Here is a 64,766-nt window from a genome sequence, read left to right as displayed (position 1 = left end):
GACTTGATTTGGAAAGAGTATATCAATGCCATATTTGAAATCAAATGAGTACACTGCAGCTAAACATTGAATTCAAAACTAACTATGAATCTCACTGTTTGTACGGTGTTTCTTACTCACCTTATAGAGTTCACAGCAATGAGTTTATACTGTTTAGATGGAAGTGAGTAAACTCATGCTGTTGTCTGGTACATACACCCACTATAATTGTTCTTAAGTGTTCAGTCAAAAATATTTGAAACACAAAATTTTTGTTTAGTTTCTTCGCGTATTTCATTCCTCTTCTCTCCCTCGCTAATTTGAATATATGTATGTATGTACATCTATACATAGTATGAAGGAAGGTCGAGATTTTTTGTAAGCGGTAATCTCGAAAACTACTGAACGGCTTTTGATGAGATTTTCTCTAATATATTCTGTATCGATAGGAGAGTAACGTTTTTAATTTAGAATTTTAATAGGGTTGCCACCTGTTAAGAAAATTACTATATTTAATTCTAATAAGCGACCGCGTCAGTTCTGCACCGTCCCTGTCCAATGAAAGGACTTAGCCTCTGGATGTGTAGTAATGTATTATTTTTCTGAGTAAGGTTTCCACCTGTTTAACAACTATAAGATCTTCACCGTTCGTTGGATAAAAAATGAGATACCAAATGAAAGTGCGTGGCCTTCGCATGTGCAAAAACTTTAAGTGTTTTGAGTGGGGTTGCCACCTATTTAAAATTACTATCTTCTATGCATAGTATAAAGGAATGGCGAGAAGTTTTAACCACGCTACTGAACGGATTTAGACAAGATTTTTTATGTATATAATAACAGAAGTACATGATGACATATGATTCTCCAAATACGTAAATATATATACATATGCATACATTCATGGCGTGGCGAAGCCTCGCGCATCCGCGGGCGACTAGTAGTATATATATGCATTTTTAAAACGTGTTTCCGCGAACACTGTATTAAAAAATTTAGACAGCAAAAAAGTATAAATGCAGTATTTTGGAAAAAACCTAAGTATCCATTTTTGGAATCCATAAAAAGTATTATACGGCGAAAGAAAGTATAGATACGAGCGTTAATCTTCTAATATATAAAAATCTTGTTTCACGGTGTTTGTGGTCGAACACCTCTTAAACGGCTCTACCGACCTTTCTGAACTTTTTTGTGTATATATGGTAGGTATGAGAATCGGATGATCGGGTATATCAAATAAAACACCTCTTTGAGGTAAAATTTTCGAGGGACGAAAGCTGAACTAGAAACACAAATTTCAATTTCGTGACGAAAATTATACGCAATTTTTAACTGCCTTGGAAACGTACGGAAAATCTTTTTTATTCATACGAATCGTTGCGAAAGTTCTGTTTTTTTTTATTTTGTGTTTCTAGCAGTAAACGGAATTTCGCAACGTTCTGAATAAATAAAAAAAGATTTTCCGTACGTTTCCAAGGCAGTTAAAAAATGCGTATAATTTTCGTCACGAAATTGATATCATAAATTATGTGTTTCTAGCTCAGCTTTCGTCACTCGAAAATTTTACCTCAGAGAGGTGTTTTATTTGATATCAATTATTTTGGGGTAGCAAATTTAAAATCGACGAAAATACAAACAATAATCTAAATGTTTTATTATTCTCAAATAAATTGCTAAAAATGTTATCTAAATCTAAGTTATATATTCAAATCGATGGGTACATTGAAACACATAATTTTTCCAATACGGAATAAAACCGAAAAGGAATGATCATTAGGGCGGGTCGAAAATCTAATTTTTCTCAAATCCCTTGGTAATAGTGCAAATATATTGTATCATAAAGTCAACAACAAGCCTGCAAAATATTCGTCTTTTATTTTAATTGTGAGCGCCCGCGCATCGACCGCGAAGTGACCCACAGCATACTAGTCGAATAGGACCAATTCTTTTTAAAAATTCAGGGTTCAGCAAAAAGGTTTGGTGCATATTATTAGATAACGAATCCGTTAACGCAAAAGATAAAGTCAAGCGACCTCAGTGGTAGTTTAAAAAATTGGCTTTTTTCGAATTTCAGGCACCAGGCACGCCCCCAAAGGCCTACGAATCGAAACATCCTGGAACAAAACCTTCCTATTTTTTTTTGGTACTTTCATTCCTGAAAGTTTGAAAAAAATTAAATGAAGGTACGTACAGACGCTACACACATCGCAAAGCATCTCGTAGTAGAGACACGAACCAAAACACATTTAGCTCTATATCTTTCCAACTAGTAGCCGGAGCTCAATATATAAGGTATCGTTTGAAAGGTATTGGCCTATAGAATAACACGAAATATGTTGGGTGTACTCACATAGCCCCTTAAATCGGCAAAAGCAAACAAATTTTTTTCGTTTCGCAACAGTTTAGCCAAATTTTTAAGAATCCGGTTAATCGTTACATGTCGATTGGACGTCTGGATAAAAACTTCCAAATCTCGTGTATATATAAGCGAGTCATTTCAGCATGCTACTGTGGCTGCTTTCGTCACTCGCGCGCACTGCCGTACGCTGTGTTTTCATACCGCTAGGTGCAGGGGGCGTGGCACCTCCCATACAAATCGAATTTTTCATATTGCATATCTCTGGAAGTGTTCATGGTAGAGTACTCGAACATGGTATGAAGATATGTAAAAACAAGCGTATACTCATGGGGAAAAATTGCGGTTATTGGAAAAGGGGGCGTGGCACCTCCCATACAAAGCGAATTTTTCATACTGCATATCTCTGGAAGTGTTCATGGTAGTGAACATGGTATGGAGATATATGAAATCAATCCCATACTCTTAGAGAAAATTGGGGCTATTTGAAAAGGGGACTTGGCGCCTTTCAAACTCACCGAAACTATTACGTATGTATCTTTGTATACGTATACACTTTTGCTAGGTTATTTAAGACGGCAATGGAAATATTGTTCTGACAACCGCCAAACCCTAATATTACAAGATAAATGCGTCACTGAAAATCATGAACGTGAACTGTTGGTGAAAATATTGGACCAAAATGTTTCAATAAAAAAATTAATTTTTTGCGGAACGAAGTTCGCCGGGTCTGCTAGTAATACATATAGTATTCATCTATTAGTTATTTTTTGTTAAATTAATGTTATTTAGTTGTTATATTGTTATTAAACGAAAAAGACGCTTAAAAATTCGCTTATTGTTATGGCTTTGTACTGATTTTTGATCCTAACTGTACTGATTATGTCACTAAAATATCTGGCGACCCTATGTGTAACTTTTAAAAGTAATTTTTACATTAAAGAAGAACTTTTTACAAGTAAGTTTTTATTTTGTTATTAGTTTACGTGTTTAGTTTTAAAATTGTAGTTATTTAAAAAAGTTCTATAAAAATAACAAGAAAATAGTTATTCCCCTGGGTATCCTCATTTGATTTATATAAAAATATTTGTTGAGCCGTTTAGTAAGCCCTCACAAAAATTTAGCGCCCCCTTTGCACCACTTTAGGAGTAATTGTATTTCGTTTACAGCTACCAAATAATCTATTCGCATGAGGTGATTAGAAAATAAGAAATACAAAAATACAAAACCGAAACGATGAATCTCCAAATTTTTAATTTGTTACGAGACCCCCGTGTTGTCCAAGGTCAACCAGTACTATATTTTTCTGTTATTATTATTTATTTCATGTAAATATCAAAATGTAAGCATCATGTTTCAAATCAAAGTGGGTAAAACCATTGTTCGCAAAGGTCGAATGCTGTTATTTTTGCTTAAATTGTTTTAAACCATCGCATAATATTAATTTCCTGCATCTCTAATCAATTTTATTAGTTAATTATTTTTGTCCAGCTAAATCGTCAATTTTTGCTTGTGTGCAGCGACTAGAAAGGGCTGGCCGGTAAGGGACTTAAGTCGAATGAAGAGGTCACTGAAACAAACGCTTATTTAGAGGAACTCGAAAAACATCCTATTTAGAAAGAAGTAAAAAATCGAAAAATAACACGCTTTTATGATTGTACAGAAAATAAATTTTAGTTTTGCTTCTGTTTTTTATAAAAAAATCGCAATTTCATCAGTCTCCCATTAATTTCACGTTGATAATGGGGCTGTGTTCTTTCCACCTTTTTGCAAAAACAAATTTGTGAAAGTGAAAATAAAAAAAAGTTGCATTTTACAAAAAGAGTATAAAACATTTTCTTCAAACTCATTTACTTGTGGTGATTTCGTATCTACCAAAAAATGTTGCCCTTGCATGTTGCAAAATGTGTTAAATGTTACACTCCACCCTGTAAAACGGCATGACATTTTAAGAAACGAACACTAAATTTGTCCACCGTTTGCCTTTATTTTAGAATTGAACACGAAAAGAGAAAGGGGCAATCAAAATGCGACATTGGTTGGTAGAAACGGACACCATTAAAAAATGTGAATATTCTGTTTTGTAGAAATAAGAAAATTAATAAAAATATCAAGCTGCTTAAAGAATTGTTCAGTTGCGACAGCCATACTTTTTTTCTTGAGAGCGTAAATAAATTTATATTTAGATTTGGAAAGCAAAGATAGTATACTGCTTTTGCAATAGTTTTTCAAAACAAAACTTTTGGAAATAATAATATGAATGAGTTGAGGATATTAGGTATTTTGAAAGCTAATGGTGATTTCGTTTCTACCAAAAAATGTGGCCTTTTGATTGCCCCTTTCTCTTTTTTTTGTTCGATTCTAAATTAAAGGCAAAGGGTGAGAAAATTGTGTGTTCGTTTCTTAAAATTTCGCACTCTTGTAAGGCAAAAAAGGCACATTCTCTGCCCACTGAAGCTTTGTCAGGGGAGATGGTTGCCCTGGAAATTATATGGTTGTTTAAAACGACAATATTATGAAATGCGTGAACTAGACAAGGGCAAGAAGGCAAAAACATGCCTTTTTACAGGGTTTAGTGTAACATCAAACACATTTTGCACCGGTGAAGGGCAAAATTTTTTGGAAGTTTCCACATTTTTGAATATAGCAAACAAAAGAGATTACATATTTCAATTTTATGAATATTTTGTCTTCCAAAACATTGCATTTATTAAAATCTTGATTTGTTAAAGAAGCCATGTGGAAAACATTTTTTACCAGGGGCCGTAAATAAAATTAATTTTGAAATGGAGAATTAAAAAAGGTATGACAAAAGGAAATTTATATTATGTTGAGCAAGTAAATTCTATTCATATTTTTGTGCCAAATGCCAAATTAGCCTGATTGTTTTTGAACAGAAAAAAGGCGGTAATATTTAAAGACGTGAACAGAATATTTTGAAGTTTCGTAAACAAATTTTTTCAGATTATTTTTAAATTTCTTTGACTTTTTGTATTTTTGCGGAAATTTTCAGTTCCACATTTTAATCTTAACTTCGCTTTTTATGAATGACAAAAAACTTAAAAGGAATATTTCCCTTTTTATTAAATATCAGCCAAATATTGCGTTTAATTTTGGTCCCCAAAAATTAACAGGGAAAAATTGGATCATCTTGCTTAAGACAATTAAAGACAAAGGTTCACTAACATTTGTTCATTTTATCGTAAAATTAGATATGGCTCATTCCACGGTGACGGGTGTGACTTCTGAACTTACATTTTAAGGTTTAGTTCTTAAACTATAATACAAAGTTCTTTAAAACGATTATATTATGTTAGGTTTCCGAGGTAGACTCAATGCCTAGAAATTTCAAAAAAAGTGAATCCAAATGAGTTATATGAATTTTAGCCACTGTGACGGGTGCAAGGTTTGGCAAATTGCATTAAATCAAAATGTTCACTACCACTAGGGCTTTAATGGTAGTGCTTTTAAAATTTCACTAAGTACCACTATATGGTTAGTGATAGTGCATTTAAAATTTCACCAATCAAAATTTCATCAATGTTAAATGCAATGAGTTTTAATGTATAACTCCTTCTATTTCTAAGTAGTCTGTAAGTAACTGTGTTAATCTAGATTACTACTAATTGAATAAATAAATAAATACATATAGTGGTAGTGAAATAAAGTGTTCACTTTCACTATCTGGTTAGCGGTAAGGGAAAGTTTCGCTATCACTGACAATTACACTGGCTCACAGATTGAGGAAAATTTGTGATCTGTAATATTTTATAACCATTTCCTTACAACAGGTTTGTTAAAAAATTTATAACCACTAACTACATAGTGGTAGTGAAATTTGAAATGCATTACCACTATGTACATAGTGCTAGTGAAAATAATTTTTCATTACCACTAACCATACGCCAGAAACCAATTTGTTACTACCACTATGCACACAGTGGTAATGCATTTCAAATCTCACTACCACTAATCGAATGGCGGTAATTAAATGCCCAGTGCATTAAAAATTTAGTGCATCGTGCCCAACCCTGGACGGGTTTAACGAGTACGCAAACCAAATTAGCTACTACTTGTATCAGAGTTTTTCTGCTAATTATGTACTCTGCTTATGGTTTTAAGTAGTTCATTGTATAGTGAAATAAACATTTTCAACATTTGCGCTGAAGTTGCTTACCTCTATTTCAAATTATAGATTATATGTTCCAAATTCAACTTTGACGGGTGGGACTTGACTTTGTGACGGGTGTAACAAATGGAAGATGAATAAATAAATACACATTATTAAACTATTAAAATAACAAAAAAAAAAAGGATTTTACAAACACACAAAAGATTCTGCCACCTAAAGGCACACTTTTCATCTTCACTGTCTGAGTAGACGTCGTTGTAAAGTAACTTATTTTTAAATAGCTTTTTATGATTAGCTTTATCATCGATGCTGACAAACAGATATATGATACATTTCAGATTAGCAGATAAGTAACACAGGCTGACAAAATTTTTACCCAGAAACCAGACTATACTTTCCCAAAGGTTTTCGGTGCGCTGAATTCAAATCTGGCCACAGAATTGCTCTATCACATCAGGATTTTGAGATATTCTAACCAATAAGTGCAAAAGCCAGAGTAATTTTTCTCAAAAAAATACAAAAAAGGTGTTAAAGTACAAGTCTTTCTCTTTGAAATGGCGCTGAGTTTGCTCAAATATCTTGTTGCTTCGCTGAGATATTACAATTTTAAGTTTACGGATTTTCACATGGATTTCACATGCGGATAGTACACATGGCCGCTATGTCATTTACACGATTTTCAAGATATAGAAAAATTGGAAAATCACAAAAACAGAGACTGGTAAATTTATTACAAATTATTTTTGTTTAACAAACGTTATAGGTGCATCAGAACTCATGTTTGTATTTCTTAAATATAGAAAAAAGAGATAAATTACAAACTTATGGCGTTTTATTTTTTATTAAAAAAATTTGCCTTACATTGTAATATTTGCACTAGGTTACTTTTCGTCCTAAAAATGGCTATATTAGTATAACGTATTTTGCCTAGACGGAGGGCAACATTTTCAGAAAATGAAAGGGCTGAAGAAAACATGCCAACATTATTTCGAAAAAAGAAAACGCCATTAATTTATATCGAACAATTAAAATAGCAGAATTGTATTTTTATATCTATATATTCGAAACACTTGTTTTAATGCCCTACTCACTCTCTCACATGCCTGTCTCAGAGCAATAATAAGCAACAATAAAGTATGTTGGCACCATGATACAATTATTCACAGGTATTGTCTTCCCATAGAGTTTTGCTTCACATCGATATTCGTGCTCTTTGATTCTCATTCCTTATTTTCTAAGTGTTGCAAATAAAACTTCGCACTTAAATTTAAGCCATTCATAACAAAAATTGTATAAAGAAAGTCCCCGCTACATCCTTCTTTGGAAAGAACACAGTGACCCAAATATAAAATGGGAGGCGAGATTTTAGCAAGTGTTGACTACTTTTATTTAGTTTATTTAATGTTTATTATCATTTTTTTTATGAAAATATAGGTGATTACTCAAAAAACACCATATACAGTAAAACCCGCTAAGTACCTCACGAAAAATGTCAGTTTTTTGAGGTACTTAGACGGGTTGGGTACGTAAAAGAGCCCGCTTAAGTACCTCGATGCGGGTACTTAAGCGAACATAATTATTGATGTAGTTAATCTTCTTGTTAACTTATATAAATAAGTTCTTGAATAAAGCATGAACTTTTAATGAAAACTAAGATCGTAGCATTATTTAAACACATAAATACATAAAAAAAATTCTTTAAAAAAATCGATAAAGCATCGTTATATAATTTTTACAAGAATTCAGTTCTTTAAAGTCATTAATTATACATATTTATACATACACACAGTGTTGGACATATCTCTCATTTCGGACCAAATTCAAAATGATGTTGTTTGCCACTTATGCTTATTTATTAATTTTTAAGATTTTTCAATAAAAACACAGTTAATTGCCTAATAAATGCCATATAAACCTAAGCGTAAAATTTTTTAGAACACTAAAAAAATCATCAAAATATCAAACTTTTTCTCAGAATTGTTTATAGCCCATTCAGTTTTAGAGTAATAATGTGCAAGTTTCAAGTGGCTAAAAATTACCGTTGATTTTTTAGAATTTTGTTTACTGAACGTGTTGCTGGAGCACTTAAAAGGGGAAAATCATAAGTAAAATGGTAAATGGGGTACGAAAAATTTAGGTACTTAGGCGGGTTGGGTAAATAAGCGGGGAGGTACTTAAGAGAGGGATTTTCTTCAGATTACATTAAAATATTCACGGTGCCCAAAAATGTTGGTTACTTAAGTCAACAAAAAATTGTCAGTAATCAACGGTAAGTGCCAGCTACCATAAATAACTATACTAAGATTTTAAATAAAAAAAAAATGCAGAATTTTCATAATTTTTGCATAAAATATGAAACTTGGATTTAAATGGTGTTTGTAAGTAATCAGCTATACTTTCATAAAAAAATAATAAGCTGAAATGTCGCGTCCCAGTTCATATTTGGGTCACTGTATATTCACATAAAGTATTTTTAAGACCTTTCGGATTAAGTAAAATTCCTTAAATTGTATATACTTAACACAGTCCGACATGAAAATTTTCTCCGAGGTAAGGCTAGCAGTTTCTAATAGATTTTAGATCGCCAAATTTTAAAAAATGGAAGCTTACATATAAGTACATATATTTAAATTTTAATAAAATAGGGAAATAGCGAAATCGGCTACTTTTTTTGCAAAACGGCGAACAAATCGACTGCCGGCTAAATCGAATTTTCTCCGGCTGTTTGCTATCGCAACCGGCTAAATCTAGACGAAAGATGGCTTAAATGGCAACACTGGTTACGATGCTGACGAATTGTTCTCTCCACTGACCATTTAAATAACGTAAAAGAGATAATAGACTACGAAAATCAGTCTTATCAAATTTAAAGCAAATTAACATATCATATGAGTTTGTAAATGGTAAAACCTAAAGTAAAAAATATCTGATTTTAAGATAACTTTCGAAATTTTAGCTTTCAGTCTTGAAAGTTGGATTTGTTTACGCTTACTTCAATACCAGAAATAATACACTCAAATTCTTAAGTTTAGTTTAATTTCGTTCGGTATCGATATTTATAAAGTATGAATGAAATAATTCGTAATTATTCGTTTCTTAAGTATTTACCAAATTTTGCATTTTATTTTTACGAAAGAAATATTAAAGGCCAGTTTTTTTAATAAAGTTGTTATCGTTTTATTACGGAATGCCTACTCATTCCGATTATGCTCAATTGATCTAATGAGGCCATATTACTTATGTAGTATCGTTAATAAAATTACACGTAAAAAGTAATGTTTTGAGAAGCCTTTGACCCGTAGAATTTAGTTTAATAGTATTTTCATATAAATATGTACCCTAGGGTGATCATTGAAATATGAAAATCACGGGGCACTACTTATTTTGTTGTACGTACACGAAAATTTCAAAATTGAAATAGGGTCGCTACCAGGGTTGGAAATTGATTTTTTTTATCGCGAGAACTCGACGTTGATGCTGACCAATTTACATGAATACTTTTCAATAATATGTAAAATTTGTCAGATTTAAAATCAAACATTTTTTTTTTTAATTTATGCGATTTAAAAAGCTTAAAATTTGTCTAACCCAGGTAGCCACTCTTAGGTGATCCATACAAAATTTAAATTTAATAATTTAAGGACCACCCTAATATGCACACATAGCCAAGTCAGTGTTACACTTTTGTGACCAAAAACCATTTCCTCTTTTATTTTAAGGTGAACGTCCATATAAATGCCACTTGCCGGATTGCGGACGCGCTTTCATTCAATTATCAAACTTGCAACAACATTTGCGCAATCATGACGCACAAGTGGAACGCGCCAAAAATCGTCCCTTTCATTGCAATATCTGCGGAAAAGGCTTCGCAACAGAGTCCAGCCTTCGCACACACACTTCGAAGGTCAGTAATGATGTTGACAAAAACAACAAGGCATATCCGAATATTAAAGCATTTAATTGGCTTATTTTTAGTGAATATCCCAAAGCCAATGTTTTCTTTAGTTGAAATTGGTCACTCAAATATTAAGCGCCGAACAAATGCACATATGTAACTTTACCCTGTGGAGAAACGCACTAGTGCCGAACTGGTTTGGTTCTTAAATTCATTTTAACTCAGTTGCGATCACACTCACACAATCTTATATTGCGAACAGGGTTACCACTGAAAAACTGCCTTTCCGACCAAGAACTGGTTCAAAAACCGTGTAAATTAATTAAATTAGTTAGTAGCCTTCGGAGTAAATGACGTGAAAAATCGTAGCATAAAATAAAATTCCGACGTAGGTTTTTTATACATCGCTCATTTGCCATCCATTATTATGTATATATGTACATAAGTACGGTAAAAATAAACCTTACGGTTTGGAAGGTCAAATGTCCGGGTCTAGTAGTCCGGGTCGAGTTGCGGTTAAAAACTATAAGATTCTCCGATTTACAGGAAATATAGCTAACAATAAGTGGTATTATTTTTCATTTCCGTGTATGATAAAAAATAACATATTCTGTAAACACGTACAATTGTTATTAATATGCATTTGAGTCGCTGTTATAGTGCCATTTAAAATATTTTAACAACCTTGTCATTTCCCTGTCAACCTATTGTCGATTCACAACTGAATTTCGAAGAAAAATATCTGACTTATTTAATAAATATATAAACATTTTTGAAGTGAGCTCTTTTATTTGGGTCTTGATTTTATTTGAATTTAAAATACAACTTAACTTTTAACAGATATTGTGTGATGGATTAACACCCCAAATACATTAAACATACAAACATTCTCATTAGCGAAATATGTGGCAAACTATCGCGACTATAGACAGTGCTGCCCTATCGACAAAAAGTGACTTTCGACACAATCAATAGTTGCCCAAAACCCATAGCCAACCATCTACCACCACGCCACCACTACGAGTTAGCTTATAATATACGTAGTAGCGAATACAACTTATGGGAAAGCTAAAAATGCCCGACACTGTTTTAATTTCATATAGGTCCCAGGCTCGAGGACACGTCAGCACAGACCAGCTTTTTTCTAATTTTAGCTTTTAATTAGGTAATCTTATAAAATTCCACAGAATAATTCTCAATCTCATTGAAAATATATTCCCACTTAAAATAAAAAGGCTGAAACAAAACCATAGAGATATCTTCTAAATTTGTCCGTTTTTATTAGGTGGTTTCGGTTCTGTGTTCTTATTTCGATAGCTCCGAACCAGTTCTAAATTCAATAGATGAGATCTGCATAGTTCGTTTTGCATCCCTTATTCTCTCTGCTCTTGGTTTGCATACTTTAGATAGAGATTTCTAATGAGTAATTTTTTATTTTTTTATGACAGATTTTGGATCACAATGAGTAATTTTAAATTTTTTTTGTGACAGATTTTGGATCACATTTTGTGTGACTATTTCGAAGTTAGCGAAATTGCGTATTTATAACTAAACAGAAACGTTTACAAAAAGATCTTTTAGAAAACGATGAATTTTTAATTGTTTTTGCTTCTTGCATCAAAATATAGTGTTTGGCAAAAAATCTTTAAAAAAGGAGCCTAGGTAAAATTTTTGGGGCTGAACACATAACAGACAGCCTAACTACCCCCATTTATGTACATATGTTCAATCGTCTGTCAAACACCCTGTATAATTTTCTTGAAAAAGTGGACTTAGCAACTTTTCACTTTAAGCTAACGATATGCTGTTTTAAACAGCAAAATAAAGCAGTTTTGTAAAAGTACCGCATTTTGCTCTTTTGGGATGGTGGGGATCTGGTTTGGCAATAAAGAACCAGTACTGAATTACAAATTTGATTCACTAGTTTGGTTTTCTCTGCAGGGTAATTACACTTGTGTGTATGTATGTGTGTTCCATACATGTGTACATATGATTAATTAGGGGAGTTCACGATGAGTAGCATTTTAGGTGTAAAATTGGAAAAGCAACAAAACATGTGCTAGATTGCTACGTAGCAACGTTACACCTAAATGCTACTCAAGGTGAGCACCCATATTGGTAACACAGAAAATATCATACATAAAGCAATTGTATGTATGTGCATGTGATAGCATCTCAGAGTTGATTGAGTTTTAGTTGCTTAATTATGAGACCGTTAGTAGGTGAGTTCAGCCTTGCCTGTGTACAATGGATACATGTGGATACGACTCAGGAAATGTATTGAAATTTCTGGAAAAAACTTTAATACGATTTTTGCGATTTCTTAATGTGTTTTGCTGTTGGCGAAAAATCCTCATACTTATTGTACATGCAAGTTTGTACTAACCTATAAAAAAAAAAAACAAAGAGAAAAAATTATAATCAAACGACCCCAGCATATTCAAAAATCAAAATTTTTTTATTTTTGTTCAATTTCATTGCGTCGATGCCGGTTGACATATTCACCACAACTTACACCCTTTCACACTCTCGTTCCACACCACAAACCATCAAAACATTTAAACACAATAAATGAATACCATAAATCGAAATTCTTCTACAAAACTAATACCGGAAACCTTATCAAAACACGAATCGCCAACAAACAAAAACCATTAAAATGAATACCCCAAATGAAAATCAAAACAGGAGCTACAGCTGCATCTTGGTGTCTTGCAGCAGCATGCGGCTTTGATTGGCGGCCCCAACGCTACTTCTTGCCCCGTATGTCACAAACTATTCTTGGGCGCCGATGCTTTGATGGAGCACATGAAGCATGCGCACAAGGAGAAGCCAGCGCCGAGTAGTAAGTATCCTTTACGTAATTGATGTAATTAAAAGACACGACAGAATTTTAAGAATGCAGTATATGTATGTACGAATACAAAATAAATTCAGATCCCACACGCTCTTTATAAGGATATTTATTTATAATTTTACCTTTCAGCAAGAGCTGAGCAATACTTTTTGGTACCTTGCTATAAAATCATCCAAAGTTTAGCTCCATTTTCAATATACATATGTAATTAAGATGAGCTTCAAAATTAAGGTCAAAAAGACCCACTATAGTATTAGTAAGGGTAGGAAAGCAAGAGATATCGTCACTAGACACGAATAAAGGCGCGAGGTCAAAAGTTGACCGCGAAAAAGGCGCATAAAAAAAAACTTCAGCGAGGAAAGACTCTTAACATAGTTGACGGCGAAGAAAGACGCGTTAAAATGTTTGACGGCCAAGAAGGACGCGTAAACTTATTTTCGCGGTCAACTATGTTTGCGGGTGTAATAGTATGTACATTCCGTTAATAGTTTTTGGGGAATAGTGCTGAAGTGACAGTCCTTCGCCAAGTATAAATCTATGATTACGCGTCTTTCTTCGCCGTCAACTAGGTTAGGCGTCTTTCTTCGCCGAAGTTTATCTTAAGCGCCTTTTTTCGTAAAATTTTTGTATGCGTCTTTTTTCGCCGTCGAAACACTAGCGCGCCTTTATTCGTGTCTAGTGACGATATGTATATTGATAGTAGATATACCGATATTCTTTTATCGATATCGCTATATCGACATAGACGATAATTTTTTTTTTCTAAAACACGGCATTTATTTGTTATACCCGAGAGAACTTGTGCACTTTGTTCGCATGGACAAATGTATACGGCTCATTCCATCTCAAATCACCCAGGCCGGGGGAAAGTGAATTTAAGTTTGCGATAAAACGCACAGGGATTGTTCCTTGAACAATTTAAGGAGACACGTATTTTTTCTTCTTGCTCAGAAATGCGAATTTTTCGAATAATGAATTTTTTTCTTTTTGAGTACGAACGCTTCTTTTTTTCCTCTCTCAATAGCAACTTTTGATGAAATCGCTTATAACTGCCGCAAAAAAGCAAGGATTTTAACGTTTTTTTTTTTTTAATTGCAGATATTGATCTACTGAATCGATCTAGTGAACTAAACATCAGTAATTGTTTATTAATAATTAATTATTGTTTATAAAAAAATTTTTTTTTTCAAATTGATTTTTTTCAAATTGCCACAACTTTTTTTCTCTCAAACTTTTTTGTCTATAAGGGAATAGTATAAACTATTTTCAGTACGAGTAACAATATGCCCAAATTCGTCGTTTTCGAGTTATGGTTTTTTTTTTCTGAATATGCACTTATATGATGCTAGCAGATTTCGTGCCAGTTGAGGACGCAAAAATTGTTGCCCATTATGATAAAATTTCCTTGCTGGAAATTTTTTGAGGTTGCCCGATCAGAGCCAAAAGTTTTTCCGAATTGGGCTCTAATTTTGGCCCAATTGGGGCCCAATTAGCGATTTGCCCAATCTACCGAAGATTTCCCCAACCAGTGCTCACAATTTGCTCAAAGTGAACATGCATACGCAATTAAAACATTTTTATCGATAAAATCACACATACACACATCAAAATTCCCTACGAAAAAAAAAATATATTTTTTTTTTCTTGAAAAATTTTCCACATACAAATTTTTTGATTAAAAAAAATAGTTTTTGAAAATATGCCATCTCAAAAATAATTGGAAAAACTCACAATGATAGCTCTGAGTATTACGCAATATTTAAGTATAATGTTATGGGGTGCACTCTACAATAATTTGAGTTATGAATTTTTTTACACCGAAGTTGAGTAAAATGAGTACATTACAATTAAAAAAAAAAAAAATTAATTTTGTTTAGAATTTGTTTGAGTATGCAATTTTGTAGCCCATTAAATTTGAGTATAATAAAGTTCAGTTGTTAAGCTACTGCAAAATTGCGTTGATTTTTAATATTGTTTATGCTCACGGCTTCTTGCACTTTTTATTTATCGATGAAAAGGCCTAAAACCATTTTCAAAGAAAATTTAAAAAAAAATTAACGGCTGTTTTGCAATCTCTTAAAACTTCCACTTTATTATACTAAAATTTAATGGGCTATAAAACTGCATATTCAAAAAAATTCCAAAAAAGTTTAAAAAATTTGTAAATTGGTAATGTACTCATTTTACTCAACTTCGGTGTAAAAAAAAATTCTTTACTCAAATTATTGTAGAGTGCACCCCATAACATTATACTTAAATATTGCGCAATACTCAGAGCTACCATTGTGATTTTTTCCAATTTTTTTTTTGAAATGGCATATTTTCAGAAAGTAATTTTTTTTTTATCAAAAAATTTTTAAGTGGAAAATTTTTCAAGAGAAAAAATTGCGGCAGGTATAAGTGATTTCATCAAAAGTTGCTAATTAAGAGAGGAAAAAAGAAGCGTTCGAACTCAAAAAGGAAAAAATTCATTATTCGAAAAATTCGCATTTCTGACCAAAAAAAAAATACGTTTCTCCTTAAATTGTTCAAGGAACAATCCCTGTGAGTTTTATCGCAAACTTAAACTCACTTTCCCCCGGCCTGGGTGATTTGAGATGGAATGAGCCATACATAAATGATCAGAATGAAAAGAGAAGTCGATTAAGCCATGTCCGTCTGTCCGTCCGTCTGTAGCTTGCCCTTTATCCAAGGTAGGTTGGTATTGAAAATGGGCGAAATCGGTCTGTAACCACGCCCACTTCCCATATAACGCAAAAACTGCGATATTTCAGTAAATATTAGATGCAAATTGTTGAAAATTAGTATGTGGAGTAGAATTGTAGTAAAAAAATAATTATATTATGAAATTTTTGGAATATGGATGTGGCACCGCCCGCTTATGATGAAATGCTGTATCTCAGTAGCCGCTTCACCAATCCCTACCAAACTCGGTACGATGCTCGATGCTAGCTAAGAGATCTGTTGAAAATCTTTGAAATCGGGTAATAAACACGCCCACCTGCCATATAACGGTAATTTACAGAAACACGAAATTGCCGCCGCCCACTTATGACCACAAATGTGTATCTCGCTAACCGAATTATCAATTTCTACCAAACTCGGTGCACTTAATAACCTTGGTTCGAAACGGACTAAAATTACACCCGCTTCCCGTATAATGTTAAATTTCAGAAATACGAAAACTCCGACATTTCTATGAGGACGCTTATTTACTCCAAGTTAATAGTTACAACATTCTCCTAACAATAAATAAGACTGTTATAGACTTTTAGGAATTGCGCGTAGCACCGCCCACTTTATAACTACAAAGGTGTACCTCGGTAACCACTTAATCGATTTGTACCTATCTATGTTCAATTATATCATTAAGTATAACTCTGCATATTATCGGAAACGTTTGAAATCGGGTAAACATCCCTACTTATCATCAGGGCCGTTGAGAGAAAACTCGGGCCCGGGACTAAAAAATCACGGGCCCTTATATATAAATTGAATTAATTTAAAAGTATATGACCCAAATCGCCGAAAACGAAACCGAGGGGAACAATTTTTTCTCAGGCTTCGCGGATTTTTGATTATATCTAGGTCATACATATTCTGAAAATTCACTTAATCCTGAGACACCTTTAAATTAATGAATATTAAAAAGCACAACATGAAACTAAAGGTTAGTTTAAATTTTAATACCACCACTTTTTTGCGATATATTTGCTAATTACGCTTGCTTTGTATTACTTTGAAGTTAATAAAAAAGTACTCGACGAAAAAATCTGCGATTAGCTTTCTATATGAAAATGAAGTCGGCAGTGTTTTTTAATGTAATGTAACAGTCAAAAATATCGAAAAGTGTTTTGGCGCGGAATTCACCAAGCTAAAAAATGGAAAAATCTGGCTTTCTTCTTCACAATAAAATAATACAGCTTCATATACCTATAATTATCCATGTGTTTTCGGTGCAAAACTATTTCTAACGTAAATAAGTCTTTTATACTAATTGAATTTTCAGGTAAAATTATTTTATATTTAGTTAGAGATAGGGCTGATTTGAAAGCAACATGGTAAGCTATTCAACATGGTATTGATCCATAGTTAAGATTTATATTCTTTCTAACTCTACTAGGCACAGAAAATAAAAATTACGTAGAAAAAAAAAGCGTGAATTATACAATTCCAAAAAGGAACGAGGCCGAAAGAAGCAAAATAATATTACATTTACATTGAGCCCAAATGCGTCATTTGGGCGAGAAACCTCAAATGCGAGGCCAAATCACGCATTTCTCCATACAAATTCACATTTCCAGAATGACGCATTTCGACGCATTTACACAAAATCACGAACAAATGCGTTCCAATTGCCGTACTATTTTATTGAACGCACTCAGAAACAAAAGTTCCACAAAAGCTTTGGTTTGTCTTTGAAGTCAAAGCAAATGCGATCAAGCAGTGTAAACACCTTCAAATGACTGATTTCAAATCACGCATTTTGGTCCAATGTAAATGTAATATAAGATGCTAAAAGAAGAAGAAGATTTTCTGATTAAATAGTAAAAATCGATTAGAATTATTTCAAGTATTTCTAGCACTATTATTATCCTTCAAAATGCACTCTCGAATGGTGCTATAAGATTTTTCCTTCAAGAGTTACGGCCACCTGAACTGTCGTGTTGTCGAATCTAACATCGCCAAACCAATCGTATGCTTTCTAACTCATTACGCCATCTTCAACTGGCCATAGTTTCTGAAGGAATATTCATAAAGCACCATTCGAAGGCGCATTTTGAAGAGTAGGAATAGTAATAAATGGCATAGAGCAAACAAAAGTGGCCATTAAAACCATTTTTTGTGTGCCTAACCGCGAAAAACTTCAATATCTTGGCGCAGTTGTAAGCTCCCGCTCGAGTTCTACGCAGAAACGTACTTCCGAAACGACAGCTGCACAAATGCAATTTCTTTTGATCGCAAGTCTACTGAATTCATGCTACTTATTACATAAAACAGACTATAAGCCATTTAAAAACCTAATTATAATCTACACGTATGTATATCGCACAGGTAACGTAACATTATTGACCTTAAAATTAATTTTATCAGTTCAATAAATACGTAGTTCTTGAGTTATATAAGGAGAGCAAACTTTTTTGGTAATACAAAGCAGCTTTAAAAAGTAGTTCCAAAATTTGTAATGTAACAGTCCGCTGTTGAAACTTTTATTTATACTCCTAAACAGGAGATATAATATATTTTATGTATATATTAAATATTGCCACATACTTATGCTTTCAGATGCAAGAAGAAAAACTATCCGAAAGCTGTATTCTAGCGAGTTTCAGAGGTATCTGAAAAGCACTGTTAGCCAAAACGTATTGTAACAGTACGCGTTTTGGGCCATATGTAGGGCTGCCAGACGTCCCGGTTTTCCCGGACATGTCCCGGTTTTAGACGATTTGTCCCGGTGTCCCGGTCCAACCTTAAAATGTCCCGGGTTTCGTTTTAGTGTCCCGGTTTTTGATTTGATTGCACAAATTTGAATAAAAGTTCAAAAAATCACTACACTAAGAGAAAAAACGCGTTGTAATATTCAGAAAAATGTTGTGAATTCACTGAGGGAAATAACGCATAGTAAACATGAATATTTTCTATTTGATTATCGTTTAAAAATGTTCGTATTTAAAAATAATACTTTCATAACACGCACGCGTGGTGTTGATTCAAACACAACATTTAAATGCACATTTACATGTCTGGCTGTAGCTGAGTGCGCGAAGATACTTGCCACAATTTCCAGAGGGTCAGGGTTCAATTCCCATTACAACCAGCATAGAATTTAAATATTTTTTTAACTTAATTATGAAAAAGCAATGGGTAATTGCAAATCACTTCATTTTAATATGGGCGTATTTGAATTGAATATTTCTATACTAAATACTAAAATTTTTATACTTAAATGTATTACGAGTTGGGTTGGTGCTCTTTCATATGCGTATTTTTTTAATTTAGCACGCTTTTTTAATTCTAAACTTCTTTCTCTCAGTGCATCGGTTTAATTTGTGAAATAGTCACTTTCGAGATAGTTGAACTTTGCACAAGCAATAGTTGATGATTAGTATATGTACCTAAATACGTTCAAAATGACGTGCACAGAGTTTTACAATTATATTAAGGTAAAGACAGAAGTTTTAAAACAAGTTCACAGCAACGAAAAATATGACTGATATTTTAATGTTATCTTAAATTTTTTTCTTTCATGAAACCTAGAGTACTTATAAGTACAGTGCCGTAAAAAATTATTGGCTTGGAGGCTCTTTCATCAGATCACAATTTCTAATTAGATCTTTTAGAAAAATGTTGAAAATGTAGCAAGTCTGAAGTTGCCAGCAAATTTCGTTGATTTTTAGCATTTATTTTTTTTTTGCTGACAGTGTCTTCCATATAAAAAGAATTATCGAACATAGTTTGTATGGATGAAACTCTCAGTAAAAACAATACCAAAAATCAACTAAAAATTAATGGGCTGCAAAACTTCATTTTAAAAATTTTTATAAAAAGTCTGATTAGAATGTTATTTATTTTATTTTATGTTTTTTTCATAAAGAATAAAAAAAGGTTCATGCATTGTGAAAAATTCTCTGTGCTTTAGTTGTGATAAGTTGTTTTGTTTTGTTGGCGTACGTTGTAATGATCTCATGATCTCATGTTTTTATGTTTTTGTTTTTGTCTGTCAAAATAAAATTTCACTACATCCTTTCGCTCGTCGAAATGAAAGGGAAGGGAGCGAGAGGCCCTCCCTTAAGTGTCCCGGTTTGGCAACAGAGATATCTGGCAGCCCTAGCCATATGATCATTTGCTCTATTATATATAATACGCGAAGGGATTTTTTGTGCAGCATAAAAGATCTGTACCGTTCGCCCGATTTTCAAAAATGAGATGTCAAATTAAAGCGCTTAGTCTGTGGATGTGCAATACGGTTTAACTTTTTCGAAAAGAGTTGCCACCTGATCAAAAATTGCATTCAAATAATTTAATAATCAATGCCATCAGATCCACACCGATCGTTCGGTTTTCAAAAATGAGGTGTCAAATCAAAGGGCTCTGACTTTAGGTGTGCAATAAGGTTTAACTTTTTCGAAAAGAGTTGCCACCTTTTAAAAAATGAGGTTCAAAATAATACCCGAAGGCATTTTTTGTTCCGCATAAAAGATCTGGACCGTTGGTTCGATTTTCAAAAATGGGGTGTCAAATTAAAGCGCTTGGCCAATAACGAAGGAGCAGTTACATTCAAAAAAATAGAACCAAAAGTTATGGTTCTGAGATTTTGGGCCCCTTAAGAAGCCCGGGCCCAGGGTGATTCAACCCTTTCCCCCCCCCCTCTCGACGGGACTGCTTATCATGCAAAGGTAGTTCAGGAAAAGTTGAACCGACGATATTTGATACCTGCGCCGGGTGTATAAAGTTCGGTTTCGCCCGAACTTATACTTTTTTTTCTTTACTTGTTTTTCATATATATTACTTGTTAATAACAAAATCGAATACTTAAGGCTTATTTTCACTATGTCGTATTAAATGGCATTTGTCGTCAAATAAGTGAAAACATATTGTCAAACGTGACTAAGAAAAGGACTCTTGATTGATTTAGATCAGTGATTCCCAAAGTGATCCCAGGGGGTCCCAGGTGTCCACGAGAGACTTAACGGGGTCTACGTTGGCGCTAAAAAAAAGGCTGGTATCACGTTTCGATAGTAAAGAACCAAATGTTTGCTTGATAGCATTTTTATTTAACTTGTAAGTTTTTTGAGTAGTGTATAGTGCTCTTGACGCACTGCTGCACTTTGTGTCTCCATACGTGGGGAAGCCTTAAAGGCCACCTGTAGACTAAAAAGAAACGGATGTTCGTATAACACTGAGTGCGGCGAGGCGGAAATTGCTGGCGGCAGTTATTTGAGCGCTTGTGTCTGTAATGCTGAGTTCCCTGAGGGGGGATGCTGGTTTAATTCTAGCACTGAGCCCGAACCCACACACTGACTCTGGGCCAGGACCTGGGATCTTTTTCGAAGTTAATGGGGATAAACTTCACTTTTCTCTTACGGAATATTCTTCGGTCTTCCAGCTGAAATGTTCACAATCCTCAAAGCCATAGACTACGTGGTAGAAAAAAAGGGGAGGGGAAGGAGTTTACCTGTATGCAGTGACAGCCAAGCTGCACTTAAGGCATTGGCCAGCCCTCTCTCTAAATAAGTACTTCCAAACTAGTTCGACAATGCAAGTCTCGCCTAAATTATGTTGGCATATATAACCAGCTTGCTTTACTCTGCGTGCCAGGTCACTCGGGAGTGCCTGGCAATCAGACATCTGACCATTTGGCGACAGTTAGCTTAGACCAGGCATTTCTCGATCCGCAACCAGTTATAGCACTCCCCACTTCGACTATCGAAGCGACCATCAGAAACTGGGTGAAAACTTCGTTCAGCGATGACTATGAACATACATTCCCATGACAGCCGGTTCTACGTACCGGAATGACTCGGGTTTTACCCGACCAATGGCTGTTGTTTCGGCGATCTAACCCCGTTTAGGCCGGCGAAGTATCTCAGAAGTTGTTCGTCCATAGGGCTACATTCACTACGTATTCTGCTACTCAGGCCTGGCATCGAGTCAAACCCAGGGCCAGAAATCTACACCTGCTGTGTATGCCGGAGACGAGTACACCATAACTCCACCTCTGTCAAGTGTAATGCCTGCGAGGGGTGGAGTCACCTTAGAGTCTACTCAGGACTACGGACACATAGACAGTGGACCACTTCGTACGTGGCCCCCTGTTGCTCAAACAGAGCAGCCTCCACGGCCAACCTTAGTCCACCCGAGCAGCCTCACACAGTCACCACAACACAACAACATAATAACACCACAGACCATACCACAGCCACAACAGACCACATAACACATACAACCGCACCACCACCCACACGCCGCCGCCATCAACTCCTGGTTCCCCCTACAATCTGTACGGTATGTCAGACCAGGATATTCCGTAATGTGACATCAGTCAAGTGCAACACCTGCCTTGGCTGGTGCCACTTTAGGGCATGCTCAGGTCTGCGTACCACGCGAGATCGGACTGGGAAATTCGAGGGCCAGTTTTGCGCTGCTCGGTCGCAGACCCCAACTGCGATGCCTCCCGCCACCACCAAAGGGCGGCAACCATCTCAGCAGCGCACACAGCCAGCGGCGGTAAGAACACACACATCACATACACCCCACATCACGACACGTCTCCCGACCCACATGAAGCTCCTTCAATTTAACTGTAACGGGCTACAGAGCAAGATTGAGGAGATAACCGTCTTCATGTGTCGGCATGGTATATTGATAGCTGCGGTCCAAGAGACGAAGTTGCACAGCAATTTAACTTTGTTGAATTGCGCCGGGTACAACGTGCACCGTCGAGATCGCGAGCGAGATAATGGTGGTGGCTTAGCGTTCATCACGCACCACACCGTGCAGTATCGTCTTATTGAAGCAGACATCGACCGCAGGGATACCACCCTAGAATGTCAGGGCATCGCTATCCGGTCAGGCGATGTTGAGCTCGAAATATTTAACATATACATACCCCCTGTCACCTGCTGCCCGGCAGGATATCACCCTGATATAGGTGCGCTCCTCAGAGGTGAAAACCGTATGGTAGTAGATGACTTTAATGCACACCACGACCTTTGGCACTCAAGCCTGTCAAACGATCGTAGGGGAACAGACTTGGCTGAGCAGATAGACGATTCGACATTCTGCACAATGAACGACGACGCACCCACCAGGATTATGGGTAACTGCAGTAGCTCGCCAGACATCACTATAGTCAGCGCTGGTCTGATAAACAGCATAACATGGCAACCTATGCTGACTTTAGCATCAGACCACCTACCTATAGTCATCTCGATAGATAAACCAACCGACTTTGCCTCCGCCAAACACCGGACCTATATCAACTTTTCTAAAGCTGATTGGAAAGGTTACGCGGGGTTTACCATAAACACCTTCACAGCGCTCTTCACACCAACCGACGTCCATCTCGGTGAACGTAAGTTCCGCAGGGCTGTCACTGCTGCTGCAGCTCGCTTCATACCGGCAGGATGTATAACGGACCCACGTCCAAACTTCCCTGCCGAAGCGGCTGTTCTAGCCGATGAGCGTGATAGCCTTCTTCAGGCCGATCCCGGAGATCCCCGTATCAGGGATCTCAACGCGGAGATTCGGCAACTAGTAAACGTACATAAGCGGAAGAAGTGGGAGGAGCATCTGAAGACCTGTAACTTCACCTCTGGTGTGAGCAAGCTTTGGTCAACCGTGAGGTCGCTGTCCAATCCAACGAAGCACCACGACAGAGTCGAAATTTCTTTCGGCGACCATGCTTCATCGGATCCGGAGCTATGCACGAGCTATTTTAGCCGGCGGTTCATACTGCATCCTTCGGTGGACAAAGCCAAGCGTCGAGTGACCAAAAGGCTGCACAAACTGCCAACAACCTGTGCCCCCCTTGCTTTCACTTGCGGTGAAGTTCAGGTGGCCATCGGGAAGGCGAAAGCCTCCAAAGCCATGGGTTCCGACGGAAAAATTTGGGTCTTGCGGGGGTAGCGTGCCTAACGGAGGTCCTCAACTTGTCTATGGCCACTCTCATCATCCCAGACATCTGGAAGTTGGGGAGAGTGGTCCCACTGCTCAAACCGGGGAAACCCGCCAACAAAGGAGATTCTTATCGTCCGATAACACTCCTTTCCCCGGTAGCGAAGACACTCGAGGCCTTGCTACTCCCGTACTTCACAAACCACTTGACCCCAGCGAAGCATCAGCATGGTTTCCGTAAATTGCACAGCACAACAACAGCACTTAACGCCATAAACACTCAGATAACTCGTGGCCTTAACCGAAACCGTGCCTGTGAGAGAACGATTCTAGTAGCGTTGGACTTGTCAAAGACGTTTGACACCGTCTGCCATTCCACGCTACTAGAAGATATAGAGGCCTCCTCTCTCCCACAGAGGCTCAAACGGTGGTCGGCAAATTATCTGAGTGGTCGACATTCGTCGGTAATGTTTAGAGACAAAACGAGTAAACAGAGGAAAATAAAACAGGAGGTTCCACAGGGTGGTGTCCTTTCCCCGCTACTGTTTAACTTTTATATTTCAAAGCTCCCTCAACCACCAGAGGGAGTCTGGATTGTCTCTTACGCCGACGATTGCTCGATCATGGCGACTGGGAATGGAATTGATTACCTGTGCTCGGAAGTAAACGGGTATCTCTCCGAACTTTCCCGCTTCTTCACTGCAAAGTGTCTAGCCTCTCCCCTACGAACTCCTCTGCGACCCTGTTCACAACCTGGACGAAGGAGGTCAGGCTACCGCTGGGAATTCACGTCGACGACACACCAATTCCGATGGTGAATAACCCCAAAATACTCGGAGTAACATTCGACAGCCTGCCCTCCTTCTCTGCGCACGCAACCGCTATTGTCAATAAAGTACAGAGCCGCAACAAGGTCCTCAAGTCGCTAGCCGGCAGTACTTGGGGCAAAGGCAAAGAAACGTTGCAGGCAACGTACAAGGCAATAGGCCGGCCGGTTTTGAACTACGCAGCGCCAGTGTGGTCGCCGGGAACTAGTAGGACGCAGTGGATGAAGCTACAGACTGCACAGAACACCGCACTCAGGACAGCGATAGGATGCCTCCTGATTTCGCCCGAACACCATCTTCACGGCGAGGCGCAAATGCTCCCCGTAAAGGAGCACAACATCATGCTCTGCAAGCAGTTCCTGGTCGGGAGCCACAGAAGTGGCCACCCAATCAGACAGCTGCTTGCAGATGAGCCCTCGCCTAGGCACGTCAGGAGGCATCTATGTGAACTGACGGACGAAGTCCAGAGGTTCATCAAGCAACCTCTGGAGCCGACAGCTTACCGACTGGCCCTGAACGGCATTCACAGGGAGTCAGTCTCGAGTTATGTAGACTCTAGACCTGTGAATGCCGTTCTAGGCATACCGCCCCCGGACTCAGACGAGACGGAGCTTCATCTGCCTCGGGAGACGCGAACGACACTTGCACAACTTCGCTCCGGCTACTGCAGCAGGTTAAACTCCTACCTGAGTAGATTGAATGAGGATGTGCCAAATGAGTGTCCGGCATGCGGAGAGACCCCACATGACTCGAAACATCTCTTCGCATGCCCGGAAAACCCGACAACCCTAACGGCCTTGTCCCTGTGGACCAACCCCGCAGAAGCTGCACGCTTCCTAGGGCTGCCGTTAGTGGAACTTGACGACAACGACTGAGATACCAACCGACCTGGGCGGGGTTGTTGTAGCCGCTACAACAACAACAGCAATCATGTTGCCTTCAATATCATAAGGTCTATCTAGTTTTTTGCTCTCACTGAGAAGACGGGACTGCAGACCACTTGTTGGACTACTGACTGGTCACTTCACATGGCAAATGACCACTCCATTTGCCCATCCTGCCTTGAAGAGGATGATCTGGCTTGCTTGTTTGCTTGTTTATCATCGATTTTTCTAGATTCGGTATTTTCTCTTTTGTCAGTTTCTGAATTTAAAGCTTGGCGTAAAAAGCTTTCTGGTTTTGATGTTTCAAACTTTGTGTTTTAAAAATGAGAGCGATGAATATTTTTCGTATCACTTTAAAACTCGGAGCGATAAAAATAAAAATGATGCCATCAACACAAATGAACTATTTTACAAATACGTCACATGCGAATTCAGGAGCGACCCAAATATGTGAGGAAATTATGGAGTGCTCTTAAAAAATATAACTCCTCAGCGCGAGATATTACTCTGATGGCTTTACTAGCTCTGTTTTTTATAGACTTGCAAGTGTGTAGTCACATTATTATTTTAATAAATAGAACGCAGAAAATATTTTATTTTTATTTTTGCCATTCCTCATTTAGTTTTGGAACTCACACTCGATGCAAATTTTCATCGTTAGATCTAATCTTCACATTTGATGAATATGGGAATATGTTAGAAAGGCCAGCACCCACCCAAACCAGTAAAGTTTTGAAAGAGGTCTACGAGAAAAGCAAGTTTGGGAACCTCTACTTTAGATCAGAATAGGTATTCAGTGTACATGAGCTGCTAAAGCGGGTATTTGTAAGTTTTTGTCCCATAATATCATCGGTAAAGGTATGGACAAAAGAAAGAAGGTTGTGTCAAAATATGACGCCAAATTTTGTTGTCAAAATATGACATAATGAAAACCAGCCTTTACAGTGACACTCTAATAGTCCGTTTTAAAAAAGGAATTTAAATTAAAAATTATTATTTATTTTTAATACATACATACATATTAGGCTGGGTCGATTTTGTATGGGGGAAAATAAAAGGTATTTGACCGTATTATAATAGTAATATTATGACGTTTTAGGTCTAAGCAAATTATTATTGGCCACGAAAGATTAATTTAAAACGTATCTTTAGCCCGCGCAATTGAATCAAAGTGTATGAATTTTGAAAATGAAACTTTGGCTTGTGATATCTATGGAATGCGTTAATTGTTATAATATATCAAATTAAGGGTTATTAAAATTAGTACCTTACGTTCAGTTATCATTTTTCAATAAGTCTACAAGTTTTTAAGATATTGAGATTAAACTTACAAAAAGTATAATTTTCCCTTATGAGTTTTAAATTTTTCATTACTTCAGCAACCAAGTGAAAAATACAAAAAAGTGAGACGAGATTTATTTCAAACGTTTTACTGTTTTCGGATGTTCATATAATACTAAAACCGCCATGGACTTGGTCACGCCGATTTGGTCAGTTTTCAAGATCGTTGTGAATGAAGTCAATCATATATTGTCAAAGATTAGGAATCGTTTGATAAGTTAATAGTTTTTTCAAGCATATAAGTATTTACATACATTAACATAATACAATTGGTAAGGGCTAAGCTCAGGACCTTACCGGGGTCACACAGGGCGGATCGTGAACGGCCTACTCCGGTAGGTTAGCTGCGAATAACCAATAAGCAGTCCCAGACCAAGAGCGGCAGGAGACGAGGGCCTGATTTAAAAGATCAGAAATGCTTGATGAATCTCCTGTGTCCGGGCGAACAGATGCCGCCTCCCAAAAAGCATCCCAGGATTGAGACCAGTTAGATCCTGTTCATGGCATACTGGAGCATGTATACGATTAGTCTGATATTGGGCTGGCGAGAGCAGTATTCCGCCACTTTAGTATGTGAGGGTGACACCTCACAGAAATGGCTGGTGGGCTAATGCTGCAATCGCCTCCGTCTCGTTAAAACCCTGGCAGGTCTTCAAGTACGTTCAATACACGTCGCCATTTAGTTGGCCGCACAGGTCCAGTTGAGATTTACTCCTGGTTTTGCGCTAACTTGGCTCTGAACACAATATCCCATAAGGACTTGTGTCAACCCTCGCGATGGCCTGCTCCTTTGAGAGAAGGGAACTTCGGGACACTTAAAAGCGACTGTGCTACGTGTGGAGATAGCGGCTTGAAGCGGAGACCCAATTGATTGGAATTGATTAAAATAAAACCAATAAATGAAACCAACGTCGATGTTATGGAGGAAGAATGCAGCGCATTCAGGAAGAACAGTAGAGTCGTGCGCTCCCCGCCAAAAACTCCTCTGCAGGCAAATGCCGGCACCACGAGCACGGAGAAAGCCGCCGGCGTGGCGCAGAAGGCTACACCTTGCCAAACGCCAACTCCCGGCAGCCGGGATAGTCGTCTTCAAACGCCGGCTGCTGCAAACAGCGACAAGCATGTCACCGCAAGCTTGGGAACTTGCGAAGGCAATGAAGATGAGCAATTGGCCCAGATTCGGCTCGTCTTGAAGAAGATGCAGAGCGCTGTCTCTAAGCAGAAGAATGTGTACATGGACATAAAAACAGGTATGGCCCAAATCGAGGAGAGCTTAAATATATTAAGCTACCTCCGAGAGCAGCGCCGGAAGGGGTTTACCCTTTCCGAGCTGCGGAAGGCTGGCCCTGGCTCGCACAAGAGAGGTCGAACTCGATCCGACTCCCCTACAGGCGAGCCGGAAAAGAAAAAAAATACTACTACTAATAATAATAATAGTAAAAACATTATTATTAATAATCCTAACAATAATGGTAATAATAATAACAATGCACAGAAAACCGTACCAGACAATCAATGGAAAACGGTTGGAAAAAGCAGAAAGCCCAAGCCAGGGCCAGCGCCAGGTGAACCCTTGGTCAATAAGGGCGAGGCGACCAGCCGCAAAAAAAAGAAGAGGGTGAGAAAAAAGAAGAGTCTCGCCAAATTAATCATTTAGCCAGCTGAAGGCAAAACCTATGCAGAGGTGCTGGGAACGATACGTGGTAAGCTCCAACCCGAGAAGACGGAGACCGTAATTCGATCTGTTCGGAAAACCCGCGAAGGCGGCGTGCTCATCGAAATGGAGCGCTGTGGCGACCACTCAGCATTTAAGGAAAATGTGTGCACTGCCATTGGCCAGCTTGGAGACGCCCGTATTCTCACTAGACGTTTACGTCTAGAAGTTCTGGGCATGGACTGCCTAACCACGGCCCCAGAAGTGGAGAACGCTATACGCGGGGAGTTAGGAGACAAGATGAATGGCCAACTCCGCGTCTCTCTCCTCGCTGTAAACTCGCGAGAACAAAGAATGGCTGTGGTGGAAATCGACGAACTGCCAGGCCGGACTCTTATTGAAAAGGGGAAGCTGCGAGTAGGTTGGATTATCTGCCGCGTCCGAGAGCGCGCGGATGTCCAAAGGTGGTTCCGCTGTCTGGGGTATGGCCACAAAAAGGCGGCATGCAAAAGCCCAGACAGAAGCAGTTCATGCTGGAAATGTGGTCAGCAGGGCCACATAGCCTCTGCATGTAAAGAAAGCCCAAGCTGCTACCTGTGCTCGGCAGGAGATGGACAGAAAAATGCCCATCACCTTCCCGGGTCGGGAGCGTGCAAGGCCTTCAGGGATGCCCTTGCTGAGGCTAAGACAAAGCTTGGGAGAATATGATTAAATTTATACAAGGCAATATGAACAGGAGTAGGGTAGCTGATGACCTGCTGGACCAATTGGTTCTTGAACAAAGAGCAGACGCTGTCATCATCAGTGAACTCTATAGAACAAAGGAAACCTGGCATGTTGACCAATCAGGCTCGGCCGCGATATGGATTGCTAACCCCAACCATCGCGCAGAGAGCAGCGGGGTCGGACGCTGTTACGTCTGGGTTAAAATGGCGCAAATCACTCTGGTGAGCTGCTACCTGTCTCCAAACGACACAGTCCCTGTCTTCAGGGGAAAGCTCGAAGACCTTGAAGACGAATTGCGCGATATAACCGACCACATAATTGTTGCTGGATATTTCAACGCAAGAGGCGTGGAATGGGGTATGCCCCAAACAAACACCAGGGGAAGACTGGTCCTTGAAATGGCAGCCCGCATTGGCCTGACCATCCTCAACACCGGAACGACCCCTACATATCGAAGGCCGGGTTTCTGATACTCTATCCCTGACATAACCCTGGTCTCAGAAAGCCTTCTTCGAAGGGCTGACGGATGGAGAGTGATGGAAGACCTGAGTGGTAGCGACCACAACTACATCACCTTCCAAGTCACTGTCATCACGCGAGGGCAAACACGTAGTACCCCTCGCAGGAAACCAGGATGGAACCCGTCTAGGGTCGATGTTCGCAAGTTCGATACGTCACTCCTAGCAGATTCCCAAGGCATTTCACCCACAACGGGAGAGATCCACAACAGGGAGTCTTGTACTAAGCTGGTCGAAGAAACTATGCGCTGCATTCACCGGGCATGCAAAGCCTCAATGCCACAGAGGAGAGCATGGTCAGGTAAAAAGCAGGTATATTGGTGGAATGACCGAATTGCTGAGCTGCGAAGGGCCTGCCATAGAATGCGGAGACTCGCAACGCGCGCTCGTGGTAGACCCGAGGCGCTGACCAGAGCAGCAGCCTACAAAAGCGCTAAAAAAGCACTTGGGGCCGAGATACAGAAGAGTAAACGGAACTGCTGGAAAGCGCTATGTGACGGAGTGGATCGCGATCCCTGGGGCCAGGGATACAAAATAGTGATGAAAAAGTTCCATACATCATCACAGGCGATGGAAGAGGCCCGAGTTAAGAATATAGTGGATGCGCTATTTCCCACACACTCACTAAGAGCCGACACAGTGTTCGTCGAGGAGTAAGCCGAGGAACCACTGTTTTCGACAGACGAGCTGAAGCTAGCCCTGCGAAGCATGAAAGCCGGCAAGGCTCCAGGCCCAGATGGCATACCAGCGGAGGCAATCAGGTTAGCAGCGGAAACGAGCCCTGATCTTCCGCTTAACATGTACAACAGCTGCCTTAGGGCCCGGGTTTTCCCAAGCCAATGGAAGAAGGCGAGACTGGTGCTTATACCCAAGGGCAAAGGGGACCCAAACTCTCCTTCATCCTTCCGGCCACTCTGCATGCTAGACACAGCAGGCAAAATGAAGAAGAGTCTGCTCAAAATACGCTTGACGTCAGCCATAGAAAGCGAGGGAGGCCTTTCACCCCGACAACATGGCTTCAGGAAGGGACACTCAACTATAGGAGCAATTGGCGAAGTAGTCGAGGCGGTACATAAGCCCGAAGAAGCCTGCCACCAGGCGCGGCCAATAGTGCTGCTAGTGACACTGGACGTCAAGAACGCCTTCAACTCGGCAAGATGGGACGATATGCTGGAGGCCTTGGAACGGTCATTCAAGGTTCCAACATACTTGCTAGATATGATCCGGGACTACCTCAGAGACCGTTGGCTTTTGTACGACACAACACAAGGTCAGAGAAAGAGACGTATAACCGGCGGAGCGGCCCGGACCTCTGGACCGCCACGTATGACAGTCTGTTGCGCACGGAAATTCCGGAGAGCGCCTTCCTTGTCGCCTTCGCGGACGACGTGGCAGCCGTCATAACAGCAAGAAATGTCCAGCTAGCACAGCTCAAGCTAAACCAGGTCATGCGCAACGTCAGTGGATGGATGAGCGATCACGGTCTGCAATTGGCTACAGCCAAAACGGAGATCGTGCTCCTCACCAGGAAACGGATCCCAACAATTATAAACATAATGGTCGGACCTCAACTCGTGACGACTTCTAGGTCTACAAAATACCTAGGGGTGAAGCTTGACAGCAAACTCACATTCTGGGAACACATCCATGGAGTATGTGAAAAAGCTGCGCAGAGCACGGTGGCTCTAAGCCGGCAGATGGCGAACGTGGGCGGCCCGAAGCCATGCCGCAGGAAGCTTCTGATGACCGCGGTCCAATCGGTGCTCCTGTACGGGGCAGAAATATGGGCTGACGCATTGAAAGTCAAAAAATACCGGATTCAAATGTCTTCGGTACAGCGCAAAGGGGCACTACGCATTGCTTCTGCATACCGTAGTGTCCGCGGACGCGGTTCTAGTTATTTCTGGCGTCATGCCAATTGAGCTACTTGCTTACGAGCGAAAAGAGATTTACAATCTCAGTTCCGAGATAGGTGGAGCAGCTGCCGCGGCAAGGGCGCGCGAGCAACTGATCCAGCAGTGGCAACAAAACTGGAACGCGAGCACAAAAGGTCGATGGACACACTCCCTGATAGCCGACCTTCAAACATGGCTGAACAGACCACATGGGGAAGTCGATTTCTACCTGACGCAATTCCTCACCGGTCATGGTTACTTCCGAGAATATCTTCATAGAATGGGAAGGGTGGACTCACCGTTCTGTCACTACTGTGGAAACGTCGAAGATAACGTGTACCACACATTCTTCACCTGCGAACACTTCTTGATTTCGCGCAGAATGTTGGAAGAAAGACACGGAGACATTACTCCGGACAACATAGTTGGGATAATGATTTCCAGCGCAGAAAAGTGGGAAGCAGTTGCGAGATACGTGAAATTCGTACTCCGCTGCAAACGAGAGGACGGTTGTCTACTGAGGACACCCGAATGAAACGCCCCTACAAAAGAGCAGCCCCAAGGCTCTAACAGCGCGCTCCTGCATCTGAAGACATGCAGAATTGCGGTGCCAGATGCGGGATTCTTGCGCGAGCGGTGGGAGTTTGGGTTTTAGTGGGTAGCCCAACACGCTTCGGTGGGAGTCCCACACTCGGGGAAGGTAGTATAGAGACTAGCGCCCCCGGCCAGTGCATAAAGCATTTCCCTCTCCTACGAAAAAAAAAAAAAAACATAATACAATTAACTCAACGCTAAGTTGAGTTGTGAACCATAATAGGGGCCGTAATAATTACCAAATTGAAGGCGAGACTTATGGCGTTTTCGTTTCTACAAAAAATGTTGCCTTCTCATCACCCTCATCTTAGTGTTTGTGCGTAGAGGGCAAAGAGAAGGTTGCACTTTTCGGTAGAAACGAAATCGGCATTAAAGTTACCGATTTATGATAATAATATGATGAAAATCGTTCAGATTATAAACAAATTGTTTTAAAATAAACAAAATATTGGACACAATTTTTTGTAATTTCCCTATTTGCATTTTTATATTGTATGCATAAACGTAAGTAAGCTAATTAGTGTTTCTAGAAGTTGTGCCTGTTCTTTGTTTCCATACCCATTTGCATAACGAAAATTTATTCACGATGATGGCAAATAATGGCTATTCTATTAGAACTGCCGAAATTGTTCCTAAACTTGCAAAAATTCGCAAAATAAAGATAATATTAAACAAGTAAAGAAGTATAAGTTCGGGCGAAACCGAACTTTATATACCCGGCACAGGTATCAAATATCGTAGTTTCAACTTTCCCTGAATTACCTTTGCATGATAAGTAGGGATGTTTACCCGATTTCAAACGTTTCCGATAATATGCAGAGTTAGACTTAATGATATAATTGAACCTAGTTAGGTACAAATCGATTAAGTGGTTACCGAGGTACACCTTTGTAGTTATAAAGTGGGCGGTGCTACGCCCAATTCCTAAAAGTCTATAGCAGTCTTATTTATTGTTGTAACTATTAACTTGGAGTAAATAAGCATCCTCATAGAAATATCGGAGTTTTCGTATTTCTGAAATTTACCGTTATACGGGAAGCGGGTGTAATTTTATTATTAAGTGCACCGAGTTTGGTAGAAATTGATAAATCGGTTACCGAGATACACATTTGTAGTCATAAGTGGGCGGTGCCACGCCCATTATCCAAAGATTTATAATATTCTAATTTTATGCTAAGTAGTTATTGCAATCATCGATTTTAAGTGAATTGGCTCCAGTAGTTATTGATTTATCGCAATTTTCGTGTTTCTGTGAATTACCGTTATATGGCAGGTGGGCGTGGTTTTTACCCGATTTCAAAGACTTTCAACATATTTCTTAGCTAGACCCTACCCAAGCCTCGTAACGAGTTTGGTAGAGATTGGTGGAGCGGCTACGGAGATACAGCGTTTCATCGTAAGGGAGCGGTGCCACGCCCATTTTCCAAAAACTTCAAAACAATATTATTTTGTACCACAATTCTACTCCATATACTAATTTTCAACAATTTGCATTTGATATTTACTGATAAGTATATCGCAGTTTATGCATTTTTCAAAAATACCGTTATATGGGAAGTGGGCGTGGTTACAGACCGATTTCACCCATTTTCAATACCAACCTACCTTGGATAAAGGGCAACCTACGTACCAATGGTTTTTGCTCGAGTTATCGTGTATACGGACAGGCAGACATGGCTTAATCGACTTCCCTTTTCAGTTCATATCTATCTCGATTCGTTTTGACTGTTACAAACAACCGTTATGCGAACAAAGTTAATATACTCTTGTGCACAAGTGCGCTCGGGTATAACAAAGATTCGAATATTTGGAACCAGCGACCTAAATGCACGCCAGGAATATAAATGATTTTCTTTACCTCTTTTGACTATAGGCCAGAGTAATTATCAAGAGAACCATTAAAATTTTATTGAAAAAAGATAGCTTTGAGATTACGATAAGCTAAAGGGCTGCGACAAATGATATTTGACTTTATCTTTTGCGTTAATGGATTTATTATTTAATAATATGCACCAAACCTTTTTGCTGAACCCAGAATTTTCAACAAGAATTGGTCTTATTCGACTAGTGTGCTGTGGGTCACTAGGCGAGCGATGCGCGGGCTCTTACAATTAAAATAAAAGACTAATATTGACTTCATGATACAATATATTTTCACTATAACCAAGGGATTTGAGAAAAATTTAATTATCGACCCGCCCTGTTACATATGCGTGCCGAAGCAAGGAAAAAAATCATTTTAAGTTTATATTAGTGTTTAGTCGCATAATTTTTATAAGAGTTTGTTAGATTGCTAGCTAGACTATTTGCGAGCAACCCTTAAGTTGAGAGAGGTAGTGTCTCAATGTTTTATTAAACAACTTACATGAGTATATGGGTGTATAAAATGCCACATACCAATCGAAAAGCAAAATGTGTAAATTTATATATGAGGCCTTGAGCGCCAGAGTAGGCTAACTGATATCTCAAAATAAATTGAGGTGCACCTTAAAATGCCCCGGCACGCCCTAGTAGTTTTCTTTTACTATAATATGCAGCATCACGTAGCTGCAATGAACTTTGTAATAAAATACCTCTCCTTTTGGGCTCCTTTGGCGCTCAAGGCCTCATATAGTAAATATACGGAACACAATTTCTGAAGGGGGTCACTGACGACATTTTTGCAGGTACAGGGTGGCGCCGAATGAGCTATATGGCTTAAATGGTTTATAAGTTTTTTATTTATGCGATTATTATAATTTTTTTTTAAATACAGTATATTATTGGGGCATTTTTTGCTATTAGCTTTGAAAAATGATATCCTGTAAGTGATGTCCATTTTCTGCTCGCACATACGTGCTCTTTTTAGCATATTTTCCATAACTTTTCGCAGAATTTCGGGTGTAATGGCCATGATTTCATTTCGAATGTTGGTTTGGAGTTGGAGAATAGTTCTTGGTTTGTTAACGTACACTCTTTCTTTCAAATATCCCCAAAGAAAACTGTCAGGAGCTGTTAAATCTGGTGAACGTGGAGGCCAGTTAAAATCGCTAGTGCGCGAAATAATGCGTTCGCCGAATATGTCCCTTAACAAAGCCATTGAGGCACGTGCAGTATGTGCTGTGGCTCCATCTTGTTGAAACCACAAGTTTGGATGGTTTTCCACAGCTGGCCTAATAAAATTTTCCAACATTGTCCGAGCACCGTTGACAGAGATTGAGACACCACTTTCATTTTCAAAAAAATATGGGCCAATTACCCTTTCGGAGGATACACCGCACGATAGCTGATCTTTCGGCACCAGGAAGGGTTCTTACAGACCCATGTTGACGAAAATTTCCAATCAAATGGTTTATTGCTGACGCTGTGGGTGCAATGCGCACATTAAAATGACGACGATATGCACGCTGTGTCAACACAATAGACCGTTGGTTTAAAAAATAAAATTAAATTATTTCTGCATGTTGTTCGATCGTGTAATGATTGATAATTAATTCCCCAAGTCTTTTTCACAAATTTCTGAAAAACAAAAATGAAAAAATAATAATTAAAAAAGTTATAAAGAATTCAAACCATATAGCTCATTCGGCGCCACCCAGTAGTATTATGATGGCAGGCGTTCTAAGGATGGTAAAAGGTTAAAAATAATTTTTATAGGTGCATTCTTTTGCAACCGAGCTACAAAAGAACACTCGCTTAAATGACGTGCATGTATTTCGTCACACAACACAACTCGGCTATTTATCCGAGTTCACTAAGGTCGATTAAAAAATACGCGACCGTAAGGGTAGCGTTGTTAAATGAAAAACCTGCTCGATTGCGAGTTGCTAATGGGAAAGTGGAGGGGGGAACTTTTATTTTCGTATATACATAGATTTATATTTTTAATAAGTATGTATATTACGCAAATAACTCGCATAATTACTAGTTTCTATTGTTTTTTTGTCTAAGTCCCGTTAAACTAATCACATGTTTTTTGCCATATACCAGCAGGGTGCTTAAGTAGCTAAAAATTTAAAAATTTTATATACACATTTTGACAATTTTTTTATAAAATATTACTTTTTGAAGGTGCTTAAAAAATACATATCTGGCAGGATTTTCACTGACTTCAACCTTTTTATTATGCCAAAATTTTTAGCTTAGGATTTCACCAAGTTATTTGTGTTAAATTCATTTTCTCGGCTACTGGTACAAACAAATAATCGGCGATAATTTATATACAATCTTAAAAGGCTAAACTTTGTAGAAATAATTCTTATCTACTAATGTTGCTTTTGTGTTATATTGATGTAAGTACTTTTTTAACTGCAATTTTGTTTTCATAATAAATGCAAAATATGAATATTGCGTATTTTTAATATATCCCTCATCAACCGGTTTTTATTCTAAGAGAAAAAAGTATTTTTTGCAGAAAATGATTTCCATTAGCAATTTAATCAAAATAATGGGTAATAATCGTAGATGAAATAAAGTCGAGTCTAATGTTAGGTGAAGCTTTTTTGACAGATTTTCCATTGAAAATTATGTCAATAAGATATAACTAGCCTAAAAGTCGATTTTAATTCGACTATGAATATGCTCCAAGAAGTTTCGAGAGGTAAAATTACGTGGTATAAAAGATTCGAATTACTTCAAGACACTTTTTTTCGGCTGTGACACTTTTTGCGACTTTCGAAAATTTGTCAACGGTAACACTGGTTCTATGTACGAAAATTTCAAATTTTTCAAACAGACGTTGCACTAAGCCGAGCTTTTGTCAATCCTGGTAATGTGATTCCATACTTTACTTTTCTGCGTAAAAACAGAAAAACAGAAATAAAAACAAATCAATGTCGTTACGCTGTCTATGTACGAAAATTTCAGATTTTTCAAACAGACGTTGCACTAAACCGAGCTTTTGTCAATCTTGGTAATGTGATTCCATACTTTACTTTTCTGCGTAAAAACAGAAATAAAAACAAGTAAGAAAGTCTAAGTTCGGGCGGAGCCGAACATTAAATACCCGGCGCAAGTATTAAATATATGTTTTCCACCTTTCCGAAAGCTACCGCTACATGATAAGCCGGGGTGTATACATTTTAAGTAAATTAGCGTCCTTAAATTTCGAAATATTGCAGTTTCAAGCATATCTGAAATTTACCGTTATATGAAAAGCGGCCTCAATTTTAGTCCGATTTCAACAATTTTCAACGGTTTGCTTTTATGTGGCTAGCACAATAACCATACCGAGCTTGGTACAAATTGCTAGAACGGTTAGCGAGATACATATATGTGATCACAAGTGGGCGGTGCTACGCCCATTTTCCAAAATTTTGTCATAAACGTATTTCCTGGTAAAGAATTGTTGCAACCATCAATTTTGAATAAATTAGCTTCAATATTTACTGATTTATCGAAGATTTTGTATTTCTCGAAATTACCGTTATATGGGATGTGGGTGTAGTTATTGTCCGATTTTAGAAATTTTCGGCCATTTGGTATGCTGTACCAGGAATAACAATTGTGCCAAGTTTGGAAGAAATTGGTGCAACGGTTACCAAGATATACACATGTAACCATAAGTGGGCGTGGCTACGCCCATTTGCCAAAATTTTGTAACATTCTTATTTTTCGTCTAAAACTCATTGCAAATATCAATTTTGAGTGAATTATCTTCAGTAGTTACTAAAATATCGCAGTTTTCGTTTTTCTGAAAATTACCGTTATATGGGAGGTGGGCGTGGTTATTGTCCGATTTTTAAAATTTTCAGCCATTTAGTATGCTGTACTAAGGCCAACAACTGTGCCAAGTTTGGAAAAAATTGGTGCAGCGGTTACCAAGATACACACATGTAACCATAAGTGGGCGTGGCTACGCCCATTTGCCAAAATTTTGTAACATTCTTATTTTTCGTCTAAAACTCATTGCAAATATCAATTTTGAGCGAATTATCTTCAGTAGTTACTAAAATATCGCAGTTTTCGTATTTCTTAAAATTACCGTTATATGGGAGGTAGGCGTGTTTATTGTCCGATTTCGCCCAAAAGAAGTTCACGTACCAAGTTTCGTTAAGATATATCAATTTTTACTCGAGTTATCGTGTGCACAGACGGACAGACGGACGGACGGACGGACGGACGGACGGACGGACGGACGGACGGACGGACGGACGGACAGACAGTCACCGCTTAATCGATTTCTCTTTTCATTCTGATCATTTATGTATACATTTGTCTATATCTATCTCGATTCGTTTTGCCTGTTACAAACAACCGTTATGTGAACAAAGTTATAACACCCTTGTGCACAAGTGCGCTCGGGTATAACAAATCAATGTCGTTACGCTGTATATTTACTGTGTTTATACGGTTTGAGAACAGTACGATGCCATACAATTATCGATACTAGTATTAAATGGGCATAGGAAATAAAATTTCGCGCAAACGATAATATAGAGTCACTAATCAGGGAATATACTTAAATAGAATTCTAGGTACAATATGGCTTCTAAGAAGATGATATTGATATTGATGTTATTATGATATATTAAGAGGTATCGAAAGAAAATACCCATATGGGTATCAATAGTATCGTCACCTTATTATCGAATACCGATTTACCCAGTATCGAAACCAAAGTATCGATACCAAGATTATATCAGTAGTATCGCAACATCCCTAATTACGTAACATTATTCGGTAATGTATTACATACTATATAGTATTATCGACTGCTTCACGCCAAACATGTTGAATAATAGTGGAATTCGCACTTCTTTGTATTCGCTGTATCTTGCGTAAGTGTGGTTGTTGTTGCATGTGTATTTGATGTACAGTATATTTTGCTTAGCTGCCCATCCTTCTTTGCACGAAAAACTTTTGTGCTTAACCGAAAAAAGCACTTAATCGAATTTTCTTTACTACTTCAATTAGGAAGGTATCAAAATTCCTATGAAACCAAACAATGGAGGAGCACTTACTACGTAGAAATTTCTGCAAGCGACATTTTTTTCGAATGGTATCCAATTATCTATATAACTACATAAAATGATAGCCGTTTTCGTTGTTCCGCGAGATGAGCAAAATAAATAAAAGCTGGTAAAATTAGGGTAAGTGTAGAGCCAGTACAGGTAATTGATAATTGATAATAGTTGAAAATTTTTAAGGCAGGTATCGGTAATGTGCAGGTATGTTGAATGCATCTATCGGAGCAGTTTTCTTATATATGTTAAAAATAATGCCGCTGATGCGCATTTCGCATGTGCACTTAAGCACAAAGGCAGCAAAGCAAAATATACTGTACCGCTAGCAACAAAAAATCACACGATAATGCAGGTAGACAACATAAAACGAATACACAGAATACACGATTTGTTGCATAAGAAAAACAAACTTAAAGTTTATAGCTGCGAGTATTTTTTTAAGCATACATACATATTTGGAAAAATCGTATGGACGCATTTTTTTCATACCTAGGATGTATGGAATAAAGACGAATGGAAATAAAACCATTTATTGACTTCTAAACTGACTAAATAACGCATCGAATTGTTTGAAATCCATTGAGGAAACAACAAATTCTTGCACCATTCACTTTCTACATGCTAAAAAAATTATAAGTAAAATCGGTAATTTTCGAAAACTCAAAGTTAGCGATATTTCTAGAGGGAGGGTTTTGTCCGATTTTAAAATTTTCAATTGTCAGGCGCAATGTGTATATCTAATTTTGTACAGATTGGTGAAGTGGCGGTGCCACGCACGATTTCCAAGCATTTTACGAACATCAGATTTTTGCTTGAGATCCATGTAAATACCACTTTTAAGTATATATGCTAAAATTCTTTCACCACTCTGCGCAAAAGATCTAAAAAGCCCTTATGTGTGCATGAAATTCATGGTCGTATTTTAGACAAAGTTTTATGTATTTAGCATTTTGAAATAACTATACTAAGAATGTTATGCACCGATCACATATGATTCCAACCTGTTATTTTTGAGTCTGTAAGTGTACCAATAAAAAGGGGAATTTGAAGCCATTAACGCAAAGATACTTCCAAACAATATTTGTTATATTTTCTTTATTTTCAGTATTAAAATAAGCATTTTGCGCTGAAGGAATTATAGTCATAAGAACTACACAAGATACCCAAAGAAATACGTCAAATTTGTTATCACACTGTTTATAAGAAATAAAATTACATTACTGAAATTAAAAAACAAAAACAATTTTGTTATCAAAATTACCTAGATTTTCAATAAAAAGTAAACGGACATTAATACAATTAATTTGAAGGTGAGTGACACAAAAGCGTTCCAGAGAATTTTTCTTCTTCAATAACTCTTTGACCCAATTTTGAAAAATTATCTTTCCGAACGAAGGTGTCAAAAAAGAAGTAGTTATCTTTGCACGCTTTTTTCTTTACGGCTTTTTAAGAAACACCGCCATTCTCGGAATATTCTTTTGATTCTCTTCACATTAATTTTATTTATTTGATACTAGACGCCCTCACCCGCTTCGCTGAGTGTACGAAATTTCTACGTGCTACATTGAGTAAAATTTATTTCAAGAAAACTCAATTAAAAAACAGGAGGTTTAAAATTTGTTTAACCATCTTCAAAATAATTTCAAACTGCATAAAACTTTCTTTCTCACTTATCATACTTTTTCTATTAACTTATCCCCTGAACTCAATTTGAGATTTTAAACATGTAGTTTTGATACCCATATTGTAGTAATTCATTTAAATTATTAATAGTTTGAATTTAACCTTCTGAACAGTTGGCAACCTTTTCAAACCTGTTTCGTGTGACACTCATACATATTGTGATACATATTCAAAACCATTTCGATCCCTACCAATCTATACTAATATATATTTTGAAAGCCGTTTTTTTTATGTTCGCAAAGCTCGAGAACGGCCCTACAGATTTTTTTGAAATTTCGGACACCTACCTCAGACGTCCCAATGATGGTTATAGGCTAAAAAGAAATCGCTATTTTTTTATTTGGCGTGGCACCTCCCATACAAAGTCCATGTATATTGGATTTCTGTAGAACAATTATACGCATCCATTTTGAAGTTGCCACCAACTATACTATAAAGTTTCTGGGGCAGATTCACTATAGAACCGGATCACTGTTGCCGCCAGGGAGTGAAGAGGAAATGTTCTTCAAATTAATTTCGTTGTGAGATTAACCGTTCTATGAAACGCTGCACAATTAGAGAATTTTAAGAACTTCTTCACGGACATAACACTTTCGTTAGGTTATTTAAGGCGGCAAAAGACCACCAGACCATAATATTAGCCGATGAGCGTGCCAATGGAAATCGTATACGTGAATTGTTGGTGAAAATGTTGGACCAAAATGTTTCAATGATAAAATTAAGCTTGGGCGGAACGAAGTTTGCCGGGTCTGCTAGTATTATAATATTTTATTTAAACTAATTGAATTTAATTTAAAAAGTGTGGCAACCCTTGTGGAACACTTCAATATTATTCAAAACTTTCAAACTAAAAGTTTCTTATCAATATTTCTTTTGACAGCCATATTTTAATTCTTCAGATAAATTTAAATTTGACTTTTCAAACAGGTGGCAACCCTTTTCAAGATACATTCAAACTACAGCTTTTTTAAGCCTCTTGACATCCATTTTTATTAATATAATTTTCAAATAAATAACTCCCTTAATTGAAGTTGAATTTGATTTTTTGTAAAAGGTGGCAGCCCTTATCCATGAGTAGATAATGATTTTATATATCTCCATACTAATTAATGTACCAAAAATATTTCCTGAGAAATGCAGTATGAACAACTCCGTTTGTATGGGAGGTGCCACGCCCCCTTTTCTAATCGAGATTAAATGTATTCTATATTTTTAGTTGGGCTAAATGACAGGAGTGTACAAAATTTCATGATAATCGGTTGAGTAGTTAAAGTGTGAAAGCGTTGCAAACAAACAAACTCTCTTTCGGATTTATAATATTAGTAAGGATGCCACGCCCCCTTTTCTAATCGAGATTAAATGTATTCTATATTTTAAGTTGGGCTAAATGACAGGAGTGTACAAAATTTCATGATAATCGGTTGAGTAGTTAAAGTGTGAAAGCGTAGCAAACAAACAAACTCACTTTCGGATTTATAATATTAGTGAGGATTATTATATTGAAGAAAAAATAGTGTATTAAGATGTAATCTTTCCTCTTTCTCTCTTTCTATTTCTATACTATTACTATTTCACGCTTTCTATACTAATTGTATACAAAGCTTGAAACATCAACAACTCGCTGCGTGTCCTTGTAAAACAACCATTCTCGAATATTTTCCATTAAATTTAGGTCCTCTATTCCTCGCGCATTAATTTCTGGACCAGCTCGAATTTTAAACAATTTTTGGGCCCATATTCGCTATTTGAAGTTCTTCATGACAATTTCTTCAAACTCTTAATGCACTAGTACGCTGCTCTAACTGTACTTTCTAAAGTGAATCAAACATTAATAGATTTTTCGTGTTTTTTAATATAAAGCCGAATAACAGAAATCATAATAATTTGGGGTGTGAAGCTTTTTCAAGGCAGAAACAGTGTTGCCAGAGAAAAATTTCGTTTGGAGCTAAAACGGCCGAAAGAAGAGCTAAAAAGAGCTAAATAATACTAATAGTATCTAAAATGAAGAGCTATATTTTTTTAAAGTTGAGCATTTATTGACGTAAGGTTGTTTTTACATTTTCCGAAATTTTAATAAAAACAACGAATAAGATTAAGTTCTAAAAAAAAATTTTTAAGCAAAATAAGGTATTTATATTTCGAATTCGTTATAACACTTATAAAGAATGTATACGAAAAAAACTGGTCGCACATAACCAAGCATAGCTCGGTTAATCATAACATTAAAATAAAAATCGGTAGACACTTAAAAAGCTGGAAGCATTTTCCACCTTACTGCATCATTTCTTTTTAGTAACAAAAATCAATATAGAAACGAGGACCAAGAAAGAAATCGATCGCGAGTTAATACTGCGCAAAAAGCTGGAAAATCCCAGCATGTTCCATAACGACATCGCAAAAAAGCTAAAATTTCCAAAGTCTACCGTTACTTATGTGCTTAAAAAATACAATGAATGTTTATCTTTAAAAAGGAACCCTGGTAGTGGCAGAAAAATGGGATTTGCTTGCGAAATTAAGGCAAAGGAAGTGTTATCTGCTTTTAAGAAAAATCCTGGACTTTCGGTAAGAGATGTCGGCAAAAAATTAAACATGTCGTCTTCGTATATACAAAAAGTATGCAAAACAGCAGGACTACGTTCTTACAAAGTGAATGCAGCACCTAACCGCAACGGTAAGCAAAATTTGTTGGCGAAACAACGTGCTCGGAAATTGTACGACAGTCTCATACAAAAATTTGGCTGTATTGTTATGGATGACGAACCGTACGTAAAAGCCGATTTTAAACAAATCCGGGGCCGCGAATTTCACACTGCAAATAAAAGAGGCAATGTTGCAGATAAATATAAAAACAAAAAGTTTGACAAATTTCCCAAAAAGTTTCTCATTTGGCAGACAATTTGCCAATGCGGCTTCAAAAGTGATCCTTTTGTAAGCACTGGTACAATTAACCAAGAAATTTATGTTAAGGAGTGTCTGCAAAAGCGACTTTTACCTCTTATACGGCTTCATAAAGATCCAGTCCTTTTTTGGCCTGATCTCGCGATATGTCATTACGGAAAAATGGCTTTAGGATGGTAACATAGAAACAAAGTGTATTTTGTAGCAAAAGAGGTGAATCCACCTAATTGTCCAGAGCATCGGCCGATCGAAACCTACTGGGCCGTTATGAAATCCAAACTTCTTAAGACCCACAAAGCTGTAAAAAACGCACAACAATTCAAAAATAAATGGCAGCTGGTTTCCGAGGAAATCACTGAAACTTCTGTGCAAGGGCTAATGAAGGACATAAAGTCAAAATTGCGATCGTTTGCTTATTACAAGGAGAATTAACTCTTTTTTAACGAATTTCAATAAAACTAAGTTTAGATGTAAATATATGTAAATATCCTTGAATTCCATTAATATATTTATGTTTTAGAACGTTTTAACTGTGACCAGTTTTTTTCGTGTACATTCTTTATGTATGCACATACTTATATAAACTAGATAATGAACTAAAAACACTTTAGAAACTGTTAAAATCTGCAATTTCAGATATTTGAATTGACCATAAAAACTCGGGTTACGAATAATTATTTCGGAAAACTTTGACTTCCTTCCCTCCTTAAATGTAAAATGAGTAGGGTAAAACCTAAATCCGCGCGTTCAGAAAAACGATTTTCTTCTAATTAATTTTTGAATTCATTAACCTAGATCCATGAGTTTTTGGTGCAGTCTGTATCTTCCCGTGTACTGCCCGGTATAGCTTGTGTGCTCCCGCACACGTTGCATAAACTAATTGACTTGCCTGCCCATTTTCCATTTGCATCATTTTATGTAAAGTCATTCCTAACAACCAAGAATATCATTGTTTTATTTATAGTATTCAGCATATTGTATTTAATTGTGGATATAATTTCGCAAAACTCAAAGAAAAGTCACCGAGGTATAGATAAAAATAGTTTTAATACTGAGTAAACATTTACATCCAGATTGCGATGAATATTGAGAAAAGCTAACCCATTTTGTGCTCGTTCTCTGTCCATGCCTGCTCCTTAGTTGTATGAAAAAAAATTTTGTTAAGTTACAAAGCAAGACTCCCCCGAGAAATGTTCCTTTGTTCATAAAAACGTGCTCTGCAAAAAAACGGAAACGGAAAGACGGGCCTCGAAATGCCCCAAAGTTCAGCATAGTCATGCAATTTTGCCTGTAGTTCTGTGAGAAATTTAACATATTTTAATGGCACTTGAAGTAGTTTTGCCATCCGATGTAATATGGCTAACCAATTTTTGAACCTCACAACTTTTAAAGTTATTGAGGTTCTTTCCACGTAAAATTATAATTTTATACAAACTTAAAAAAAATCACTTTTATTGTAAATAATTAGCAAGAAGTGCGAAAAGTTTTTGCATTGTACGGTTTCCGCCATATTTCAACAATTTCTGATAAAAATGCGTAGCATATTCAAATGCCAAAGTTGTAGGCAACTTTTCTATTTTAGTTTTTGGTTCTCTGGTGCAAAATCTAATTTACGGTTAGTTTAGATGCCTTAGTTGAGACGCCATGTTGAATTTTTCAAAAGGCCTCACGGCTTTTTCCCAAATTTTTTTTTTTAAAGATGGCGAAGTTTAAACTACTGTAGCTATTTTTGATATCGGGGGACAAAACTCCATCAAGTGCCATTTAAATACATATGTATATTAAACTTCCCACTGACTTATAGACAAAATATTGACCGCTTTGTGAAAAATTCCATGTATTTGCTGATTTTTAGGGCCTTGAGACGCGTCTTTCCGATATCCGATTTTAACAAATTTTTCGCAGGTGCTTATTTTTTAATGTTTAACACAGCCCAACAAAAATATAATAACATTTTGGTACTGCAAATGTTAAAGCTGTTTTTGGCAGATTTTTTTTGTGCTGATTACGAATCCGTAAGCACAAAGTTCCCACGAGGTCAAAGTCTCAAAAAAACGCGGTTTTTGCAATATTTTATAAGCTCTAGCAAAGAAAGAAAGATTTCCCTCCATAGGAGGGTTTAAACCCCCAACCCCACCCCCCTCGCGGCCGGGCCTGCTACATATGTACGTACAGATAGCACTATGCCACGTTTTAATGGGAATGCAACACAAATAATTGCATTTTGCATTTCGGATTCTTACCACTTTAATTTTTATTTTTCATTCTGCATTAGGTCCTTACATAGACAATTCTGGTTCCGGCTGTTTACAATCAACGTCCAACGATGTGTATCTGGCCAAGCGGCGCACTGCCAACCATCCGTGTCCGGTCTGCGGTAAGCATTACGTAAACGAGGGCTCCCTGCGCAAGCACTTGGCCTGCCATCCGGAGACAACACAGCTCACAAATAGCCTGCGCATGTGGCCGTGTTCGGTATGCCAGGCGGTGTTCACACACGAAAACGGTAAGCATAATTTAGTAAGATTATTTTCTAAACGCTCTGAGAAAAGAAGTTAGAAAAAAGTTATTCTTTTTTCCAGATACGAATAACTTCAATCTATTGTCTTTCCCTTTTATTCAGGTCTTCTCACACACATGGAACACATGCGCATGGATCCTAAGCATCAGTTTGCAGCGCAATATGTTTTATCACGAGCCGCGGCAGAGAGGCGTGAACGTGACTCCTTACTGGCAGCCACACTAGCCGCATCAGCTGGCTGTGGGCCGAGTAGTGGTGGTGGTAACGGCGGTGCAAGTTTGCTGCCATTGTTGGGCGATGGTGGTGGCTCGAATTCTTTGTGCCCGTCACCTTCGGCCAACTCGGAATGCTCTTCGACGGGACGCTTGTCATCGTCTGCTGCCTCGGACCAGGGTAGTGGCATACACTTGCTAAACAATAATAATAACAATAACAATAACAACAACAATAACAACAACTGCAACAGCAACAAAATCAATGAGCTGCTTAGTCGCACAGGCAGTAATCCTCACCTGACCAGTCAGTATGGGGTTGGCGTCGACTCGGGCCTGCACGTGGCCAACCGTATGTCACTAATGGCAGCAGCATCAGCCGCAGCAGCCGCTGTGGCTGCATCGGCAAGTGGCGTGGGAGTGAGCGGCGGTGTAAACGTTGGTGGTGTGTCTGGCATGGGTATGACATCGCCGGTCGGCTGCGTCGACTCCACCAGATCAAGTGTGCAAGCTGCCGTTGTAAACTTGGCTGCAGCGATGCGCATCAACCAAGTCAGCCAGCAGCAAGTCGGCGGTGCTAATGTAGCCAGTGGTGGAGTTGGTATAGGCGGTGGTAGCAGTGGGTCTGCATCCAGCGCTGGCAATATGATTAGCAATATATCTAGTCAGCAGCTGCAATCGCAGCAGAATCAGCAGCAGCAGCAACAAACCCAGCAACAAGTATCCGCCATTGACAACAATCAAACGTCGAGCGCAACGCCGCTTTCGTCCAGTGGGCTCCGGGTAGGTGCCACCTCACCGCGTACAGGAATGACGAACCTGCAGGCAGATGCATCTGCTGTTAGCGCGGTTGCGACAATGACTGCCATGCGCGACACCATGATGCGCTCCAGCATGGGTGTTGTAGACTCACTAAGCGGCATGCACCAGCAGCTTGACCAACATGCTCACGGTCATGTGCAGCACCACGCAACGACCAATCTGCAGACAACCCACGCCAATTACAACCAACACAGCATGCCATCAGCCAGCAGCGACCATCAAGTTCAACATCAGGCAACGGCGTCATTGGAAAATCCCGCCTCTCACCACCATCATCACCACCATCATCATCTCAACCAAATGCAGCAGCCACATTCCCCCGAAACAGCACTACGTATGCATCAACATGCCGAAGCCATACTTCGTTCACACACGGAGGCGGCCTTTCGTCTGGCGGCATCGGTGGCCGCGTCAAACAGTGTCATCGGCGGTGGCGGTTCGGGCTCACATACCTCCGTAACCGGCCCGAGTAACTTAATGTCCGCTGGTAGTAGCGAAAGCGCGGCAACGCAAAACAACTCCTCGATTCAGGTCAAAGCGGAAGCACATCAAACGCAGCATCAGCAACAACTCGACAGTGACGCGGCGATGCAACATCAAGAGCAACAACAGCACCAGCTCACAACGTCGCAACAACAACAGAAGCTAAATGCTGCCGGCAGCTTACAGCAATCAACGGCCCCAGCGTCGCAACAGTCACAGCTGACCTCCGATCTTAGCGAGGCAATACGCCTGCAGGAGCACCGCCTGGAACAAGCGCTTCGTTTGCACAACGACGCGCGTGCACTCAACTTTCTCACTGTCGCCAACTCTGCGACAGCGACGACTAACAGTGCAGTGCTACACCACCATCAACAACAGCAGCAACAAACTTCCGCAGCCCAACATCATAGCAATGCGTGAGAACCACTCATGAGCGATAAACTAAAGATCGCCTAGATAACACCGAACGCAAAGCTAAGCTCACAGAACGCAAGTACACGGCAAAGACGGTCAAAACACCAACAAACGTAACTTAAATTAATTGAAACGAACCAATTCGTATACGGTTTTGAACATAATGAAAATAGTTCAACGCAATCCGAATATAAGTAGCAATGTGGTTCATTACTAGAAAAATCTATGCATTCTTAATTAATTGTTAAGTAATAAGACGAAACAGGAGAACAAGAACTCTAAGTAAACTCAAATTGTTAACATCAGAACGCCCATACAACTATATTGATGAGTATGCAAAATACTCAAAGCGTCGTAAATATTAAAAAAAAAAAGGCAAGAGCCTCACCAGATATCCATTTACACGTATAATTGACATGATTTGGGACAGTAATTTTAAAGATTCGAAGCAGAATTAAGAATACACGATCAACGCGTATGTGATATTAACTCCTGCAATAAGCATCAAGAAGGATAGAATACAATATTCCGGCAATTGAGAGATTAGCCCGGTGTGATGCCACTAAATAAGTGATGCTCAAAACAGCGCCCGCGGGCGGAACTCTCCAAAGCCCTCTATAGTTTTTATATGGGCGCGCACAGAGTAAAAGCACTCTCCGAGCATCACTGCACTAAATACTTAGAATGAGAGAGTTTGAAGAAAGAAACCAAAACTATGCAATGTGAAAAATGTATCTTATGACGTGTCAGAATGGTAGATGTTGTCAAATCGACAAATAGAGGGTTAGCGGTACGCGATCGGCCCACCTTTGCATCTCTAATTCTTAGAGGTACACGGAGTGATACCTATGAGATACTAACTCTCGCGATACTATCAATAGCGATGCATTTGGGCCCACAAACTATACATATCGTCGTTTAAAGTACAAAACTGGGTAAACCGCGTAACTGACATTTGCTGCCAAAAATTGGATTTGCTCACACAAACTCTTGGCTCAATCCTTATCCATTCGTCCTGAAATATACGAGCCAGAAATGCGTTTGCGTTATAAAATAGAAACCCATTTTGAAATATGAGTGTTTTTGCTCTCTAAAAAATAATTTATGCAACCTCACATACGCGGTTTTGTTCTTTATATGACGATATGTAAGTGTATGTGTGTATTTGCGTTTTTACTCACGGTGACGCCGTTTTGGGTAGTATTCGTAGAACCTCACAAAAAGACAGGCAGATGACGTCGACGGCAGTGAGAGCGAGAATAGCAGTCAAGGCGAAAAGCTATGCTGAGTAAGGCAAAACAAATCAAAGACTAACCGCCCGGTTTCCAAAAAAATGACCAAACTCATCACATATCGATTGATTTTACTGCTGAGCCTAAAACGTTGACGCGTAATATAAACATTGGTTCGGCGTTGTCACGCACTCGAATAAGTAATAGCAGTAACATTGAAAATTGTCGTTGTTAGAGCGCATTAAACCAATTTTTTTAGGCACACTTATAGGCGCAGTAGTTAAATCAATTGATATGCGATGAGTTTTGTTATAATCGTGAGAATACGGCGGTAGGAGACAATTAGACAGGGAAACAAAATTTAAAAATGTTATGTTGCCTAAAATATTACAGCCGATTCTTAAAGGATTTTTTCCGTAGAATCCGAATCTGACCCTAAGAGATATTAGATGGGCTCTATTTTTCGAGGAATGTAGGTTCATAGGTGCCGAAAAACGCGTTTTTGGACATGTTTGAGCCTCTATAAAATAATAAATTGATGCAATGTATCTGTCTGTGTGGGAGGATATGAAAGCCTAAACACTTCCCTTTAACACTCAAAATCAAAAAATATGGTTAACTGGCCTTTATCCACACTCGAGGTTTCATGGATTAATCACCAAATACCGATGGACACTAACTCTAGCAGTGGAAATGAAGATGAGGAAGACACCTTGAAACCCCAGTTGCTTGCAAACTAGAGCCAATTAAAAATTTTTAAGATCAGATGTGGGTTCTAGGGGGCAAATCCTATAAGGACCGGCTGTAATATTTTAGTCAACATAAATTTTGTTGCCCTGTGTTTTAGATGAAGGTTTGAGCTTCAATTTCAGCCTCTTTAGAAATTTCCAGCGCCTTAGATTCATTTAACACAACTGATCAAAAACGGGCAAAACAAGAGTTAAAAAAATCGTGCGTACTCGTATACAAAAACTGTTTCCAATTGCTTTCAGTGTTCGGATCATAATTTTTTGATTTTTAGTATTAAACGGCAGTGTTTAGGCTTTTATATCCTCCCACTCAGACAGATATATTGCATCAATGTATTGTTTTACAGAGGCTGAAAATTGTCCAAAAGCTCGTTTTTCGGCATCTTTAAACCTAGGTTGCTCCAAAAGTATAGCCAATCCAATATCTGTACGGTGAGATTCGGATTCTACGGGAAAAATTGAAATAATCGGATACAATATTTTACTCAGCAGAATTTGGGAAGTGTTATCATTAAGAGCACAACAACAACTGAAACAACGTTAGGGGGAACTTACGCGAACGTTGTCCCCTTGCATATATTGCACTTCAAGGATCGATAGAAATGTTTGAACAAACTAAAAAGATCTTAAATTGTATGTATATCAATAATTTTTTAATGAGTGGGATCACTACTATTCTTCGGTTGGGGACTGCGGTAGCCGTTTGGGTAGAGGTGCCACACAGCGAGTGTCCATTTAGGTGTATCAATTGAAGCGATAGAAATAGTTGTTTCCCCTAAACGAGCGGTTTCCGACAGGTAGTTGTAATCCTCCGATGGCATGTCTGCCATGATACAGTTTCTTCCAAAACCCAACTACCATTCGGTGGCAACGCGTTTTCACGGTGTTAGCAGTTTATCTGGAAGTTATATCCCTTAAAGCATAGACGGGTAACGTTCTCGATACGGGCTAACAGCGCAATTAACCATATGAGAATTATACCCTGACAGATAGTAGTATACCGCATTAAGCGAGCTTGAACACCTTCTTCTTTTTTAATACCTATTTTATTTTGTTACGTGGACATATATTTGGACTTGGTTCAAAAAAAAATGAATAAATAAAACATATTGAATAAACAACCTTTTCTATATTTTCCGGACGTTGCCAAATTAATGTCATTTATAAATAAAACCGGTTCGATCCGAGTTTTAACTGAATGTAGTAGTGTAAGTATAAGTTGCAATACTTTGGACTGATTTGAAATATTCCTCTTTAGAAAAAATAGTCAATTAATTTTCGAATGTTTTACCACTGTAAACAATTTTTTTTTCTCATGAATTCTAGAAAAGCAAAAGCATATTGATTGAACATAAACCGAATATACACAGCTTATTTTTGAAATACTAGAGGGGTATATGTGATATAGCCCCAAGTGGCATAATAACTCAAATTTTAAAATTTGAGATTATGTCACTCCTTGTATAGTGACAAAACCCTAATTTTTTGTAAACCAAAAGAATTTGGAATGTGCAAGAGAAATTACCAAAGGGATTTTTATCAAAGAACATCATGGAAGCCGGCTTTGCCTACATTATTTTCTTTTCAACGCCTATAGCTGAGAATCTTTTTACTAGACACGACGTTTTCTATGGTTCCACGATGTGGATACAAGCAACGGTTTATTATATACATCGGACACGAAAATCACGTTAGTTATTGGTTTTATATCAAAAAAAGTGCCGCAGGCGAAAATTTGTAATAAAAAATCGCGCGATTTTATGTTCTCAATTTTCACATTATATATACATATTAAAATATTCTTTTATATTAAAAAAGCGCGAAATTTAATATCAACAATTTCCTGTTTTTAAGTTTAGTTTCCAGCTGAAGATATATTACAAGAAATATTTCTCATTGTTTCTCTCCCTTCAAAATATTCTTTACCCTGCTGTAAAATTTCTTGAACAAATATTTGCATATATATATTTCTAGAGAACTGTAAATGGACCAACAAATTTTTAAAGAAAATTTGTTTTTAATTTCTTGAGCGTGTTTTTATACCCGAGCGTACTTGTGCACATGGGTATTATTACTTTGTTCGCATAACGCATATAGACAAATGTACACATAAATGCTCAGAATGAAAAAAGAAATCGATTAAGCCATGTCTATCCGTCTGTCTGTACGTGTACACGATAACTCGAGCAAAAATTGAGATATGTCAACGAAATTTGGTAAGCAGGTTGCCCTTTATCCAAGGTAGGTTGGGATGGCAAAATGGGGAAATGGGCAAAATCAGGCAATAACCACGCCCACCTCCCATATAACTTTATTTTCGAAATATGCAAAAACTAAGATATTTCCGCAAATACTGGATCAAAATTGTTGAAAGTTGGTATTTGAAGTAGAATTTTGGCATAAAATAAGATAGTTATGAAATTTTTGTTTAAATGGGCGTGGTCCCGCCCCCTTATGATGAAATGCTATATCTCAGTATAACCTTCACCAATCTCCACCAAACTCGGAGCGAGCATTGCTTAGGGCCACACTAAGAAACCCGTTGAAAATTTTTGAAATCAGACAAGAACAAGGCCCAGCACCTATATAACGATAATTTACAGATGTACGAAAACTGCGATAAATTATCGCAAATTGATATATGCAATGACCTCTTATCAGAAATTATATTTAGGCAAATTTTTAGAAAAATGGGCGTGGCACCGCCCACTTACGCCTACATATGTGTATCTCGGTACCCGGTTTATCAATTTCTACTATACTCGGCACATTTAGCAACCTGGGCGCAAAAAACAATATGTTGAAAATTTCTGAAATCGGACTAAAACTACTGCCACTTTCCACACAATGGCGTAGCCAGGATTTGGCTTTGGGGGGGGAGGATGAAAAAAAAATGTCCATCGATAACTTAAATCTGTGACACACAATGGCTAGAGGCGTCGCCTGAGTGCTTTCTTTCATATATTTCATATATTTATTTATGTGCCAGTTTTACCGTTATATATTTTTTCTACTCGTGTATTCCATGGGGTCTTCATGCTTTATTTAAATTTAAAAAATTAAATTACTATACCGTTTTAAAAATCTGAAACTCCCTTTTTGTCTTCGCCTTTTTGTTTTTGCCTTTATAAGTTTTGTAAAAAGTTTTTGAACGAACCATTATATCACATTCCTAGGCAAGTTTTGAAAGAATATTTTCGATACTAAATTTTATTAAAACAAAATGTCGAAATCAGCTTCATATAGAAACAGTGCCATCGTTAATTAAGAAATGGATGTTCTTAAATATCATAACTTTACAACACTCACATATTGACTAGATTTGACTATTTATTTTATTATATTTTAATTTGAATTATTTGTTTATAAAAATATAGTTTATTCCTTAACAAACACTAAACGAAAATAAGTTTAATCTTTGAACAACATTAAAAAAAAATCTAGAAACTTTTGTAAAAATTTCTAACTTTCTATCTCAATTTTATCTCTTAATATTTTGCAGTTTTTTAGCTCATTGAATTTTAGTCTAATAAAGTGCAAATTTAAAGTAACTGTGATTTACAGTTGATGTATGGCATATTTTTGACGATGTCGGTAACATTCTTCCATATTATCTAATTATGTTCGACGACTTTTTTAATGAAGAAATTGAGCCTTCATCAAACAAAAAAAATATTAAAAATCAACGATAAGTCGCAGCTATGTATTTTAAACTTGCGCTTTATTTGAATTGATCGGGCTACAAAACTGCATACTTAAAATATGTATTTCTAGGAAGTCTAATTAAAAAGCTTTATGAAAGTTTGTTGATTTTTTTAATGTTGCGCAAAGATTAAACTTTTCACTTATAAGGGATTTGTTAAAGTGTAAACTGCATTTTTATGAACAAATAATTAAAATTATATAATTTTAAAATAAATGGCGAATCTAGTTAACATGCATACAGTTTTGATAAGCACTTGAAATGTCAAGTTTTAGTACTGAATTCAAAGAAGATGTCTCTTTTATCCATTCATAATTACTTTAAAAAAATTTGTTTGTTAAGAAGTGTATTTTAAAATATCTGCCTTGACATTTATGTTAAAAGTGCAAAATGTGTAAACGTACCTACATAAACTTTCCCGTGAATACCATCAAATCATTGGTCTTGAAGGGAATCTATGTATGCATGCATGCATATCAGCAAACTCAAAATTCGATGCAATTTGCAGTCGAAAAGTACAGTTTTTGTATAGATTTCGTACTGAAGGAATAATTTTATTTCCCAACATTGTGGAAAACTAAGCAAAATGGCCTAGTGTATTTCGTAAATATTCAAATACATAATCCTTCTTCTTCTTCTTTTTTGGCGCTGTCGTTTCTCTTCTGTGCCAACTGACGCCAATTGGAAACGACAAGTGAAGCCAAGTCCTTCTCCACCTGATCTTTCCATCGCAGTGGGGGCCTCCCTCTTCCTCTGCTACCCCCAGCGGGTTCCGAGTTGAATACTTTCAGAGCTGGAGCGTCGGTGTCCATGACATGAAAGAGATGGCCAAGCCAGCGGAACCGCTGTATTTTAATTCGCAGCATTATGCCCATGTCGTTGTAAAGCTCATACAGCTCATCGTTCCATCGTCTGCGGTACTCGCCGTCGCCAATGCGTAAAGGCCCGTAAATCTTCCGCAAAATCTTTCTCTCGAACCCTCCAAGAGCCGCCTCATCGGATGTTGTCATTGTCCATGCTTCTGCGCCATATATCAGCACGGGCATGATGAGTGGCTTATACAGCGTGGTTTTCGTACGTCGAGAGAGGACTTTACTCCTGAATTGCCTACTCAGTCCAAAGTAGCACTTGTTGGCAAGAGTGATTCTGCGTTGGATTTCAATGCTGACATTATTATCGGTGTTAATGCTGGTTCCCAAGTAAACGAAATTCTCTACTTTCTCGAAATTGTAACTGTCAACAGTGACGTGGGTGCCAAGGCGCGAATGGGCTGACTGTTTGTTTGATGACAGGAGATACTTCGTCTTGTCCTCGTTTACCACAAGACCCATTCGCTTTGCTTCCTTATCCAACTTGGAAAAGGCAGAACAGACTTCGCGGTTTTTGTTACCGATGATGTCGATGTCATCGGCATAAGCCAGCAATTGCACGCTCTTGTAGTAAATTGTTCCTGAGCGGTTCAGTTCTGCAGCTCTTATTATCTTCTCAAACATCAGATTAAAGAAGTCACCCGAAAGGGAGTCGCCCTGTCTGAAACCTCGTTTGGTGGCGAACGGCTCGGAGAGGCCTTTCCCAATTCTGACGGAGCTGGTGGTATTGCTCAACGTCATTTTAAATAGCCGTATGAGTTTTGAGGGGATGCCAATTTCAGACATAGCGGCGTATAGGCAACTCCTTTTAGTGCTGTCAAAAGCGGCTTTAAAGTCGACAAATAGGTGGTGAGGGTCAATCCTTTTCTCGCGGGTCTTTTCCAAGATTTGGCGTATTGTGAATACCTGGTCTATGGTGGATTTGCCAGGTCTAAAGCCACACTGATAAGGTCCAATCAGTTCATTGACGGTGGGCTTCAGTCTTTCACACAATACGCTCGATAAGACCTTGTAACCTATGCTTAGAAGGCTGATCCCGCGGGGGTTGGCGCGAATGGTGGGGTCACCTTTCTTGTGGATTGGGCAGAGCACACTTACATTCCAGTCGTCAGGCATGCGTTCATCTGACCATATTCTGCACAAGAGTTGATGCATGCACCTTATCAACTCTTCGCCGCCGTACTTGAATAGCTCAGCTGGCAGGCTGTCAGCTCCAGCAGATTTGTTGTTTTTCAGCCGCGTTATTGCTATATGTACCTCGTCATAGTCAGGCAGGCGGGCTTGGGTTCTTCTTCTCCACAACTTTCCGTGCTGCTACCATTTAGTAGGGCGGAAAAGTGTTCCCTCCATAATTTAAGTATGCTCCGGACATCGATTATTCGGTCGCCATTATTGTTCTTACAGGAGTACGCCCTGGTCTTGAAACCTTCCGTAAGTCGCCTAACTCTCTGGTAAAATTTTCGGGCATTCTTCCTGTCGGCCAGCATTTCAAGCTCTTCGCACTCACGTATTTCGGCCTCTCTCTTCTTATTGCGGCAAATACGTCTCGCTTCCCTCTTCAGATCCCTATAGCGGTCCCATATAGCACGCGTTGCGCCCGATCGAGGCGTGGCCCTGTAGGCGGCATTTTTTTTGCTCTGCAGCTTCCTGACACCAGTTGTTCTTTCGGGCTCGCTGAAATCCAACTACTTCTTCGGCGGCGGTACTTAATGAGCGGGAAATGTGGTTCCACTGCTCGCATATTTCGGTTTGTTGAAGAGTGCTCTCTGAGAGCAGGTGTGAGAGTCGAGTAGCAAAAGCGCTTGCTGTCTGTTGTGATTGCAGCCTTTTGACGTTAAGCTTTCCTTGCATATTTGGGCGCACATTTTTTCCTGCACAGAGGCGGGTGCGTATCTTGGCGGCAACAAGTTAGTGGTCCAAGTCGATGTTTGGACCTCGGAGAGTGCGTTCGTCTAAAACACTGGAAGCGTGCCTTCCGTCTATCACAACATGATCGATTTGGTTTCTTGTTTTTCGACCCGGAGACAGCCACGTAGCTTGAGGGATCTTTTTATGCTTGGACCTAGTACTGCATACTACCATGTTTCGGGCCTCGGCGAAGTCGATCAGCCTCAATCCGTTGTCGGACGTTTCGTCGTGGAGGCTGAATTTCTCGACGGTGGTTCTAAAGATCCCTTCCTTGCCCATCCTGGCCAAGCAGGATTTTGATATCATGTCGGGGGCAGCGCTCGTACGTGCCCTCCAAGCCCTCATAGAAGAGATCCTTGGATGCCTCATCCTGCTCTCGCTTTGATGCGGATTGTGGCCAGACGCTCGTCCACCGGGGTGAACGACAGTACTCGGCGACGGAGTCTCTCTCCCACAACAAATCCAACTCCGAATTTGCGCTCCTTTACATGGCAGCTGTAGTAGACGTCGCAAGGCCCCAGACATTGCTTACCTTGCCCCGTCCATCGCATTTCTTGGATGGCGGTGACGTCAGCTTTTGTCCTTACGAGGACATCAACCAGCCGGGCAGAGGCACCTTCCCCATTAAGGGTCCGGACATTCCAGGTGCATGCCCTCAAATCGTAGTCTTTTAAACGTCTACCGTGGTCGTCATCATAAGGGGGGGTGTCATCCGAGGCTTTGCCTTGCTTCTTCACTGGAAATGGTTTTTACGTGGCGGGTCCCAAACGCAGCGCACAACCCATTGCTGGGACGAGGGTGGTTTCGCAACCAAATACACGTTTATATAGCGAGCCGCTTGCTTCAAGCAGACACCCGCTTGCAGCCGCACCTACTGGTGAACAGACGCTGCAGACTTCAGTGAGCCCTTAAACCGAATAAGTCGGAGTGGGCCCACCGAAGCTCCCTCTCTTTCTGCCGTGACCCAAGGCTCCACTCGGATTGGCTACCGCATCTCGCACATGGGTTGCTCACGTTGCCCAGAGTGCCGAACGAGGACGCAAGAGTCGGGATTGAGTATAGCCATGCAACTGTAACTGGATACCCAGCGCAACGACTCTACATATATAATAAATACATAATCCACCAACCGATAATTTTATCTATTCATTAAAAGATAATTTGTCATCAGTCTGAAATAAAAAAACTATAAATCGGAAGGGTAAAATAGTACTGTGTTATTAATTCAAATATAAAAAGTTTCATTTCACTGACGAAGGGGAGGATATATCCCCCCCAATCCTACCCCCCCTGGCTACGCCACTGTTTCCACTTAACGGTAAATTTCAGAAATACGAAAACTCAGATCTTTCAATAACTAATTGATTTTTGTTAAATGGGCGTGGTACCATCCCCTTATGACTACATAAGTATACATCGATAACCGCCTTAAAGATTTCCACCAAGTTTGCTCCAATTATTTTAATACATCATAGCATATTATTAAAACTGTTTGACATCGGGAAAAATATAGGGAAAATGTAACTTTTGAGCCTAAAGCATGTTTTCCAGCTCTCAAGAAAAACAAAAATATTATATAACAAGTAAAGAAGTATAAGTTCGGGGAAACCGAATTTTATACACCCGGCGCATGTATTAAATATCGTTTTTTCACCATTCAGTAAACTGCATGATAAGGAGGAGTATTTTTCCCGATGTCCAACAGTTTCAATAATAAGCTATGATATATTGTTGTGGCCGCTGTGGTGTAGTGGTAAGCAGTGCGCGCTTCCACTCCACAATGCCTGGGTTCAAACCCTGGTCAAAGCAACATCGCAAAAATATAGAAAAAAGGTTTTTTCTTAACAGCGGTCGTCCCTCGGCAGGCAATGGCAAACCTCCGAGTGTATTTCTGCCATGAAAAACAGCTTCTCATAAAAATACAATCGCCGTTCGGAGTCGGCGTAAAACTGTAGGTCCCTCCGCTTTGTGTGACAACATCAAGGCGCACACCACAAATCGGAGGAGAAGCTCGGCCAAACACTAACATATGTGTAAGCGCCAATCTATTATTATTATTATATTGAAATAATTGGACCAAATTTGGTGGAAATCGGTAAGGCGGTTATTGATATATACTTATGTAGTCATAAGTGGATGGTGCCACGCCCATTTAACAAAAATCAATAATCTTGTGTCTTGTTAAAAGATTGTTGTAAGTTGGCATATTTAGTTATTGAAAGATCTTAGTTTTCGCATTTCTGAAATTTACCGTTATTAGTAAGTGGCAGTAATTTTAGCCCGATTTCAAAAATTTTCAACATATTGCTTTTTGCGCCCAGGTTGCGAAATGTGCCGAATTTGGTAGAAATCGATAAACCACGTACCGAGATACCTACACATACGTAGGCGTAAGTGGCGGTGCCACGCCCATTTTCCAAAAATTTGCCTAAATATAATTTTCAGGTAAGAGGTCACTGCATATATCGATTTTGAGTAAATTCGCTTAAATAGTTACTAATTTATCGCAGTTTTAGTATTTATGTAAATTACCGTTATATGGGAGGTGGGTGTGGTTATTGTTCGATTTTGCCCGTTTTCAATCCAAACTAGAGATGGGCACGAGACTAAAGATTTAATTCCGATCCCGCCCATCCCGACATTCGATTTTTTAGTCCCGAACCCGCCTATCCCGATGTTTTTTTAGAATTGGACCGCGAGTCCCGTGGTTCCCGATATCTATCTCTAAAGCAGGCTACAAACGGACAACAAATTTAAACGATCGGTTGAGATTTCAACGTGTGTGGCGAGGTTTGCAAACCGATCGAAGGTTGACAAAAATGTTCATGTCTTTCAAATTAATTTTTAATATAAAAATAATAATGAAATATCTGGCATCTTCCTATTATTTTTTTCTTTTTCGTCCCAATAAAACATTAAAAGTGAATATTTCAAACATCGTTTTAAGGAAGATTTTGTGAATTCGCGGGGGTTGCGGTTTTATCGGGATTGTCGGGAAAGGATTTTGGTCCCGTCCCGCCCGCCATATTTTTACAGATCTTCCCGATACCGCCCATCCGGGCCAATTTTAAATCAGTACCGTGGGTCCCGCGCCCATCTCTAATCCCAATGTACCTTGGATAAAGGGCAACCAACTTACCAAATTTCGTTGACATATCTCAATTTTTGCTCGAGTTATCGTGTACACGGACAGATAGCTTAATCGATTTCTCTTTTCATTCTAAGCAACAGCCAAATCGAATCGAGATAGATATAGAAAAATGTATACATTTCTGTATCTATCTCGATACGATTTGGCTGTTACAAGCAACCGTTATGCGAACAAAGTTATAATACCCTTGTGCACAAGTGCGCTCGGGTATACAAATTGGGTACGATGCGATTAGTGGAACCAAAGATACAGAATTTTGAATGTGGCAAAGTCAGGTAAAGAATCCAAGCTCAAATCTTTGATATCTTCAAAAAAAAACCAAAAAGTGCCAAAAACCTCTTTTGATGAACTTTTTCTCAAATCTGTACGATTTTTAAAATATCAAAGCAAAACGTCATATTAAACATTAATGCTTTTTTTTTGTAAATAGGCCGTGAATTTGCTATCACATATACCAAAGTTCTAAGGCTCGTATATTTGAAAACATATGGGATTCAAATGAATCTTAAAAACAGCTTGGAAATCATTTTCTATGTGAACTTAAAACATTGTTTGATTCTTTTGCTTAATTTAGAATATTACAATTTCCTTTATTTTGCCCTCAGCGGCGCTGTAATAGGTTATGGTGCACATATATGTAATACTTCTATATTGGTAGTAAGCTAACATCTCAATGTGTAATGGTGCATTTACATGGTATGAATCTGTTCATAAGCCGTATGAATTTTCCTATAAAAGAAGCACCAACTCTATAAAGAAATGAATGAAAGCGATATATATTTAACATTTTTGACTTATATACTTGGCAAGTATTTTTTTTGTAAACAACAAACAAAAAAATTTCATTTTGTGCTAACTTCGAAACTAATAGCTTATTTTCTTGTTAAATGTGCTTTAAAAAGGACCTACTGCCAATAAAGCCTTTTGGATTACAATTTTTCCATATTTGTAATGCCTCCATTTAAACATCTTTGTGGAAAAACAGGTTTTTGTTCAGAATTGCTTGTTTACGAAACATTTGGCATAAGTTGAAATCATAGGGATGCCGTTTTCTTCCGTTTCTCAATGGATTTTATACTTGAAAAGGCACCAAAATATGTATGCAATACTTCTACATATCGTCGTTTAAAGTACAAAACCGCGCATCAAAAAAATTCAAAACCTCGTATGTGAGGTTGTCTAAATTTTATAGGAGAGATTAAAACATGTCCTAATTAAAACGGTTCTCTCTTTTAAACTTAATTATTTCTTCTCCTTATGTCTAAGGGCCAATTTCACAGTGCGTAGTTAACTCAGAATCGCCAGTTAACTATAGATTTTTGTACTGAAAATCTCTAGTTAACTGCCGTTTCTGAGTTAACTACGCACTATGAAATTGGCCCTAAGTATCGATATTTTATTATAAATGGCTAAGGGCTTGATGCCAGGAGCTTGCGGTGACCAAATATCTTTTTTTGGCACCAATGTCAGTTACGAGCTTTTACAGAACCACGATACGCGCTTTTGTACTTTAAACGACGATATACATATTGGCGCTTACACAATATGTTAGTGTTTGGCCTAGCTTCTCCTCCGATATGTGGCGTGCGTGATTTTGTCACACAAAGTAAAGGACAGTTTTACGTCGCCTCCGAACGGCAATTGTATTTTTATGAGAAGTCGTTTCCATGACAGAATATACTCGGAGGTTTACTATTACCAACAGAGGCGCAACCGCTATAAGAAAAAAAATCTTTTGTTTTTTATATTTTGATGTTGGTGGGAAACTGGGCTTGAGCTCAGGCGCTGCGTAATGCTCTACAACAGCCGCCACTACTTTTACATATATTGCTGGTATATTTAAAATACTATCCCGAACATCGGAGTGTATATATGTAATATAAAAAAGAATGAGAGGTACTATAAGAAAATGTACCCAAAATTCAGGAGCAAATGAAAAAATGCTCATTGATAATAATTCACATGTATAAATTAAAAGATATAACTTAAGCGGTTACAGCGCTAAACAAAAGGAAAAGATAGAAAAAATAGCAATGCGGTGTGAAAGAAATATAAGACCATAAAATGTTTGTTTGTTTCGTTATTTCTCTGAACCTTTTAAGATGTGACACTCCATTCTTTGCAGTAGTTTGCAAATATACACTAATTGTTCTAAAATCTAAAAAATACACATTTTAATTTCATTGCCAGCTTGGAAAATATAGGCTTATTTTTACTTAAATGTGATATAAAGCTCATTAAAATGTTCTGTAATGTATTGTTTTTAAGTTTGTTATCATAGTGCTTTGTATTTTGATTGTCCACTATACGTGAGTTGCTTCTATTCAAAAAGTTCTATTACAAAGAATTTCTTTGTTTTGAATTTGTTTGTTTATTGTTTTTAATTTTTAAAATTCATACTTTTGACATGTATGTGAATGGCGGAGTTGCCGCTTTCCTCCTTTTCGGTGGGTTTTTATATTAAAAAGGCATCAAAATGGGAAAACCCCCCTTGGTATCTCTGCATCTGTTAAACTTTTTATGGGAAGATGTATGAAAATTCAACTTGCTATAATTTCATATGCTTAACAGTATCACAACAGTATGTTTACAGTATCTCCCCATAACTTTTCATATGAACAAATTTATTATATGCATCCCACTCGATATCATTGAATTCCTCATTAGAACATGTAGTCCCTCTATGTTAACGTATCAACAGTTCATATGGCTTCATACCATGTAAATGCGTCATAAGCATTCCGAAATCAAAGCGAGACAGTCTAGTACTGGTTTTGTCAATGTATTGTGTACTTGAGTGCCGTTTTTGTAAATGTGTCGTGTACATGTTTATTTATAAACGTATGTGTTCCTTTTCTTTCGTACGTGTTTATTGATATATCTGTACTGTAGTGTTTTTGGACGGTACTAGCTCTTACTGCCAATATAGGAGTATTACATATATGATGGTGCATTTACATGGTATGAATCTGTTCATAATCCGTATGAATTTTCCTATAAAAGAAGCACCAACTCTATAAAGAAATGAATGAAAGCGATATATGTGACCTGGTCTACGGAAAGGGGGCTTAGGTGTCAAAAAATCAATTTTCACTTCTTGGTTGATTCGGATGGAAGATGAGATGCTTTTTCACGTGGTGAAAAGCAGAAAATCCTAACTTGCTTAGAAGTGTACTAAAAATAATAATAATATTAATAATAATAATAATAATAATATTAATAATAATAATAATAAAACTATAATAATATTCCGACCAACAACAACACTTACTGGACCAACAACAACACTTACTGGACGTCCGGCGCGGAGAACAATTAACGAGATAATGAGAAACTGACGAAACGAGTTGCTTACTTTTAACAGCTTTTTCACAGAAAACTAGTTTTCGCACGTAAGCTCCCTTTTCGTAGACCAGGTCACATATGTTTAACATTTCTGACTTATATACTTGGCAACGTATATGCTTGGCAAGTATTTTTTTTGTAAACAAGAAACAAAAAAATTTCATTTAGTGCTAACTTCGAAACTAGAAGCTTATTTTATTTTTAATGTGCTTTAAAAAGGACCTACTGCCAATAAAGCCTTGCGGTTTGCTATTTTTTCAAATGTGTCATGCTTCCATTCAAACATCTTTGTGGATAAATAGTTTTTTGTTCAGAAATTGCTTGTTTACCTTTTTTGTCTTTCATATTAAAAACGTTTGGCATAAGTTGAAATCATAGGGTACTTGAAAAGGTACCAAAATATGTATGCAATACTTTTACATATCGTCATTTAAAGTACAAAACCGCGCATCAAGAAAATGCAAAACCTTGTATGTGAGGTTGCCTAAATTTTATAGGAGAGAGTAAAATTTGTCATAATTCAAAACGGTTCCCTATTTTAAACTTAATTATCTCTTCTATCTCTATTTATCTCTTATGTCTAAGTATCGAAATTTTAGTATAAATGATTAAGGGCTTCATGATAGGAGCTTCCGGTGCGCAAAAATCTTTTTTTGGCACAAATGTCAGTTACGAGGTTTTGCAGAACCACGATACGCGATTTTTTAGTTTAAACGACGATATACAGATTGGCGCTTACACAATATGTTAGTGTTTGGTCTAGCTTCTCCTCCCATATGGGGCGTGCACCTTGATTTTGTCACACAAAGGGGAAGGACAGTTTTACGCCGACTCCGAACGGCAATTGTATTTTTATGAGAAGCTGTTTTCATGACAGAATACACTCGGAGGTTTACTATTACCAATAGAAGAGCGACAGCGAACAGCGGAGTGTATATATCGATGGCTGAGTGGAAGATCGACCTATCTCGGCAGCCAGTTCGAAAACGCCCTATCTCAGAAAACTTTTCAAAAACGCCCTACTTCAGAATTTTATTGAAAAACACTCTATCTCAGAATTTGGTTGAATAACGCCCTATTTCATAATCCGGTTCAAAAACGCCCTATCTCAAACGAAAATACATTGAAAATAAGCTGAGATAGGGCGTTTTTGAATCGGCAGCTAAGATCGGGTGTTTTCAATAAAATTCTGAAGTAGGGCATTCTTGAAAAGTTTTCTGAGATAGATCGTTGTTGAAAATTTTTCTGAGATAGGGCGTTTTCGAACTGGCTGCTGATAGGTCGATCTTCCACTCAGCCATAGATATGTAATATAAAAAATAATGCGAGGTACTATAAGAAAATGTACCCAAAATTCAGGAGCAAATGAAAAAATGCTCATTGAAAATAACTCACATGTATAAATTAAATAATATAACTTAAGCGGTTACAGCGCTAAACAAAAGGAAGAGTTAGAAAAAATAGCAATGCGGTTTGAAGGAAACATAAGACCACAAAATGTTTGTTTGTTTCGTTAATTCTCCCAACCTTTTAAGATATGACACTCCATTCATTGCATTA

At 38.2% G+C, this 64,766-nt stretch overlaps 1 protein-coding gene across 1 annotated transcript; it reads left to right on the top strand.

Annotated features, from left to right (window-relative positions):
• Window positions 1–10,177: 10,177 nt before the first annotated feature.
• LOC118751508 (homeobox protein 5-like) lies at window positions 10,178–49,563 on the top strand. Its single transcript, XM_036486338.1, has 4 exons — window positions 10,178–10,368; window positions 13,048–13,204; window positions 46,073–46,303; window positions 46,421–49,563. Exons 2-4 carry the CDS (start codon window positions 13,159–13,161, stop codon window positions 48,253–48,255), a joined length of 2,112 nt encoding a protein of 703 aa, XP_036342231.1. The 5' UTR covers window positions 10,178–10,368; window positions 13,048–13,158; the 3' UTR covers window positions 48,256–49,563.
• Window positions 49,564–64,766: the final 15,203 nt, after the last annotated feature.

This window comes from Rhagoletis pomonella, unplaced genomic scaffold (assembly GCF_013731165.1).
Source record: "Rhagoletis pomonella isolate Grant_MI unplaced genomic scaffold, Rhpom_1.0 Rhpom_scaffold_00750, whole genome shotgun sequence".
NCBI classification, from domain to species: Eukaryota; Metazoa; Arthropoda; class Insecta; order Diptera; family Tephritidae; genus Rhagoletis; species Rhagoletis pomonella.
The sequence above is the reverse complement of the archived record's forward strand: the minus strand, read 5'-3'. Positions and strand labels throughout refer to the sequence as shown.

What these genes read in the sequence shown, in the direction of transcription:
- LOC118751508 (XM_036486338.1), top strand. Translation starts at nt 13,159, where the DNA reads ATGGAGCACATGAAGCATGCGCACAAGGAGAAGCCAGCGCCGAGTA. An exon ending in GGAGAAGCCAGCGCCGAGTA is followed by an intron (nt 13,205 to 46,072) that starts GTAAGTATCCTT and finishes ATTCTGCATTAG; the next exon opens with GTCCTTACATAGACAATTCT. An exon ending in GGTGTTCACACACGAAAACG is followed by an intron (nt 46,304 to 46,420) that starts GTAAGCATAATT and finishes CCTTTTATTCAG; the next exon opens with GTCTTCTCACACACATGGAA.